The sequence below is a fragment of the Mauremys reevesii genome, linkage group 6, assembly GCF_016161935.1.
Source record: "Mauremys reevesii isolate NIE-2019 linkage group 6, ASM1616193v1, whole genome shotgun sequence".
Taxonomy (NCBI): Eukaryota; Metazoa; Chordata; order Testudines; family Geoemydidae; genus Mauremys; species Mauremys reevesii.
Window position 1 is genome coordinate 34,622,011 of NC_052628.1, and position 72,089 is coordinate 34,694,099.

The 72,089-nt window shown below is 44.6% G+C and overlaps 1 long non-coding RNA gene across 1 annotated transcript; it reads left to right on the forward strand.

Moving 5' to 3' along the window:
• The first annotated feature begins 29,518 nt into the window (after positions 1 to 29,518).
• LOC120407739 lies at positions 29,519 to 34,950 on the forward strand. The gene is made up of 4 exons (XR_005600221.1): positions 29,519 to 29,629; positions 31,448 to 31,578; positions 34,365 to 34,499; positions 34,842 to 34,950. It is a non-coding gene; the product is annotated as an uncharacterized LOC120407739 (long non-coding RNA).
• Positions 34,951 to 72,089: the final 37,139 nt, after the last annotated feature.

The following is a 72,089-nucleotide window of genomic DNA, read 5'->3' on the forward strand; positions in this document are numbered from 1 at the left end:
AAATGTTAGATATCTTCTCTCACGTGTTCGGTAGACATTGAAAATAGATACAAAAGCAAATATATGTATAGATATTATGTTAGCTGTCTGCCTTCCTATAAATGACCTTTATTCTTCTGGTCTTGGAGCTTGCCAAAACTGAAATGCAGTTGGCACAGTTACTTAATGATGTCCAGCTGCTACCTCAGTGACTTGTAACAGATCCACATGATAACATGGCTTATCTCTATGCTGTGTGATGGATGTAAATGAATTCTACTTAACAGTAGATTTTCTTTAATACGAACCCAATTTCACATGGAGTGGGGCAAAGTGTGATTTTTGTGTAATACCACTTCCTCCTGACTAGCCTGCTGAGTGTAAATGAACCTAAACTTCCTACTGTCACATCCATCATACAGCTTTTGCATCTGTAATTTATCTTTCTCCCAGAGAAGACTAAAAGTGCAACATCTTGATAGAAGATGCACATGGCTGGATGCTGTACGAGGAAGATAAATGCTTCCTATTGAACAGCAAAGTCAACTGGTGGCTTTGGGTGGAGTTATTTTTCTCCAAGTGAAGATCTTTTCAGTTATTTCACACAATTCTTACAATAAATGGAACTAACATTGCTCCTGGAATTGGTCAATAATTTAAAACAAAGCATTCTTGCTTAACTCTGTAGCTGGTGCCACACATGCCATTGAATAAAGACTCCTGAATTAAATTACTCCTCAACAGAAGGAGGTACAAGAGGGGGATTTAAGAGATAAGATTTGATCTCTAGTAAAACATGAACGAAAGCTCTTTAATTCTACAGTTTACTCACTCCATGTTCTCTGTCTTTGGCTTCTCCTTTGGCACAGACTATTCAGCATGTTTTACATAATGGAGATGCATCATCCAATCAGCCCTTTGTCCTCTGTGTCTACTCCCTGACTTCCATGTCCAAAGGACTGGAACTGTTTCCATTGTTTTCTGGGTAAGATTTGACAGCTTTTAGCTACTTGAGATTTTGCTAAATTTCACATATTGAACACTTTTTTTTTCCTCTTTCACAAAATCAAAGGGAAACTTCTCATTTCACCAGTAACTCATCACAATGCAAAGAACTGTAGGCTTTGTTTAGGAGAAAAAACGTGTGAGGAAATAGAGGCTGGAAATGAATGAGTAATGGAAGGCACTTAAATAATAGGAGCCACTCAGATACTATGGACCATACAAATACCTCGACAGAGAGACATCTGATTTTTTTCCTCCCCCTCTTGGTGTCCTATGCCTATTCTCCCACTCATCTCCTAAGTAATCACCTTTTCTTATGAGGTTAGTATCTGACTCAGAAACATCAAACTTTGGGCCAAATGCATATTTTGCTTAGGATGGTCACTTTTTTCCAAATTTAATTCCAGGTCCTAGAGCTGGTAGAAATTCCATTTTCCATTTGGCAGGAAATTAACATTTTGAAATTTCCGTTTGTTGTGCATCAGACAAAAAGGTTGAAATTTCTCACAGACTGTAAAAATTGAAAAATGTAAACTTGGAAACATCAGAACATTCCATCAAAACAATTTCAACCAGCTCTACCAATTATGAAGAGTCCCAACCAAGTGTATTTTATAAAAATCCTTAAACAAAATGAGTTGATCTCCAGCCACAAGAGGTCACTTATTCAAAGAAGAAGTGAGTGAAGCAGAGAAGGAAGCGGTGGGGGAAAATGGACACAGACCTGCCACAACTCAATAAAGTGGCAGGAGGTTGCTTGAGCATGCGTTCTCCACTCCCCAACCCACTAAGGTAACTAGATGTCCTGATTTTATAGGGACAGTCCTGGCATTTGGGGCTTTTTCTTACATAGGCTCCTATTATCCCCCACCCCCATCCCGATTTTTCACACTTGCTGTCTGGTCACCTTACACCACCCACCATCTATAATCATATTGACTGGCAGGAGGAGGCAGCATCCTGCTGGCTGTTCTGGAGCTGCAGTTATCAGAACACTAGTTACAAGGAATTCTTGCCAGCAAACATAATGCAATGTTTCTCTAAGTGATGAGAAACATCTTGAATACTGATTTGTGGGTTTGGGTGTGTTTTTGTTAGGGGTGAGCCTGGCGAGGGGAAGAAAAAAGCAGCCGGGGTGGCGTACAGCAATGGATGCGGGAGTGGAATGTTTATATCTTTGTTCAGAGTGCTCTAGATCCCCACCTGAAATATTATGGGGAAAACAGCAAAGGAGAAAGAACAGGGGCAGAAATGTGAGGATGATCCACTCACATGCAGACAGTGGGCAGAGAAGAAAATGGCCTGTGAAGGGGCCATCAAGTTTCTTCAACAGTGATGACAAACCCAACCAATGCAGCAGATGTAACATAGCAAGAGATGAACCTGCCATGTTTGAACAGGTCTTTACAAAGTAGAGATCACCTTGAACCAAAACCTCAGCCCACAGCCCCACCCTGAAGTTTAGAGAAGTGGAGATTCAGATCCAAACTCTGCAGCTAGGACACATTCCTAGAGGAAATGAAGTATATATACCAAATGCTCAAAAATCCACACATTTTCACATCCATAGCATGCAAACCTGGTTTCTGAATGATATGGAAGATAACTTTGCAAAATGGCCCTTAATGGTAGATCAGTAGAAAAATCAGTCTAGAAAGAAAGCAGGACTCTTTGTTACAAGCTGGTTGGTTATCAAAAACACAATTCATTCAGCAGAGCTAGTAATATTGTCTGACCTTTGACTAAATACATTAGATAACATCCATGCAGCAGTATTCTTGGTTTTGTAGGAGAGTCATGACTGACGGCTTTTAATAGTGTCCTGGGGCGCTCTGAGAAGATTTTCACCAGTCTTTCCTTTATTATGCAGAGGACAGTAGATTTGCCATCCTGCACTTGAGCAGGGAGGAGTTTGGCTGGCTGGTTGGGAGAAGAAGGCAATGCCGCCTTGCTTGTGGGAGGAGAGGACATGTAAAGCTGCTGAAAGAGCAGTCAGCATGGTGGATGACTCATCACCTAGGAATGAGGGGTTTAAAAAGGTCAGCTGGGCCTGGCCACTCCCCTCTTCACTCAAACAAGCTGGGCAGCATCCACCTTCCCTCCCTATTTAGGTCACAAATATGCCAGCTGTTTAGCTATATCTGCTGTGGACATTACGCTAGCCACCCACTAAGGGGGACTGGGAAGGAATTTTTCCCTTACCACCATTTTGGCCAGGTGCAGTGGGAGTTTTTCGCCTTCCTCGCAGCAGGTTCAGGTAGGCTTTGTTCACGCATAACCTGACGGGTGGTAGGCCATATGTCGAAACTCATTATTTAAGTGTATAGCGCATGTTTGGTGCAGGTACTCCATAAATTAAGGCACAAAAGAATGAAAAAACAGCTTGGAAAAGGAATTAAGGAGAGGTGCTTGGTAATTGAGCAAGCTGGGGGCAGTTGAGGGCTCCTATGATTGGTACAGCAGGGAGCCAAGCCCCTCATCATTATAGTCCACCTTAACCCCTCCTATGAGGGAGCATGGTCGGTAAGGAATTGGCTGGAATTGGTAAGGTCCTGGCAAGGGAATTGCTGGAGGGACCTGTATAAATAGGGGGGGATCTGTGGAAGCTTCCCCCTTCCCCCCCCCAAAAATTGGCTGGAATTGGTAAGGTCCTAGCAGTGAATCTGCTGGAGGGACATAAATTTTGCACCTGCACTGCACACATTTTATCTGCCGGGTTAGTTGCAGCCTGATTAAACCCATATCTAATGTCTCCTGTCATTCTTTCAGCATAGCCAGACAGTCACTTTTAGCTCTTATCAAATGACTGGATCTGGAATCTATGTAAAAGAACTCACTCAATACCTCTGCTGGCAGGGCAGCAACAGCGACCTGGTACATTACAACTTCTTTTCTTTCTAATAAATCATTTTTCACCTTTGTATTTAAACATTACAAAAATAGCATGTTTTAAAAAAAAGTGACAGCAGAGTCTGGGTTATAAAAGGCAGGATAACAATATAATTCAAAATTGGGGTTACATTTTCTCTAATTAATTCAGCTGTGCTTGCAGATTGCAGCACAGATGGCATATGAGATTTTGTCATTCTTCAGAGACCTCCATGCAATACCTATCATAGGGTTCATTAAAGATTCTATTTCTGCCTGAAGTGTGTCTGTGGCTTTGTGGACTGAAATGCCTTTAAAACATTGTCACACTGAGCAAACGTTTAAAGTATAATATAGTGAGGACTCCGTTTTTATAGTTGTGTTCTCCAAGGAGACTTTTTGTAAGAGCTGGTAATGGCACTTTCCAGTTAGCAGTCTACCTGGGAATGAGTCATAGCAATTGTAGTTGCTTTTGTTATCAGCCGTCTCATTGGTGCAGTAGAGATTCAAGAAAGTTAGAAAATGTAGGTCCTGAAAGATTATTCATAACAATAATCTGGACCTTGTCTAGCATCTTTCATGAAGTGCTTTGAGATCCATATGAAAGATGATATACACTGCAAGTAAACCTTTCACTACTCAGAACAAAAGATGCAATTTCTTCAATCTGTCCATGAGGCCTAACAGGTCAGCATTCACTTTTGATTTTTGGGAAAAACAATTTTCTTACTGGAAAAAAAATGATGTTTTGGTTTTGCCCCAAATTGAAGGGGAATATGTAAAATGTTCCTTTTTAGGGCCCGCACAAACTATGAAAAAATTATTTTTTCACTGGGTTTTACTGGCAGTATCATAGTGCATGACCAAAGTGTAAGAGCAAGTGCAACATCAGTTTTAATATCTGACATATCCTGCCTGTTTTAATACCTTGGGACTCTGTCCTATATTAGATGGGCTCATCAGTCTTTAGGCCTGTCCCATCTGCATGATTCCATGCCCATCAGAACTGACACAGACGCTGAGTTTTTCTTTTTGACAGGGGTGCTCTACTCCACCTCTTCCAGGCCCCACTCCTCCCCCGAAGACCACACCCTCACTCAGTCCCCTCCCCAAGGCCCTTCCCTTGCTCTGCCTCTTCCCACTGTCTCCCTGAGGCCCCTTCCAGCTCGCTGCACTCTGCCATCCCCCAAGCCCCTCCACCAGCCACCAAATAGCTGTTTGGCGGCACCTATGAGACTTGAGTTTGGCCAATGCTACTGATGTAGGGATCTTGTAGATTCGTTGGTTAGATTCAGGTGCACACACACCTCCCACCTGAACTCTCAGCATGACAAATCCAGAGTAACCCCTTCTCCTCACACTCATAGCTCTGGTAATGGGGGAGAAGGGAACAATGAGGAGAGGGACTGGAAGGGAAGACAGGATCATAAGGAGAAAAGACATAAAAGGCATGAAGGTCTCAAGAGAGAAATGGTACATCTGCACTGCAAGTGAAGGTCTGATTGCATACCTGTGCTAGCTAGCACAGGTAACTATAGTAGCGTAGATGTCATGGCATGGGCTTCAGCAAACATGAGCTAACAACCAGAGTACAAGCCCACCAAAGACCCTGGGGACAACTTCAGGTTGTTAGCCCAGTCCTCCATGTCTACTGTTATTACCCATACAAGCTAGATTAAAACTAGCCTGGGTCTACCTATCCATGCTGCAATCACACCCTCACTTGCAGTGTAGACATTCTCTAAAAGGGATAAAGGGCCAGAGAGAGAAGAGGGAATGAAAAAAACAGGCCGGGGGGCATTGGAGGAGTGAAGTGGGGATGAGAGGCAGTGAGGAGGAGACAGGAGAAATGAAAACATAAATGGGTTAAATTCTGGCCCAACTGAAGTCAATGGCAAAACTCTCATTGACTTCAGTTGAGCCAGGATTTCCCCAGGGAAGGGAGTGAGCTCACTGGAGCAGAAGGAACAGCAGTAAAAGGGTTGATGAGGTATTGCTGTCTCTGAGGGGGAAGAGGTACAACCACAGAGAGGTCCTGCTTCTGCTTTTTGTTCCAGCCTCTATAAATCCTAGTTCCCCCACACCCCATGTGTTTCTATGGGCCAGTGCCCACTCTTTTTTTAAAATCCGTTTAAGGACAATATCTTGAAGTGACAGGCAGCTTTGCCAATTAATAAAATAAATGTAATGCCATTATACAAAACTTTCTTTCAGTGATTCATAACTAGATACTTTTCCTTGGGAAGTACTTGGTAGTAGTTCTGAGCGTGGAATTCATAGCAAATAATTTTATTCAGTGAAGTTTGCCTCAATTTCTCTTCACAAATTGACCGAGAGCCGCTTGTGATTATTCTAAGACTTCTAATTATTTACTGACCAACTACTGGAAATGTTCATGAACAGTTTGCACCAAGTGAATTATATCAAAGGGATTTTCGTTGGTTAGATTTGCTTGGAACTATATAGGTATTATTTCTGTCCCCTGAATGGATGAGTGCACTCTCAGGTTCTGTCTAGACTGTAATCACGGGGTGTGATTACTAGTTGACTAGCTCAGGTCCTGGAGCACTGATACAAGCCCACCTAGAGCCATGGTTAATTACTCATGGAGCTAGGCTGGGCTGAAAAACATGCTGTTGTGGCTAACTAGATCAAAGCTAGCTCAGGTAGGGCTTTTCAAGCTATAATCACACCCTGTGGGTGATTACAGTATAGATGTACCCTTAGTACTGGGTTTCCAGTGCAAGTGCATTTAGGAGTTCAATATTCTCCTGCAAATAATCTCTTAAACCACTGATTTTTGCAAATGTTTCTGTCAACAATGGCATTCTGTTTCTCACTGCTGTGAATATCCATGGAAATATGTTTGAGATGTACATGATGCTCTAGTTGTGTGTTAACTTCCTTCACACAAAAATGGAAGAGTATGACCTCCAGACCAGGTGTGAAAGCCATTTACTGAATATTTAACATTTCAGCAATTCAAGGAATTATTGGTATGGATTAGATATTTTTTCTAGTGATCTTTACATTCCGTCTGCTCATTTGAAATAATTGTGTATGACTAGCCAAAATTATTTTGCATGACTGTATTTTCTTATATAGCCTTGTTTGTTACTCACCCCATACATAGTACATTCCAAGGCTTGTAGCTTTTAATTCTTTTACATAATAATCTAGGCAGTGCCTACCTATGATCAGGACAAAAAATAAATAAAAAGAAAAAAGACAAAAGAAAAGAAAAGAAAAGTTAGGAATTGAAGAACCATGCAACTATATGATAGCTTTCCAAGGATTATGTTTTCAAAGATATCCACAAAATAATTCTGCGTTGCCTTATTCCTGGCCCAGTGACATTCTTATATGCTCTTGGATTCTGTAAAGCAATATTCAGATGAGTAAAGACTGAAGTATTGGATCCAATGATCAGATTTAGGCAAGTACAAAATACACATTTGTGTGCATGTTAATAACTACACATTTGCCTTTGTGTGTGATTATTCATTTTGTATGCACAAATATATAATTTGTGTGTGTGTTTGCACACATGCATAAAGTGTAGAATATTACTTGGCATCAAGGCTAGAATTTTCAAAACAACCTAAAGGAGTTAGACCTAAAGTGTATTAAATGTTAATGGGGCTTGGACTCCTAATTCTCATAGGCTCATTTGAAAAATCTGAGTCCTAATTTTTAAAATTTGGCCCTAAAAGATACTTTTTTACAGCTAAAACCAAGATGCTCCCCCAACCCAGGCCCTGGCTGTCGGTCAGGTGAGACAACCACCACAGTTGTCTTCGGCACTGCCCCACACATATAGCAACTTCAGTGAGGTCTTCAGGAAGAAGAATGGTGACATCCTACCATCACACCGAGATTATGACTGCATGATTGAGCTTCAGCAAAGGGCCAAGGTGTAATATCTGTGCCCTTTTCCACTCATCCTGGAACTACTGGACCATGTATGATCAGCCCAGGCAATCACAAAACACTATCTGGGAGGGGCCTAAAACCTGGTTTGGATCTGAGCTGGGGATGAGTTGAAAATGGCTTTTCAAATCCCCTGCCTATGACCCACAAATTGACAGTCAGACCGAATGAGCGAAGTGTTAGAACAATACTTGTGCTGCTTCACAAATTTCCACCAGGACAATTGGTTGAAACGCCTACCACAAGCATAGTTTGCTTACAACAATGTTGACCATGTCTTCACTGGTCCATTCTATGCAAACTGTGGCTTCCACCCTCATCTCTATCCAGCCACACCTGTCAGCTCCACCAGTCCCACGGCTGCCAACTGAATGTGCCAGATCTATGAGGTCCAAGAAGAACTCAAGGTACATCTGGAGAAGTCCAAGGAACATTACAAGTGGTAGGCTGACCAACAGCCCCAGGAAAGTCCGGCATTCACCATCGGCAAAAAGTGTGGCTCTCAAATCAAAACATCTGCACCAACTGGTCATGTCATAAACTGGATTGTCAATACATTGGGCCATATTACATCAGCCAGGTAACCAACCCAGTAACCACAAGCATTAGTTACCCAGATCCCTCAAAATATACCCAGTGCGTCACATATTCTGGCTAAAACCGTACATCAACAACCCCTTTGCTCACCAGGCTCAACCATCAACTGCTCCAGAGCAGATGCAAGAACATGAGTATGAGGACCACAAGAAAATCAAATGCAGCTTCCTCTGGTTCCTTGTAGACTCGGAGGGCTATGGCTTGGAAGAGTGATCCTGGGTCCAAAATCCATGCCCCTGGCCTTGTGGTAGCTCATTCAAACACATCCAAGATGGCAGAGGGTGCACCTAAAGAGAGGAGTAATGTAAGCCTCCCAGTGGGTCTCAAACCCAGGCCTGCAGAGCTGCCAGATACTGGACTCATCCACAGCAATAGGTAGCTTGTGCTCCACTATCCATGACCCTTTGTGGATGTAGACCACAGGAAGCCCTGCCTCAAGTGGTCTGACAGGCAATAGCCTCACGGCTCCTGATTGGCTCCCAGCCCTACATAAACCCAAAGGGCATTCCAGGAAGAGTGCCTAGGTAACTGTGTGGATTTCGTGTAGTTGCCATGGCTATTCCTGCTCTTGAAATCTTGGCTTTGACTTTGCCTTAATTTGGACCTCACCTCCTTATCCGGACTCTGAAACCTGACTCAGACTCTGATCCTTGATATTGACCCTGGCCTGGAACTTGACTACAAACTCTTCACACACACGTGTTATGGTTTCCAAAGCACTGTGAAACCTTCTCTTGAAATAGGGTCTAGAAGACAAAGGGACCAAGAAAGCTCTGCAGAGGCTTTGTAGGGATTTCCTTTCATTCTGCAGTACAGCTGGGCAGGAAATGGTTTTCCTGTCTGACAGAGATCTTGAGATTTCATTTTTTTCCTAAAAAAATCTTGAAAATTTTTGTGAACCAATAATCTTAAAAAGAAAAAAAAATGGATTGGCCCAGTCAAAATGCCTCATTTCAGCATGTTTGAAACTCCCTACCCCCCCCCCCCCATCCCCCGAAGTTTTTCAAACCAGGAGATTCAGCAAAACTGTTCACAGGAAAAAGTCAGCTTTGATGAAGTGACATCTATCTTTCCTATGAAAAACTGTTTAGCCAGAAAATTCCCAACCAGCTCTACCCATCAGTTGTAATGAGTCCAAGAATGTGTGTCCAAAAATTAGCAAAGAACAAAAAATTGATCTAAGGGGGGGAAAATCAACCTGCATCACCTAACTCTCAAACAAGAAAGGCCTGAAGTATCAACAGTGGCAGATTTTTGCAACTACTTCTTTATGTGAGCTACATCTTTGCGATTAGATCCCCCAATGTTTCATGATTTTGATAAGAGGAAGAAGTTCTGACAACACAAATGCTATGGAATAACACTAGCCAAGATAACTTACTTCAGTAAAAGCTGTACAGGTGGTATTGTGACACCTCGATTTGTTCAATGGGCTCTCCTGGCTATCAGTCCTCTGCCTTATAAATAAGAATATTTCATACTTATTTTAAAGAAGTAATGAACTAAAATTGAAAGGATATATCTACTTTAGATATTAGGGAAATATTTTTAGGGCAAGGTCAATCAGACATAAAACAGTTTTCTTATGTAGTAGCCATGGCACAATCATTAAGAAATTTAATATAGAAAGAGTAAAATAAAGACCTTTTCTGTGCTTGAAGCATGAGACATTTCTGTTGAAGATCCAGGAGATCCCTTTTACCCAGTTACCTGAGATTTTGCATGTCCTAGTATCAAAAGGTTAGTCAGGCCTGATTAAGATCCCTTCCTTCTATTGCACTTGTGAATTACTGAACTTTGCTCACTGAGGAAAATACTGTTCTGAAGTTCAGGAGATTAATGAGAAGAAACACCGCATTTACTCAGAGTCAAATCTACAGTACATCTGGTGCTGATGCAGAGGAAGGAAACAGGTGTTAGTTGTGACACATTTTAGCACAATTACACAAGTTCTGCTGCAAAACACCTCCCACCCCAGCACAGACGTTATCTTTATACCCACTATGAGCCAGAAGTCAGGAAATCTGCATTGGTCAGATTGTCAGCTGATGTGGAAAACGGAGGATGTTGTTTCAATATTCATTTGGGAACAGCTGAAAATTAACAATGTTAATGGTGATGATCATTGAAACAGGACGGGGTGGCCCCAAAGCTATGACAAACGCAAAGTCTAAGAGCCCTAAATCATTACAACATTGTATCTGTGCTTTTTAATCTTTCTACTATGCAAATTACATATACTAACCTGAGTCATCAATTGTCTGCTAATTTGTTTTTAGAGTTGTAATCGTAATGTATTTATCCATTTTTCATGATCAAGTACTCTGCATATATAAAACAAACGTTCAGGTTGTTAAACACAGCTCCTGTGCATTGCAAGGGAATATGTTCTAGTGGTTAAAGTTCAGAATTGGATTTTTGGAGTTCACATATTTATCCCAGGGTGTAACTGATTGTTGTGTGATCCTGATAGGTCACTTAAATTCTCCATGTCTCAGTCTCCCTATATGTAAAGTGGGGAAAGGAATACCTGCAGTCCCAACCTCTAAGGATGGTGGAATGGGTAGCTTTTATTTTATAGCACTTGGATTTAATTAATGTCTATAAAGCATTTTAAGATCCTCAGCAAAAGGTACCGTGGAAATGCCAAAGAATGTTTATTAGTGTAATAAATACTGTAGACATCTTCTACAATGCAAAACATACGGCACACATAGCCTTGCTCAGTTAGTTTGCTTATTTAAGAACAATGTGCTTCAGAGGATTGGAATATCCGGCTCTCTTCACTTCACTTCACATTTTGATCTTAATGACTGTTAAATTCTTAAAAGGGCTTATACTATAGAAAACCATCTTGAATTGGTAGGGTTTAGACTGAATGACCTTTTCTATTTTTAATTTTTAGATGCTATTATTCTAACAAAGCTCATGAGATTGCAGAGGGCACATTTGTTATGGTGGGTTTATTGGAGATGAAGTAGGACTTCCTCAGGGACCAGGAGTTGAGAAGAACTTAGGCCCTGATTCAGCAAGCTAATGAGGCATGTGAATCGTTCCATTATTTAAAGTTAGGGACGTGCTTAAGTATTTTTCTGCATCAGGGCCATAAGTAGGGGGGAGAAGGAGGAGGAGGATTATGATATAACTTGGGAACTGGACAAACCTTGGTAGGTGTGGCTGATAAATACGAGCCAGACTACAAACCTGTCCATTCATGCAGAAAACTACTATGAAAGTGAAGACATAAGTGCAAGCAAAGCCTTGATGAAGAGACTCCTCAGCCTGGCTCCAGGGAAAGTAAATAATAATGTACGCTCATGCCTGCTGGAGTCACTCACTGTCTTTCAACATTTTCAGAGGCATTTCTTTCCTAGCATAACTAGAGAGGAGAGAGACCTAGGCACGCTCATGTTTTCTGCATCCTTAATTTAAAAAGTCAGTTTCCAGTGCCAGCATGAGGATGACTCATCATGCCCAAAGCACTTGCAATATTAATCCGGTAGCTGGAAAGGGAGCTGTTCTACTTAAATCAAAATTCATCCAAACACACAGAGATTTGCTTGAAATTCAAACCAAGCTTATGATTGGCAGAACACTTACAGCAATGTTACCTTCAAGTTGGGAGGGAGGGAGGCATCAGTTATGAAAACAGAATTTCTCCTTGGATTCTCCTTGGAAATCGTGCATTCAAAAAGAGAAAGCGTGAACTATTAAGAAAAGGGAAATATCAGAGAGTTCACTTTATAAATCATATTAAGTCCAAGGCTTAGTCCCTTCATACATTCTTGCATTATTATTATTATTATCATCATAACATATAGGAATTAGCAAATGTGTATATGGAAATAGGCAAACCAAACTTACAACTTCTATCTCCTAACAATTCAGCTGGCTCCACAATGCAGCTTGTTGGATCTTCTCAATGAAGGATAAAATAAATTAGGTTTCTGCTACTTGAAAATTATCCTCAATTTAAGTGTTTATATTTTCCAAGGCTACAGGTCATCTCCCTGGATCATTTGTATAAATATAGAGTAGAGTGCTTGAAAGGAACCTATATATTTCTGTGTATCCCTAGCTTTTAAATAAAGCAGTCTCTGTTGGGTGGGAGAAAACAGGAACAAAGATAACACTTATTTAAGAATCCAAAATACACAAAAATAGAAGAGGAAAATCGAACCCTTGAAGAAATAAGAATTTGCTTTTAAAAAGGTAAGTTAAATGTCACTAAGAATCAGCACTGAATTGTAACCCAGTATTCCTGTGTATTCTTATATTAAAATGCTGTGATAACCATATCCCTCTCTACAATCAGAAAGGAAGCTCATAATCTACCTCGAAAACTGGAGATCTGTCACCTCAACTGTCAAACCCATAACCTGACCTGCTGTTCAGTCCCTTGGGCCTTGTCTACGCCAGACTCTGAGCAGGTTTTGACAACGTAGGGTGAAACCTTGACCCCTCTAAAATCAATGGCAAAAGTCTCATTGACTTCAATAGGGTCCAGATTTCACCCATAAGGGTACATCTTCACAGCAGCTAGGAGCATTCTTCCCACCTAGGATAGACAGACACTCATTAGCTGTGCTTGAGCTAGCGCGTTAAAAGTAGCAGTGTAGCCAGGGACAGACAGCATGGGCAGCAACTCAGGCTTGCTGCCTGAAGATGCACCCAGGGTCTGCGCTACTCCCAGCTATGCTGCTATCTTTAGCATAGTAGTTCGAGCCAAGTTAGCTTGTGTCTGTCTATCTGCACTGGGAAGGACACTCCCAGCTGCAGAGTTGACATACCCATAATGGTTAAAAATTCCATCAACAACCCAGCACCTTGCCCACATTAGCAGTCCCACTGTGGCTACAGTGGTGGAGCTGAACCAATGAAAGCAATCGTGGGGAACAGGGGCGGCTCTAGAAAGTAGGCTGCCCCAAGCAGCGCGGAGCGCTGCGCCGCCCTTCCCCGGTCCCGCAGCGGGTCCCCTCTTCCCGCGGCTCCGGTTGAGCTCCTGCCGGCATGCCTGCGGCAGGTCCACCGGAGCCCGGGACGAGCCTGCGGGAGCTCAACCGGAGCCGCGGGAAGAGGGGACCCGCCACAGTCATGCCTGCGGCAGGTCCGCTCGTCCCGGGCTCCGGTGGACCTGCAGCAGGCATGCCGCCCCCCCGGGAAACGGCCGCCCCACGCGCCTGCTTGGCGCGCTGGGGTCTAGAGCCACCCCTGGTGGGGAAAAAGGGAAATGTAGTCACAGCCTAGGAGGGAAAACTTTAGCTCTTAATTTAAACATTCTCTCATTCAGTCCACTCAGCAGGGCCTCCATCCTGTAATATTCAGAGAATTCCAGCCCTAATCCAGTACAGCACTTAAGAACATGTTTTATTTTTAAGGATAAAATTGGCTGTAATGGGATCACTCATGTCCTTGGGTATATCACTTAAGTGCTTTGTTGGGTTCAGGGTCAGAATTCTCAGCCTTGTAGGATGGAGCCTCAGAGAAGCCTGGGACTTCACTTCCACACCAGGCCAGGCCTCCTCCCATGTTTTCCCGGCCCGTCTTCCTTTTCACAAACATCTAGAATATGAATCTTGTGAGTTTCCTTTCACCTGGCATGTGGCCTGTGTAATGTTCTCCCACCTTGCCAATTAACACTTTACAGTAATAATCAGAAGATCTTCAGCTACAGAAAAATTTAGATAAGGAAATTCAAAGGGAGCCAAGCTCTTAAAAATCTAATAAGATTATCGTCAAATTGTATCTGATGCAACTTTTCAAAGCTGGCCTATAATGAGATGTGTCCTTTTTCAAGATATTATCAACTTTGGGAAGCACTATGAAGTGTAGAAAAAAGCCTAAAAAGAACTACTGTCCTTGCCAAAAATTAGTACTGTAAGTATTGAATAACAGAACGTAGAGTAAGCAATATAAATTAAATTTCAGAGACGAGAACAGTTCTATTTTTCATAGATGAATATATGATAAGACACAAATCTTGTGGTATGTTAGGTAGCTTTGCACCAAATACTGTCTGAGTGACTAATCTGTATGATCAGATATGTAGTTAATTCAGAGAAATTAAGTAGTTCTGTTTCTGTCTCTCAACAAGACAGTCTGCATACTTTAAGAAACTGTTATTAGAACTTTACAGTTCCAGAGAAACATTATTGTTTTATTAATTACACAGTTGACTTTTCTTCTGCATGTTAAATGGTGATAAGTTTCTCAGTCAGTTTCAAGGCATGTTGACCTTCATTATTAATCCTGCTATTGACATCAGTGTGATTATCTAATTTTGCTCAATATATTTCTCAATACTGGCTAAAGTGCATAGATGACAGTATATTTAGTATACTGTATTCACCAACAATACAAATATGACTGGGACAGTAGATATCTGACACAATGAAACCCCACTGCAAACGTGGGAACTTTCATAGCTAATTATTTTGCTATCTGATTAAATTGGCTAGATAAATTAACTATGGTAAACAAAGTAAAAGGAATAGTCCTCCTCTTCCAGCCAGTATGATCCATCCAATGATCCTGGCTATCACTGGAGAAAGTCAGTCATTTGAATCTAATATCTTAGACAAAGACTTATTTTTACTAGAACTTGTGATCCAGATTCAGGGCCATTCTGTGACTACTGAGGCTAAGTGGTCACAAATCTGAAGTATTGAGACAGAAGAGTATTCCCCTTGCATGGGAAAATTCTCCACTGGCATAGAGCCACTGTAGCAGCTCGTACTCCTACCTCCCCTGATCCCCCCACCCTCACCCACTGCCTCTGGCATAGAGAGTGTGATTTGATAAAAGGGCTCATGGCTGGAACACACCACACCAACCATTGCATCCAAAGAGGGCAGCTGGGAGTAAAACAGAGTGGCCCTCAGACTGCTTTATTCTGTACTGCATACAGGGACAGGGTCAACAGCCAATGACTTCAGACACAGATAACTTCAAGTTACTTGAAGATGACTTCAAGTAACCTTCAATTTCTCTCCAGTATAGCACTGAGCAGGGCTTGACCAGAACAGAGAATCTGGGGCTGCATAGAATCATATTTTGAAGAGTTTTTATTCATTGCACTTATCTAATCATATTAGTTCCCTCCAATGAATTTCATATGCCTCTACTTTTATGTTCAAACAATATTGATGCTGATTTAGCTAAAGTGGACAAGCAGAAAATGACTGCTAGACAAATATTGTAGTCATACAATATATTCCTTTAAAGGCATCTGAATGTTATCCAAAATGTAAGACCCCAGAGTATGACACTTGGGCCATTCAACCACTGCTAGTAGATAGTTCCCTTGACTATCCTTTGATTCTATAACAAAATGAACCTGGAGCTAAATTTATGCCTAATGGATTTAAGCAAGCACAGTTCTTACTGCTCCAAAAGCCAGACTCTCTAAGGAATCTATGCATCTCTGAAATCTTCAAGTATGTATGTGCTTAATCATGCTAGAAAAGTGCCAAAATGTTTCCCATTTAAATTAATATAAGCCATATATTATAATGTGATGCTAGAACAAAGACTTTGGTCTTCAGTATTTATTTCTAATTTTCATGTTGCATCTAAGCAAACTATTCAAATTTAAATTTCGTAAACCCATATTGTCTCACTGTTGGTTGAAATATTCCTTGTGAAATGAACTTGGTAAGCTGTCCCTCTGGGAAAGTCATTTCATTGTCAACCACTTCAAACATTTTTTCTCTCTTTAATGTTCTTGTTCAAATATAACTTGCTTTATCTAGCAGCACAGAGTCAATTTCAGTCGTGAAATTAAACTTAGTGAAGCAAGTATTTACAATTGCCCAAACTACAAGGAAAACAGCTTAAATCAAGTTTGATTTGTTATTTTTTTAATGTTTTTCTCCTCTCTTCTATTCATTAAATATGTTAATTTATTGACTAGGTATTTATGGCCCAGATCTTTTGAATAGGACTGAAACATGAAAAAAAATGCATTTGATCTGCATGCCTTTGAACACACAAGGACAATACTGTAATAGAAAATTCCTAAACTGTTTCATATCAAGGGACCAATTAGACTGGCTTTGGAAATGAATGCTGAAGATTGAACAGCGAAGATCATTTGTGTATCATCAACAATGAAATCTGTCTCCAAACAGATGAAAACATCTTTATTTGCTCATAGTGAAAATATATGCAGGCATGATGCTTTAAACCAGGGGTGGGCAAACTATGGCCCATGAGCCGGATCCGGCCCGCAAGCCATTTTAAGCCAGCCCGTGAGCCACACCATGCGGCTCGGCTCCGCTCCAGTGCTCCGGGGTGCACCATGCGGCTCAGCCCCGTTCTGGAGCTCTGGCTGGGGCACTGGGTCGTAGGCTGCATCATGTGGCTCCCGGAAGCCACAGCAAGGCCTCACTCTGGTTCCTACATGCTCCAAAAGGAGCTGCAGGGGCAATGCCTATGGATGGGGCAGCGTGCAGAACTGCCTGGCCGTGCCTCCACATAGGAGCCGGAGAAGGGACATGCCACTGCTTCTGGGAGCTGCTTGAGGTAAGCGCCGCTCGGAGGCTGCACCCCGTGAGCCTCTCCCCACTGCCCTGCCCCAACTCGATCCCCCACCCACTCTCCAAACTCCTCGATCCCAGCCCAGAGCACCCTCCTGCACCCCAAACTTCTCATCCCCAGCCCCACCCCAGAGCTGGCACACCCAGCCAGAACCTGCACCCCTTCCTGCACTCCTGCCCCAGCCCTGATTCCCCCTCCTGCTGTCCGAACCCCTTGGTCCCAGCCCAGAGCACCCTGCCCCACCCCAGAGCCCGCACCCCTCCCGCACCCCAACCCCAATTTTGTGAGCATTCTCAGCCCACCATACAATTTCTATTCCCCTATGTGGCCCTTGGGCCAAAAAGTTTGCCCACCCCTGCTTTAAACAAAGAGATGGCGCTATAAGTCTTAAACTATTGGCCCACATCTTCAAAATTTCATATGTGCATAATTTGTATATGCAATTATTTTGATTTCATGTGCAAATGTGGTAATGATGTATGCAGTGGGTGGTCATTTGTGGGTGCAAAATTTGCAGGTCTTCAATTGTGAGAATCTGGACCATCGCAGACTGCTATGTTTAGGACTCCAGCATTTTCAGACTCTACTCTTTAACTTTCCTTACGCTATTTTTACATGTGCCTTTAAACTAATCATAAGGATCACATGATGGCAGTTTCCTGCAAACTTCCTTTCATATCGCATCCTCTGGACCCCATTAAATCTTATCTGTGACAAAAGATGCTGCCCAACATTTCCTTCCCGCTTGGGGTTTAATCCAAGACCTTCCTAAGGAATAACACTCTTGACTTCATCCACAGAGACTGCTAAGCAGCAACCAGAATCACACTGAGGGGATAGAGACTATTGATGCCAAGGGTCACAGGGCTTCACTCAGCCAGAAACAGAAAGTATAGACCTGACATTTCTGGAGGATTTATTTGGCAGGTGAGAGGGCTGAGAGCGAAAGCTGCAGTGGTGCAAGGTTATGAACGTGTACTGTTCCCTCAAAGGATGTATTACTATGTCATACCTACGCACTGACTGTGCCGTAACCCTAGCTGAAATGTAGGAGTGGCTAGAAATGTTTTGCATTCCAGTCACTGGCAAATGCAGCCGATGTGCTGTATTAAAAGTTTTTTTTTTCTCTTCCCATGTAGATTTTGGTTACTGCACTATTTGCAGAATGATCACTTTGCTGCATCGATATCACAGCTTGGGTTTGTGGCATGTATTAATGGAAGCACATGCTCAGATAATTAGGATTTGCAGCGTTCATAAGAACACGCTGTCCTTGTCACAGTCATTTTTGCGAACTCTGCATTTACTGTGTGACTACCACAGTTAATTAGTGAAATGGCTCACTGTCTGTGATTATTATTGGCCTGAAAGCAGCCTTCTGCAATTCAGTGTCTATTTCACCTTCCCCATGCTGTGAAAAAACAAGAGTGTGATGATCAAATGTTCTGTGCTGCTCTGGCTATTGGCTTCTGTCTCTTATGCTTCCCACTGTACAATGCATTTAACCATTTGGATATGAATTTGAGTCCCTGTTGGAAATTCTGATCCCTTATGTTCTCTTGGGGGAATTCTGCATCTCTGCACGTGCGCAGAATTCATGGCTCCTGCAGATTTCTTTGCTTAATCACAGAAAAATTACTTGATGGGAAAGCAAAGGGAAGCCGCAAGAGTGGTCATGTGCCCACTCCCTGGCGGTGCAGACAGGTTGGTTTGGGCACCCAGAGCAGCTGGTAGAGACGTAAATCACTGCCTGTGAGTGTGGGGTGAAGTGGGGGGACTGGGTAGTCATGTGTGAGAGAGAGAGAGACACTCTGTCCCTCTCGCTCGCTACTGCAGCACACTTGGTGTGGAGGGGCATGGCTTTAGGGTATTTCTGAAGAGGTAAGCATGGGGCAGGCTCTGTTTCCTCAGGCAGAGGAGAATGTAGCAGCCTGTCTGCTTAGTGAATTGTTTCCATTGTACTTAGTGAATTCCCCCAGGAGTATAAAACAGGTGTAAAAATGGTAAGGCTTCTTTACATTGCCAGAGTGGTGTAAAGGAGCCTTTATTGTAGAAGACACTGTGGCCTTATAAATGCTTATGGTGCTTTAGTGATTAGAACTGGTCTAAATTTTTGGACTGAAAAAATTTCCTATCAAAATGTGCTCCATGAACTGTTTGCTGCTGACCTTTCTAGAGATGGTCAGTAGCCAGTATAAATTGTGAGTTTGAGTGCCTCACTTGCTCTTCAGTTGTCTATGACGTAACACTGAGCATATGGCTGCATATATTTGTTGACTAATAATTCGAAGTTAAGGGTCGATACTACCTACGTTACTATTAGACAGAGGGGTTTGGAGATTTCCTCCAATGCTCCCCACTCCCATTCTCCATCCATTGTATTGTAGTTTAAATAAATGACCAAAATAATTGAAGCTAGCTGGATTACATTGCATTGCAGAATTTTGCAGAATTTTAAAATATTGTGCACAGAATTTTTAATTTTCTGGTGCAGAATTCCCCCAGGAGTACTTACAGGAACCTTCTCTTTCCCTCACCCACATGGAAAGGTACAAGCCCTGCTGTGCTTGGGGACATTTGGAAGAGCGTATGTGGGTGATAAGACCACGAATCCTTCTATTCATTAATGAGATTTATGTGCATATGTTCCCATGCACTGCTTCAATTGTTCCCTCTTCCCCAGTGCCCATAGATGGCGGGAGACCATAGCAACTGCTTTTGGGAGAACTGTGCCATATTTTTCTCTGAATCTATTGCTCTAAAGCAGTTGTCCTGGAAGGATTAATGAAGGCTTGGATTTGAAAATACTGGGGCATGTAGAAAAAAAAAACGTAGCTTCATTGCAATATGTATATATGGTCCATTAAAAATGGACACCAAAATCATGAGATACCAGGTATAAAGCTGCATGTGCAACCTTTGGTATGACCCCGGGTGTATATATCATGCTACAGGCCCTGACTCTGAATGCAGCTGAACTTTATAAACTCTTTTCCACTCCCTCAATGCCCAGGCTTCCAAGGGCTGATTTGGCTCCTGGCACAAGATAGAGCAGCCTTAGGGGTTGTTAAGGCAGAGACCAGCAGCACTCTGACCACCCCCTCTGCCTCCCCCCCACACTCCCGCCATATCTTTCCATGACTTCTAGTTTCGGAGTTGAAGGTGGGGTGGTGGGGAGCTGTCTTAAGAAATATGGCAGAATATCAAATGAAGGAAGCATAATTAACAGGCACCTGATGCATTGCCCATTGTTGGTGGAACATGTCCCATTTGCAAGGGCAATAAACCTACTGCAGAGCAAGAAAAGGTGAGTTGCGGATGATCTTTGCCATGTAGCTTCTGCAACTTACTTCAGAATCTGATAAGACATAAAGCAGGCTCCATTCCACATTGGAAACACTAGGCCCTGATCCTGAGCTGGTGTAAGTTCGAACTGACTGACCTGAGAAAGAACAAAATCGATTTACACTGGCTGAAAATCTGGCTCATTGCTATTTTCTCTTTCGCTATGTGAAAATCAATTTTTGGTTGAGGACCTTTATTTCATGTATAGCAAAATTAAATTGAACTTGTTTTATGCCATTGACAAGTCCGTTTTTTGTATGTGCTGTGTTATGCGCAAACTCTCTTGCAGAGCTCAGCTGCAGTGTAGCACTATTTAACAATTAGAACACATGGACTGTGACTTGATTGCTCTCAATGTGGAGAGAAGATGCTTTTTAAAAAATGTGATATTAAGACATTTCATTTATTCTAGAAATCAAGGTTACCTTTCGAAGACTGCAGATGTTGTCAGGTAGATTTTGTTCCACTGGGGCAGGGGTCAGCAACCTTTCAGAAGTGGTGTGCCGAATCTTCATTTATTCACTCTAATTTAAGGTTTCATGTGCCAGTAATACATTTTAACATTTTTAGAAGGTCTCTTTCTATGAGTCTATAATATATAACTAAACTATTGTTGTATGTAAAGTAAATAAGGCTTTTAAAATGTTTAAGAAGCTTCATTTAAAATGAAATTAAAATGCAGAGCCCCCCGGACTGGTGGCCAGGACCTAGGCAGTGTGAGTGCCACTGAAAATCAGCTCGCATGCTGCCTTTGGCACCTGTGCCATAGGTTGCCTACCCCTGCACTAGGGTCTAAATATGCAAAATGAAAAGAAAAACAGTTAAGGGGAGAATGTGCTTTACTGGAAGCTATGGCAATTTTATTAAGCATTCCTTAGCCCTTCTGATTTATGCAAAGTGTGATTCAGTGTGGAACGCTACAGAGAATCAATTAGGATCAACTTTTTAAAATTTCAGTCCTTGAGAAATGTGCCAATTGATCATCACAAGGAAGTTACTTCCCTTTACTCACTGGCATCTTTCACAAACACTGAAATCATGTTAAAACCTGGCAGAGCAAAGGGAATGGAAGTCACGATTCTCCATACTGCTCTACCAATGTGCCCCAGCATTGCCGTGGTCTGGAAGGACCTTCTTGTGGAACGAGAAGGCAGTTGAGGCTGTATGCCCAATAAATACTACTTAGTTTACTGCAGCTAGTTTACTTAGGAGAGATTTTCAAAGGCACAAAGAAGAGTTAGTTGCCTAGTTCTTGTTGATTTTCAGTGGCACGAAGGCACCCAACTGTCCTTTGGGCCTTTTGAAAATCTCCCTCAGAGTCTAAAAGGGACTGCTGTAAATTTCATGTTTGTTGCTTCCCCATGGTTCTGTGCAATGTAGGTCCAGATATTTAGAATTGTGCAAGAAAATGGCCAGGTTAGATGTTCAACTGGTCATTTGTGCGTGACTGGATATACACTTGTGGTAATTCATAGAGACCAGAAGGGACCATTAGATAATCTAGCCTGACCCACCTTATATCACAGACCCTTAAATTTCACTCTGTTACCCCTATATTGAGCCCACTAACTTGTATTTGACTGAAGCATAACTTCTGTTTGGCTAAAGTGTGTCTCCAGAAAGTCATCCAGTACTGATATGAAGACTCTAATGGATGTAGAATCCACCATTTCCTTGGGAGTTTGTGCCAGTGGTTAATCACCATCACTATTAAAAACCTATGCCTGATTTCTAATTTAAATTTGTCTGGTGTCAGCTTCCAGCTACTTAGTGCACAGAAACTGCGTAGTTGCAGCACTGTAAAAAAAAAAAAAAAAAAAAAAAAAAATCCACTCTCACACCCCAACGAGAGGCGTATAGCCTTCTGTACCAGGGCTACGGTGCCAGTGTAGACATCCTGGTCGATTACAATTGGCCCCCGGGTGTCCCACAATGCCTGCAATAGGCCTCCAAGAGGTGTCCCACAATGCCTCTTCTTGCCTCTCTGGTCATTGGTTTGAACTCTATTGCCCTGCCCTCAGGGCAGTCCAGCATAGGTCATCCTAAAATTTGGGGCACCCCTGGGTCTTAGTGTCCACCCCTACCTCTTCCTACCCTGTTCTGACCCTTCCTGCCAGCTACCACCACAGCTGGCTGCTGCAGCCTGGTGAGTCTTCCTCCAGAGGGGATCTAGTACTTAAAAGTGAAAAAGCCTCCAGCCTGCCAAACCTATTTAGCACAACACTGAAACCCAGTTGAAGAGCCATTCAAGTGGTAATGAAGCCATTTAACAGGCATTTGCCATCCCCCTAGTATATACTGTCAGTTTCTGAATTTACTGACAAAAACAGTTGTGCATTCTGTAATATTTACTCAGAACATGTTAGTCTACAGGACCTTAGTTTAAAATTTGCTTTAAAAAAATTCATATTTCATTAGTGTGTTGCATATCACGAAAAAATCCTTGCATAGGTTTTTAGATGCACAACCTGAGTATTCATCTTTAGCCTTAAATGTTTGGATCTTCAGACATAGTTTTTTAAATAAATCCTTCAAAAGACCACCCTTATCTAAAATACATGTGAGCTCGGGCTGCCATCGGCTATAGGGGCACCAGTTTAATAATACTGCATAGGGCCCCTGTAGCGAAGCAAGACTCACCGACGCAGTGCCTCCTGATGGTTGCCTTGGGAATTAGCTCTTTGACCTCCAGAGCACCCTCTGCTGGCTGGTGTCTCACCTGCCACTGGCCCCATGTCCCTCACGGACCCTGGTGCCCTTACCCTGGGGTTCTTCCCCAGCAGTACCCCCGCTCTAAACCCTCTAAACCCACCTTCCCTCAATGGCTACCACCAGTCACCATCTAGCCCCCATTCACTGGGGCAGACTGCGGTTTGTAACAGCCACTCATCATTGGCAAGGGGTTAGGACCAGCTGCCTCTGCCTAATCCCGGACTGCACCTCTGTAGTCCCAGTACCTTTGTAGGCCTTCACCATGGCCAGCCGCCTCGGGTTTTACCAGGCTGGAGCTCCCCAGCTCCCTTTCCCCTTCCCCAGCACTGCTCCAAATCAGGTACCTTGCTCCCAGGCAGCAAGCCCTTCCCACTCCAGGGCTAGAGTGAGACTCCTTCAGCTCTTGGTTCCCAGCCCTCTGATCAGGGCCAGCTGGGCCCTAATTGAGCTGGCCAGAGCTGCGGGCTGCTTTAACCCCTGCTTATCGAAGTGGGGCAGTTGCCCCACTACAGCCCCATAAATCCTACAGACGACCCTGCCTGCCATCAGGTAACCAACCGTGAGCCCCAGGGCCGGTGCAAGGATGTTTCACGCCCTAGGCGAAAATTCCACCTTGCGGCCCCCCGCCCCCAGCACACCTGCCCTTAGCCCCCCCCCGCAGCAGCTCCCTCCCTCTGCCCTGAGGTGCCCCCCTTGCGGCAGCTCCTCACCCCCACCCTCTGCCCTGAGGCACCCCCCCATCCCCAGCTCACCCCTGAAGTGAAGGAGCGACGGCGTGCTCGGGGAGGAGGTGGGGCAGGGTGAGCTGGAGCAGGGAGTTCCCCTGCATGCCGTGCCCCCCCCCCCCTTACTTGCAGCAGAAGATCTGGCCACCGTGGTCGCTGCCGAAGAAAATGGTGCCCACCAAATCCCAGCGCCCTAGGCGACTGCCTAGAGCGCCTAAATGGTCGCACTGGCCCTGGTGAGCCCCACCCCTTAAATTCCTTGGGAATTTTGAAAGTCCCCTTCCTGTTTGCTCAGTGACGCATGCAGTGGTCTCAGCGCATCTTTCCAGGTGACCAGGCCTGCTCCACGCACCAAATGATCCCCCACGTGGAACAATGCCGAGCTGCTGGACCTCATCAGCATGTGGGGAGAGGAGGCTGTCCAGTCCTAGCTGGGCTCCAGCTGTAGGAACAGGGGCGGCTCTAGAGCCCAGCGGGGCAAGCACCCGCCTGGGGCGGCCCTTTCCCAGGGGGGCAGCAGGCTGGGCCGGTGGACCTGCCGCAGTCATGGCTGCGGGAGGTCCACCGGAGCCCCGGGACGACCGGATCTGCCGCAGGCATGACTGGTCCCGCGGCTCGGCTGGACCTCCCGCAGGCATGACTGCGGCAGCTCAACCGGAGCCGCCGGACCAGCGAACCGTCCGCAGCTGCGGGAGGTCCAGCTCAGCCGCGCGACTAGCGGACCCTCCGCGGTCATGCCCGCGGCAGGTCCGCTGCTCCCGCGGCTCGGGGGCGCCTCCTGGGCATGATTGCTTGGGGCGGCCAAATTTGTAGAGCCGCCCCTGTGTAGGAATTATGATAACTACAGATAGATTTCATGATGCATGACAGAAAGGGGCTACGAGTGGGACACACCACAGTGCAGGGTCAAAGTGAAGGAGCTGCAAAACGCCTACCACAAGATGTGGGAGGCAAACCGCTCCTCCAGTGCTGCGCACACAAGCTGCCAGTTCTACGTGATACTTGGTGGCGACTCAACCTCCACTGTGAAGGCCACTGTGGATACTTCAGTGGCAGGCACGCCAGTTGAGAGTGGATCCGGCCAGGAGGAGGAAATCTTGGACGAGGATGTGGAGCAGGAGGGGGACCCAGAGGTAGAGGATGACTCAGAGGTCAGAGATGCATGCAGCCAGGAGCTCTTCTCTACCCTGGAGGAGGCTAGACAGTCACAGCTGTTGGAGTTTTGCAAAGCACAAACAGGAGAGGAGGCCCCTGGTAAGTGGCTTTGATTTTGGAAATCACTGAAGTGAGTTGTTGGGGACAGGAGGCTTGCAGAAAGCAGGCTTGTGTCTGTATGCTACACGTACCACCACCACATGCCTAATCTGAGCTGTGGAACAGGGTGTTGTTTGACTCCCTCACTTCACGAGAATTTGCCTCAGAGATCTCCAGGAAACTCTCATGGAGATACTGGGCAATTTGCTGCCGCAGGTTCTTTGGCAGAGCTGCTTTGTTTCTTGCCCCATTAAGGGTAACTTTCCCGCACCACTCTGCCGTCACTGAGGGGAAGGGGCATTGCTGCACACAGGCAAGCCAGGGCAGAAGCCGCAGTCTTGGAGAAGCCCCTCCCTTGATTCCCTGCTCATCCTCAGCCAGGGGCGGCTCTAGGATTTCCACCGCCCCAAGCAGGGCGGCACGCCGCGGGGGGCGCTCTGCCAGTCGCCGGTCCTGCGGCGCCGGTGGACCTCTCGCAGACGTGCCTGCGGAGGGTCCACTGGTCCTGTGGCTCCGGTGGACCTCCCGCAGGCATGCCTGTGGATGCTCCACCGGAACCGCGGGACCAGCGGCCCTTCCACAGGCATGCCTGCGGGAGGTCCACCGGAGCTGTTTGCCGCCCTCCCGCGGGATGCCGCCCCAAGCGTGCGCTTGGCGCGCTGGGGTCTGGAGCCGGCCCTGTCCTCAGCAGCGAGATATCTTCCCTAATGAACACAGCCTGTGGAAAATGTGGGGACAGGAATGATTTTAAGGCCCCCCCTACAGTGCTGGCTCTCCCCAAGAGCGATGTGCCCAGTGTACAGTACATTCCTGGAACACTGATTTCCTCTGCCCCTGCGGTTACTCATTATTTGGGGGGTCTTGTGGCTCATGTGTGCTTGCCTGGGGTCAGCCAGTTAGGGACAGGTATGTGAATAGTGGCTGTGTTTTAAATCACTGAATCAGTGGTCTGTATGTTGCAATCAATACTGCTTCTGTAAAATGTTGCATTTTGGCTTCACAGATATGACCTTGGGAGCCCAGCCTCCCTCTTTGTTATTGCCAACTGAATGGCTGCGCAGAATTAGAAAGCAGCCACGAAGAACTAAAGAGGACTTTCTGCGTGATGTCATGGTGCACTCCACGGCTGAGAAACAGGAATTGAAAGAGTGGCAGAACAGCGAGAAGAGGGACTGAAGGGAGAACGCAGCACGCCAGAATGAAGCCATGGCGCGTCTCCTAAATGTTATGGAGCGCCAAGCGGACACGCTCCAGGCGCTACTAGCACTGCAAACTGAGCAGCTCTGCACCTGCCCTCCCCTGCAGCCGCTGTCACAAAACCCTTTCCCATGCGCCCCCCACAGACACCACCAATACACTCTTATTAACCTCCTGGCTCCAGTCTGTACCCGTTGCATTCCACTGCTGCCCCATCACAGTCCAGCCCTGTGGACTCCCAGTACCCACTCTACTCAACACCCATCCCTCTGCAGTTTATCCCTGCTAAAGTACAGTACCCGCTGCACTGTACTCCAAAGGACAAGGCTGCATATGATCCCTGGACATACACAAATCTTTAACCGTCTCGGGACCCCATCTCCTCCTGGGACCTTCCCTTCCCCCATCCCCCTCAGTGCTGATGTGTTTTTTTGTTTCTCTCTCTCCTCCGGTATTGTTTTTTAATAAAAGAATTGTTTTGGTTTGAAAGCAATCTTTATTCCATTAACTGAAAGCAAACAAAGCCCTGCAACAGGCAATTTTCTTGAACCTTCACAGTGCATCATATGCACCAATCACAATCACCTCCTCGCATTACAAGCACTGCACTCCGGAGCATAGCAACAAATATTAGTGGCTTTCAGATTCAAATTGCTGCCTCAGGGCATCCCTGATCCTTATGGCCCTAAGCTGTGCCCCTCTAATAACCCTGGTCTCTGGCTGTTCAAATTCAGCCTCCAGGCACTGAGTCTCAGCAGTCCAGCCCTGAGTGAAGCTTTCACCCTTCCCTTCACAAATATTATGGAGTGCAGAGCACGTGGTTATAATCATAGGAATATTGTCATCGGCCAGGTTCAGCCTCCCAGATAGACAGCACCAGAGGGCCTTTAAATAGCCAAAAGCACATTCAACAGTCATTCTGCACTTGCTCAGCTTGTTGTTGCACTGCTCCTTGCTGCTGTCAAGCTGCCCGGTGTATGGCTTCCTAAGCCATGACATTAAGGTGTAGGCAGGGTCTCCTAGGATCACAATGGGCATTTTGACTTCCCCCACGGTGATCTTCTAGTCTGGGAAGAAAGTCCCTGCTTGCAGCTTCCTGAATAGGCCTGTGTTCCGAAAGATGTGTGCATCATGCACCTTTTCGGACCAGCCTGCGTTAATGTCCGTGAAATGCCCACGGTGATCCACAAGCGCCTGGAGAATCATAGAGAAATACCCCTTCCAATTAATGTACTCGGTGGCTAGGTGGTCGGGTGTCAGAATTGGAATATGCGTGTCATCTCTTGCCCCTCTGCAGTTACGGAAGCCTATTTGCGCAAAGCCATCAACAATGTCACACACGTTGCCCAGAGTCACGGTCTTTCGGAGCAGGATACGAATAATGGCCCTGCACACTTCCTTCAACACAAGTCCAATGGTCAACTTTCCCACTCCGAACTGGTTAGCGACCAATCAGTAGCAATCTGGAGTAGCCAGCTTCCACACTGCAATTTCCACGCACTTCTCCAGTGACAGGGCAGCTCTCATTTTTGTGTCCTTGCACTGCAGGGTTGGGTTGAGCTTATCTCAGTTCCATGAATGTGGCTTTCCTCATCTAAAGGTTCCACAGCCACTGCTCATCATCCCAGATGTGCGATGTCATCCCACCGCTCAGTGCTTGTTTCCCAAGCCGAAAGGTGGCGTTCCACTGTGGTCAGCACCTCCATGAATGCCACAAGCAATCTCTTGTCATAGCTACTTCGCGTGGCGAGATCAATGACTCACTCCTCTTGCCTTTGTAGTTTAAGGAATAACTCCACTGCCACTCGTGACGTGTTAGTGAGAGCAAGCAGCATATTGGTCAACAGTTTGGGATCCATTTCTGCAGCCTGAAGAGGCAGGGCACACAGTACACAAACCCTTGAAAGATGACGCCAAATGAGGATGGAAGCACAGGGATTGCTGGGATGCGAAGCAGTGCATCACGGGGCACTGTGACAGGACCCAGGATGCCCCGCAACCCCCTCCGCCTTCCCACAACTCGTAGCAGCAGAAGAGGAAGAGATGCTCTGTGGGATAGCTGGCACAGTGCACCGCTCCGAATACTGCTGCAAGTGCCACAAGTGTGAACACGCTATTGCACAGGCAGCTGACAGTGTGAACACACAACAGCGGTTTCCCTTCAGTGCTCTCTGAGCAGCGATGTAACTGCTGGCGATGTAACTCTGCCAGTGTAGACATACCCTAGACCAGTGGCTCAAACTTTTTTTTTTTTTTTACTGGCAAGCTCTTTCACATGGCAAGTCTCTGAGTGCAACCCCCCCCCCTTTATAAATTAAAAACACTTTTTATATATTTAACACCATTATAAATGCTGGAGGTAAAGCAGGGTTTGGGGTAGAGGCTGACAGCTCGCGACCCCCCCATGTAATAACCTCGCAACCCCCTGAGGGGTCCCGACCCCCAGTTTAAGAACCCCTGCCCTAGACTCTCTCTGATCCAGCTTCTGCCTCTTGCACTCAACTGAAACAGTTCTTTTCACAGTCTAAAAAAATAAAACATTATATATAACAATCTTAGATAATTATAATAAATAAAGGTGTTTATGGAACCTAAGTCTAACCACCTACAATATTCAAGGCCTTTTGTTTCAAAGGAAACAATGCAGAAAGCAACTATTATTTTGAAATCTTAAAATAAGTTTTCCACTAAGTGAAGACAAAGAAATTAGGAAGAAAAGTTTCTAAACTGGTATTTTCCTCCCAAAACAATCTGCAAACATATTATCTTCATCAGCATTTCCAACCTGTTCCAACCTATTAGTCAATCAGTGAGTGTTTTTTATTTTTCACATAACGAACAAACATGTAGCAATAAAGTATTTAAGTGCATCAATGAGGAGGTTGCAATCACTTGAAAATGTACAAGTTTGGTTAATGGGTGATTGTGGCTTAAAGAAGGGCTTTGAAGTGTGGGTGGGTGGGTGGTGGGGGAGGGAATTGAGATGAAACCGCTCTAGATAATTTAATACCTTGTGCCAAGTGAAAGCCGAAGTCAGCTCTGTACCACTTTAAAGAACAGTCCTGCAGTGGAGTTTGTCAGCAGTGGGTGTCACTCTGGGCACTGGAATGAAGAATGTGTGGAGAAGGGTTGTGTTTAAACATTTTGGGTGACATCATGGCTCCATTGAAGTAACTAGGAGTTTTGTCAGTGATTTAAATGAAGCCAGGATTTCCCCCTGTAAGTATAATTCACAATGCAGAGTAGCTAGATATTTTAACTGGACATTTAATAAACATGAAACTGTTCTTGCTACTATATTTCATAAAACCAATTTTCCTTATTACTGCAGATATATGAAAAATCTATTTTTAAATTACAGATTGTAAAGAAAATCCCAGATGATCATTCTAATCTGAACAAGTGGCAAAAGAACATGTTTATGGTAGTGAATGAAGATCAAGATTTTAGCGTTGTTTAAATCACAAAGAAACCCAAAGGTATTTTTATATTAATTACTACCGTTGTGGATTTCTGCTGAGGGGTTGCTCCCCGGCTCTGGCTGACACACACCAAAACCTGCAGATCACATGACACTCCCTTGGCTCATGGGAAGGTCAAGATGGAACATACTGCCAACCCACCATTTCTCTACTTCTAGTTTGGGGCCCTTTGTGACTATTTTTCTTCCCCTTTGCTCACCTCGTCTTTGTACAGCATCGGGGGAACATCTGAATTGGGTTTGTAGTTAAGTGTATGGTATTTTCCTTGGGGAAAAAAATGAAAGTAGATGCCTTTTTGGGGGTGGAGGGGAAGTGGTTCTTAAATTGCCACCAAGTGGTAAGCTGGACAAATTTACAGTTTGGGGGTGGAAATCATGCAAATCTCATTGGTTTTGCTCAAAGGTCAGGGACATTTGGCAGTTTCATCTGAGCAGTTGTTGCTGTTATACAAATATATGAATGAGATCAGACTCAGACCTGTAATTTCTAGTTTACCTTTAGTTTGGAAGGGGTTAAAAATCATTGCTATGTTTTGTGCCGTGTGTTATGGGAGAACAGGCTTGGGGCTCGAGAACTGCTCTGAAGGAAGTTCAGTCACTCTTGTAGTGTGACTTCTCCTCAGGGCACACTAGGGTAAGCCTCCTGGACGTCAGCACCGCCTGAGTCTGACCTCAGAGCATTCCGCACCCCTGTTCCACTCCATGACCACCCTGCAGTCAGTCCACCTGAACAGGAGACCTGGAGAAGCCTTACACACACCGCTCTCCCAAGGGGCCATCTATCCCCTAGTCTTCCGCAGTCAGCAGTGACTCTCAGCCAGGGTTGTAAAACAGAGGGGTTTATTAGTTGTCTGGAACATGAGTAGAACAGTTGTTAGCACAGAAAAGTAGGAAGAGTCAGCAAAGTCCATCTTGGTGAGACCCAGAGTCCTGGGCTCTCCCCACAAGTCCCAAAGTAGGAAACTGACTAGCTTCCAGCCACCCACCCTCAGCCATGCCCAGTTGCCCCTCCTCTGTCCTTTGTCTTTTTCCCAGGCAAACTGGTCACATGGCCTCAACCTCTCTCTTTGTTCTCCAACTCTTTCAGCTGGCTCCTTGCAGAGGATGGGCCACAGCCATCAGTTGCCAGGATACAGTGTGTCCAGCCATTGTCTGGGCCCAGGCAGCTAGATGGCAGTCACACCTGCCCTCTAGGGGTCTCTGCAATGATTACACACCCTTATCCCACCACCTAGATATTTGTGCAACACATAGGGGAAACTGAGGCACACTCAGTATTCAAACAAAACATTATGAAAATCCCCACTTTGTTACACCATGGTCTCCAAAAAGCCAAACGATTAAACCCATGCATTGACTCCATCATGTCACTACATTTTGTAATTAATATAGTTACAAGGTTGTGTTGCATTAGCAAGTTAAAACTAATGAGTCTTATTTATTTGGGACTTTCAGTGGTGCTCAGCTTTGAGTGTAGCAGTGTAAAAAAACAAGCTGTGTTCAAGTGGGAAAATATACAAATTGTACTCTATGACTGTTGTTTTAATGGAGTCCTAAAAGTAATACTACAGTTTTTTTTCGGGGGGAGGAGAGGGAAAAGGGCATTTTTCTGCTTCTGTGGTTCCCAACTGCAGATGGGAAGTGGATTTTGCACTTACATGTTATAACTTATAGCAGTTCATAAGTTGTTGAATCAACAGTCAGAGTGAGCATCAAAGAAATGAAGCAACGTAATCATTGTGCTTCATAATATGAATAGCATTCAATGACACATTGCAGAAGCAGCCAGAAATAACATAGAAAAGGTTGTTCACAGAACAGATTGCATCGTGAGCTCCTGCTACCAGGCTTCAGATGCTGCAACTCAAATCTCATCCCTGAGTGAGTTCCCTGAACAGATCCCGGCTCCCACTTTGGCTGGCAAGCTCCCCTAACAAGGCAGCTGAGGTAGGACATTTGTGTATCTTGATATATGCCTACCTACTAACACCAGGAATAGGCATGAGGGATCCTTGGGGAAATGGTGCGGTGCTGTTATCAGAGCATGCTGCCCTCGGGTGGTGCCCAGGTAGTGTAATTGCTACTGCAGGGGCCGTTGCTGACCCTGAAATCAGGGTTGTGTGATGAAGGCTCCAAGCCACCTTTGCCCACCAAACTGCACCAAATAGAACTCTGCCACAGCTGAAGATCTGACCCTGAATGTTTTTCCTGTTCTGTTGGTCATATTTCGTTCAGCACCACTCCATCCCCACACACTAGGAGAACACTTTCACAGCGCAGCCTTTGTTTTTGTGTTCACACATGCCTGTGTCTACTCCCTAAAGATGCAGACAGCATGTGTGTGCATGCCCTTTAAATAGTGTAAGTGTTAGCATTTTGAGCAGATTTTTTTTCCACCAGGTGCAGTAGCCTGCTTGTAAAATTGGCATTTTCACAGATGGAGGCCAGATAGGAGCCTGGCTGGAAAGTTAGCTCCTAATGCACAAAGGGTTCATATTCAGGTTTTGAAAAAAATGTAAAGACAAGTGACTATAGGAGCCTGAGTAGTGGAATGACTAGATGGAGCTGTAGGTAAGACAATAAAACAGCCACCACAAACTGAATTGGTGGCTCAGAATATCAGACAATTAAACTATTCCTCATTCTGGTTCCCTAGAAGTTTTCATTATTAAAGCTTTATAGCATGTTTTCACACCACATGTTTGATTTTGTTCATCATTTCACCAGCTAACGGTCACTTAGAACTTCCAGGCTCATTTTGAATGTAGTAGTGATATATTAAAGTATAAAAGGTTCAGCCTTCAGTTTATACACCAAGGGGCTCTATTCTGCTCTCAATAGCTGGCCCATAAATCTGTCATTGTATGAGCAACTTTACATGGAGTTGTGTGTGTGTGAGATCAGATTCTGTAAAATGTGTGGCTGCTTTGGTGGAGCTAGTCAGACACTTTTCCCAGTAATCCTAATCTGACAATGGAAAATATTGACAGAACGTTGACTGTATCTTAAATCAAATTGTATATTTTAAATGGGTGCTTCCTGGTATGATGCAAATAAAGCCTCCATTTAACCAGAGAGGAATGCCTAAATTTGAGCAATAGCTGAAACCTTCATTGGAAAAATTTGTAGGTAATGAACTGCATCAAAGACGCCTAATGTACCAAGTATAGTGCCAAAACACCCCATGTCCCAGTGCTGCCTAGGATTGCCACTTTCTACTGTCTGAAAACCGGACACTACCGCAGGAGCACAGCAACCTCCCTCTGCCCTGCCCCTGCTCTGGCTCCTCCCCTAGGCCCCACTCCCACTCACTCCTCTCCACCTCCTTCCTCCCTTCCCCTCCCCCCCCCCCCACAGCTGCTCCAGGGCTGGGATCGGAGCTGCAGCCCTGCTACGAAGCCTGCCCACGAGATGCAGTTAGGAGGTGACCCTGGATGAACAGGGACTGGCACGAGGCGATGACCCGGCACCTCCCCCCACCCACAGTAATGGGACTTTTGGTGTCCAGTCAGTACATCTGAGGGGACACTGACAGGTTCTCTTTTGGACCAGACTTTCCGGTTGAAAACTGGCAATCCTTGTGCTGCCTCATTTACCTGGGACAGTTTGACTGATGTACAAACATCCAATGGAATATTGGCATAGGAAATGATGCCACTGTGCCCCACTGCAGTACAGAAACCATCATAAAGAGGCTGGAGTGGATGCCAGCAGCGGAGAGGCTGAGATACTAATCAATGGCCTGATCTGTCTCCCCATTGGAGTTAATGTGAGTTAAATCAGGCTACTGACACGATGACACCTCTATCGTCAGTGGATGGCAAATATTGTAAAAGCTCCTTTAGGTGTAGGGCCCTACCAAATTCACAGCCATGAAAAATGTGTTATAGATAGTGAAATCTAGTCTCCCCTGTGAAATCTGACCTTTTGGATACTTTTACCCTATCCTTGAGAGTTGGGCGGCCAGAAAGCAGCAGCTGCTGGCCGGGCACCCAGCTCTGAAGGTAGCACCGGCACAAGCAACAGCACAGAAGTAAGGGTGGCAATCCTGCAATCTCCCCACAATAGCTTGGCAACCCCGCTTTTGGTCAGGACCTCCAGTTTGAGAAACACTGAGTCTTAAGGGCTTTTTACATGTTTCTATTTTCCCATTTTTAAATACATATTCCTGGTTTGTTACAATACTGTGAAATTTAAGAGTTAAATATCTGAAACTGTGAAATTCAAGATTTAAAAAATGCTATGACTGTGATATTTACTAAAACAGACCCTGAATTTGGTAGGGCCCTAGCTATGTATTTTTAGAAGAACTTGCTAACATTGACTTAACTCAGATGCATCAACTGGGGTAACTTGGATAGTCAGGCGTGAGAATGAGAGTTACTTTCACACTCCAACAAGTTTTCATGTTCTCCATCACATTTTTTATACAAACTTTCCCGTAAAATTCTAATATTCTCCCACAAGGAATTGTTGCTTTGGCATTACGTTAGAAAACAACCCAAACAAACCCTGTTGGCACCTCACAGACAAGGACAGAATGGAGCCTATACTGTTATCAGTTATCTCAGATGTAGTTCAAGAGCTCTGTTTTGCAGATCTACTTTTTGTGTGTGCATGAAACTGAAAATGCAAAGTGAGAGAAAACCATTATGACCATGGAACACATGCAAATTAAAATTGTGTGTCAGTGGACAAAATGATCATTAACAATAGACTTTTTCTTTGGAAAGTTTGTTAGATATGTAATATCCAGCACACCAGGAACAGATCCCAGCCTCCACTCTGGCTGGAAAGCTACCTTAACAAGACATCGGAGGGTAGGAAATGTGTGTGTCTCCTGCCATCCACCATCATCCCATCAATGGGTAAGGGCTTCAGGGACATGCTATGTGGAATGAGGGAGTGTTTTCAGAGTACATTGCCTTCTGGACATCCCAAAGGAGTGGAATTGTTGCTAGGGTACAGTTATAAAGTTTGCGTAACTTAATCCCCCCCCTCACCTTCAGCTGATCTAAATGATCCTCGGTGCTGACCTGTCTGCCACAGACCCAAGAATCTGGGGAGTGCAAAGAAGGCTTAAAGACACCTTTTCCCACCCAACTACCAAGTGGGTCTCTGGCACAGCTGAAGATCCAGCCCTGAATGTGGTACTCATATTTCTTTCAGCACAAATTATTTGAATGTACACCTGATCTCTTGCATTACAGGTCAAAAGAGTGAGTAAGTGTGGCTCTTGGGTTGGCATCACATTTAATGAAAACCATACAGCTCTTGGGAGCTGAACAGTCCTTGCACTAGACAGGACTGCAAGCAAGGGAATCTCATCATCAATTCTGTGGCCATTCATTTTCCTCCAAAGAAAGGACAGCAGCATTACTGCAATGTTTCATTATTTACTCAATAATTGTAAACAAATAAAATCAGTGTACAGTATGGAGTCCAGTTTCATTTACATATTCAATCTGCAGGCTTTAATAAATCACAAATAAAGAAAAGGAAGCATACTGTACAGATGCCTCCTTGCTGATTTAAAGTGACAGCCTCATATATTTCCTAAAGCAAAATGCAGCTACTTAACATTCTTATATATCATCTCACAATTACTATGATCAACAGGAGGACCCAGCTTAAGGCTAGCATTCAGGAAGCGATTTTGGTATTGTCAGCAGCAGGGTTCCAAGTACTTCACTAAGAGATGGCATATATTAAAATGTAAGAAAGAAATATCAAATAAACATCAAAACCAAGCAGAATAAAAGTATAGAGAATGGGTGGGATTGACACTACCTACTTCCTGGGGTGGTGAAAGAGCAATTTTGTAATTCACTTTTAAAAAAAAATATTCTTCTACAGTAGCCATTTTCCTTTTCAGAAAGTAAGTTTTACTTAGAGCTGGTTGTTAAGCAGAATATTTGTCCTATGGGAAATTCTGGTATTTTGATATTTGTTCTCATCCCAAATCAGGATGAAAAGTTGAAATATTTCCCCCCACCCCATGGTAAATTAAAAAAAAATTGGCTTCACAGAGACTGAAACATTTTGTTTTAACATTTTCAATCAAAACAAACCTTTTATACATTTCTGGATCAAAATGTTTAGGTTTGGTTTGATTCAGCATTAGTCTAATGCTGCTGTGCCATGGGAGTTGTAGGTGTGGGTGCCTTGTGCTCCAATTTTCCTTTATAGGCAGGGCTTCCTGGCTGGACTCTGTTTCTCAAGAAGTACCATGTCATGCACTCCCATGATGCATTGTGGCTGGTCACCTGGAGTGAAAAACAGATTGCATTGTAGGAGACAGCCCAACCAAGGAACACTGCCCATTGAAGAGAATGGGGGCATGAGGCACCCGAACTACAACTCCCAATTGTCACCTCAACAGCTCAGGTGAAAACAGATTAACATCAAATTACCCTGAAACAAAACATTTGTATTCAGTTCAACAAACCAAAATGTTTTGATTTGGGTCAAACCAAATGATGCGCTCCATCAGCCCATAGATGTGTAATGAGTCAGTTATAGAAACTTTAAACATTACATCTGGTCAAGAATCATAGGTTAACATTTTACTTGATTTGAAAAATGTTGATCCCCACAATCCAATCATAATAGGTTCTTCTAGACTAGATATGACCTGAATTTGTAATGTAAAAAATCAAGTAAAAAATGAACTTTTTAACAACGTAAGGAAGCCAGAAAGGGCACATGCCCAGTTGTTCTTCCTTTGCCAATCATTTTTAACCCTGCCACAAACACACAGTAAAACACTTTTATGTTAGAGGTAACACTCAAATTTAGCTAGGTGCAAGTCTACCTGGGGACCCAGCGTAACAAAACAAGCCATTTATGGTGGTGTTGAATTAATTAGTGTTAGGGTACCTAGAGCCTGGTATAGGCATCTTTTCTACTATTTAACTAAAAAGAAAATAAATCATAATAAATATAATCTTCTATATTTGAAAGGAACATCTACTTTAATATAACAGGTAAAATCCTGATCCTGTTGAAGTCTATGGGACTTTTGTCACTGACTTCAGTGGGGGGCCAGGGTTTGACTCAAGGTTTTAATGTGGCAGCAAATATATAAGCATTGCAAATACCTCACCCAACTACCTTTAACAGTCAGGCTGGGCCTGGATGTGGTTCCGAGTATGACAGATATTTTATCTCAGTAATGTTAGCAGATTCATTTTCTGTCTACCTTGGTCAGAACAATAGGGAAGATCAAGAAGGATGGAATTAGACAAAAATAATTCAGCAGGAGGCTGAAAAGTGTTTAGAATAATAAGAAGGAATAAAAATCAAATTATGGGCAATTAAAAATGTCCTTTCTCTTTTCCCTCTTTTATGCTGTCTCTGTTCCCATCCAGACCGTAGAAGAAAGTGTGTGTGTGTGTGTGAGAGAGAGAGAGAGAGAGAGAGAAAGATTTAGCTAGTTTTGAACATGGTGAGGGCCACAGTGTTGCCCTTGTGGGAGTGAGTTCCACAGTCTACATCCAGCTCTGCTGAAAGTTCCGTTTCCAATATTCAAGATCCTCTCTCACTCATGGATATTTTCATTGCTCCAATGGAATACAGTTGTCCTGAGAAGGAACGTTCAGTTGCTGAGCCATTCTGTGGACAGCTCGGTAAGGCATTAGAATGATCGCTTTCATGAACACTGGCACAGTGTCTCCTACACTAGGGCGCATTGGTTTACAATTAGGATTGGACAAGTTTGGTTTTGCCTCATTGCAAATCATAGTGGGACACATGGCCAGAAAAGGTTAAGCATCCTGCAAGATAAATGACCCAAATTCAACCTTTAGGGACATATTGGTAACTAATGTTTGTGTGTTTACATATATATTGTTAGAGGCTGACAATGTAATCAGACAGTTCCTGTCTCTGCTGTATTCTGTTAATTCAGAGATCAAAAGGGGATCTTAACGTTTAAATGAGCTGTAAATATATAAAAAGAATGAGGAGTACTTGTGGCACCTTAAAGACTAACAAATGTATTTGGGCATAAGCTTTCATGGGCTAAAACCCACTTTATTGGATGCATGGAAAATACAGTAGGAAGATATCTATACATGGAGAACATGAAAAAAATGGGTGTTGCCATACCAACTCTAACGAGACTAATCAATTAATGTGGGCTATGATCAGCAGGAGGAAAAGAAAACTTTTGTAGTGATAATCAGGATGGCCCATTTCAAACAGTTGACAAGAAAGTGTGAGTAGCAGTAGCTGGGGAAATTAGCATGGGGAAATAGTTTTTACTTTGTGTAATGACCCATACACTCACCAGTCTTTATTCAAGCCTAATTTAATGGTGTCCTGTTTGTTTTTGAAGGTATTTTTTGGTGAAGAATTGCCACTTTTAGGTCTGTAATTGAGTGACCAGGGAGGTTGACGTGTTCTCCGACTGGTTTTTGAATGTTATAATTCTTGACGTCTGATTTGTGTCTATTTATTATTTTGCATAGAGACTGTCTGGTTTAGCCAATGTACATGGCAGAGGGGCATTGCTGGCACATAATGGCATATATCACATTCGTAGATGTGCAGGTGAACAAGCCTCTGATGGTGTGGCTGATGTGATTAGGTCCTATGATCATGTCCCTTGAATAGATATGTGGACAGAGTTGGCAACGGGCTTTGTTGCAAGGATAGGTTCCTGGGTTAGTGTTTTTGTTGTGTGGTGTGTGGTTGCTGATGAGTTATTTGCTTCAGGTTGGGGGACTGTCTGTAAGCGAGGACTGGCCTCTCTCCCAAGATCTGTGAGAGTGAAGGATTGCCCTTCAGGATAGGTTGTAGATCCTTGATGATGCGCTGAAGCGGTTTTAGTTGGGGGCTGAAGGTGACGGCTAGTGGCATTCTGTTACTTTCTTTGTTGGGCCTGTCCTGGAGTGGGTGACTTCTGGATATTCTTCTGGCTCTGTCAATCTGTTTCTTCACTTCAGCAGGTGGGTATTGTAATTTTAAGAATGCTTGATAGAGATCTTGTAGATGTTTGTCTCTGTCTGAGGGATTGGAGCGAATGGGGTTTTATCTTAAAGCTTGACTGTAGACAATAGATCGTGTGATGTGGTCTGGATGAAAGCTGGAAACCCTGATAGGAACAACCATGGTGGATCCAACATGATGAAGGGGAGATTGAAACTGAGAGACCTTTCTTATTCCATTGTCCAAGATAGAGCCGTGTGGAACACTTTCAGCAAAATATGCTGTTTCATCAAAGCCAAAACATTTCATGGAGATATTTCAGTTTTTATGAAGATTTTGTTGAAAAGAAAAAAAAATTGGGAGGGGGAAGGAAGAGGAGAGCGAGAGACTCTCTCTACAGCTGTATCAGATGGTTAGCCGTGTTAGTGTGTGCCCACAAAAACAACAAGGAATCTGGTGGCATCCACGAAAGCTTATGCCCAAATAAATCTGTTAGTCTTTAAGGTGTCACCGGACTCCTCATTGTTTTTGTCTCTACAGCTGGGTGGTTGTGGGTTCAGGGCTGGGATGTAGCAGGCTCTGCTCTCCCTGATTTAATGTGATCTGGGATGAAAAGCTCTGCACTGAATCAGGCAGATAAGGGACTTGAACTGGGTCTCCCACGTGCCAGGATACACACATGCTTTTGTGCAACTGTTTGAGAGCTTTTGCTTTTGTCTCAATAACGAATGAAAACAAATTATGAAACTTTGAACGTTACCATGAAAAGGAATTCTCCTCCTCTGGTCAGCTCTAATCCAAGATACCAAGAAATACAGGATAGATAGTTTCTCAAAATATCTGAGATAAGACTTCCTATTGAAAAGGGAGGAAGAAATGCTATGTATAAGCCTAGGGTGGAGGAAAAAGATGACAGAGATAGCTTCATGCTACATATACCCTTCCACCAAATAAGAAATGAATGACAAATGGATATTGAGAATTAAAGAACAACATATGCCGTAAAGCAGGGGTTCTCAAACTGGGGGTCGGGAGGGTATTACGTGGGGTGGTTGCGAGCTGTCAGCCTCCACGCCAAACCCTGCTTTGCCTCCAGCCTTTATAATGGTGTTAAATATATAAACAACTGTTTTTAATGTATAAGGGGGGTGGCACTCAGAGGCTTGCTGTGTGAAAGGGGTCACGGGTACAGAAGTCTGAGTACCACTGCCGTAAAGCGTTATGTGAGTCAGATACTTGATCTAGCCTGTCTGTGACAGAGACAAGGTTCTGTCTCTGACTTCTTGGCAATACCATAACTTGTCATGCCTGTGAAGCACTTCTCATCTAGATTGCTTGGTATGCTGATGACCTTTCGCCCTGACTTCTTTCTATCAGATGTGGATTGCACTGTTTCAATGCTTTTCTGGTGTCTGGCTGTGGTAAGGCTTTGTGAGAATGAGCTGAACTGTCTGAGATTCAATCTGGAGAAAATGTAGTTGTTCATGATTGTCCAGGGGATGCAACATGGGGACCTGGCAATGTTTTGACTGCTCTATCTCTTGGCACCATTTATCCAATTCTTGTAAAGAAGTTCACAATGTTGAGATACTTCTGGATACTGGATTGCTCTTGAATTCCTAGAAAGAAATTGCCATTGGTAGCGGTTATATTTATCTGTGGTAAGTAAGATGCTACAGCCTTTTCTTGACTGGAAACCATGCCAAATTCATCTATGTCTTTATTACTTCCTCTAAGGTGGCTCAATGAAATGACCTAGCTGGGGTACCTATGAAGACCAGTTGGAATTTTCAGCCAGCACACAATGTGGTAGCCAAACTGCATACTAGAAGTGTACGAGTTCATTTACACCCAGTGTCCTACAAACTGAACTGTCTTCCATGCTGCTGTTGGGTGCTATTCAAGGTTGGTTCTACTCTATAAAACTTTGATTTGAGATTTATTTTAGGACCTGCCTGTGCCTCTTTGTGGTGGGTGAGATGAGTGTAGATCAGTGGTTCCCAAACTGGGGTTCGCAAAATGTTATAGGGGGTTCTCAGGAAAAAATTCCCTAATGGTGGTCAGAGCTGTCCCTGGGGACCCCAGGCAGCATGGGGCCTGCAGCCCAGAGCCCCTGGACTTCCAAGAGCTAAGCAGATCAAAGCAAGCATATCTAACACACTGAGGAGATTCAAGATTCTTGAAACTTCAAGATTCCTTATAAGAAATGGAAAGGGAGGTAGATATTTTTTGCTGTTGTTAAAATTAAATAGGCAGCTAGTATTGTTTTTAAAATTATTATGAAGAACAAGTTTAAGCTTTGTTGTAACACGCGTTGTTTGCCTGGACTGCTCAAGACTTGAATGCTTGTATAGGAGGAACTCTTTGAGTTGGCTTCTTAAATACCTTCATGCTGTTTCACATCTGATACTCCTTGGTGAAACATAGGAGCCTTGATACAAGCTACGAAAGTAAGATCTTGGAAGAGTGTTGCTATTTTCATAATGTAATAAAAATACTGTAATGATAAATAATAAATAATGTGTAATAAGAATGTCATAAAGACAACTTTTCTATTTCCACGATCACTGCTTTTATAATTTATACTCAGGTAAAGGATATAATCTCTGGAAATATTCATTGTTAGGAGGGGGTTCGCGAGACTTGATATTTTAGTGAAAGGGGTTCACAGATTGTTAAAGTTTGGGCACCACTGGTCTAGATATTTTTGTTGACAGTTCCTAGTTGCACACTTTGGGGAATTGGAGGTATGGTGTCTTGGTGTCACAGTGAATCTCCCCCCACACACACACACCCAGAGCTGAAGTTCATGTATATTAACCTTCAAAGCCAGATGCAAAACTCCCTATGTCAGGCCTCTTCTTGCAAAGTAACTAGCCAGGTGGACAGAATATCAACTTGAGAGACATGTCTGCACCAGGAAGCATAACAAGCTAATCACTGGGGTATATGTCATGTCCCTACAATGGCAGAGTTATCTAGAAGAGAGTCATATCTAGTCCCCAACCAGGTAGTACTTATGTTTCCACCATTCTCATTAACAGGAGGCCAATGTGTTCTTTGTTCTTGCTCACAGTAGCTGCAAAATAGGCGCATAAAACATGCAGAATCCCACCTCACGGATTCCTGCCTTGCTGCAGTGGGATTACTTCTGCAGGTAATTTCGGTTCATCCTTTTTGCCCTTTTTTGCTGGAGCCAGGACAGGGTTTATCAGTAAACTGTAAAATGTAATGAATGTTTGCCAGTAACAGACAAGCTCTCCAACATGAACCACTCAACAAAATTAGAGAAGGAGGCTTGTCAAGGAAAACCTCTGGGAAATTGATCTGAAGAACACAAACTATTGTACTGTTTTGATTAATTCCTCCAGTTTCCAATTTGTCTTCCATTTATAAGCAAGGTCCTCCGTAGTGGTTGGAAAGCTGAAACTAAATTGTGTGGCAAAGTCCTCTGGATTCTGCAGCAGACTGGACATTCTGCAGCAGCTTTAGGATTTTTTTAAAAAGACGTTTTTACTCAATTAAATATGAAAATGGATACTACAAACAGCCCAATACTCCATGTGTTGTTAATATTACATTCTGTTTATTTTACTCTCCCCTTTTCAGTTTTCAGTGTTGCACAATTTGTTCACTTGACAACAAATAACTTCTCTGTAGAAGTTGGGAAAAGCTAGAGATTTTGACATCCCAAAAGGAATGGAAAGATAAACATGGATAAGCATGTTATCCGGACATTTCTGCTAAACAATTATCAACAGTGAAATAGTTAACTCATGATTCTGTTGGATCAGGCTGTCTACAGATTCAGGAAGATGTCACTGATGATGTCTGATCATTTGGAAGGTTTTCTCCACCTGTGTAAGTGCTAGAAACATTTTTTGTTACTGAAAGTGACTGCTTTGTCTACACTGGGTTTCTTAGCCATGGGCACAGCTGTTTTGGTGCAATCCCCTAGTGTTAATGCTCTTGTGTACACCATGATTTGACCAGTGTTGCTTACTCTGGTTTCACTCTGTAGCACAATTCTGCAGCAGGAGTTGGTTTCTGCAGAACTGTGAGGTAAACGGTGCTCTATTTATAAGCAAAACTTCCTGTGCCACATAAATGCATACTTCTTTTCTTTTTTCATTATCTGTTGACATGTACAAAACCGCAGCAAAGCCATTTCATTTTCCAGCTCGTCATGTCCCTCTTTTACCCATCCCACTGTTATATAATCACCACAATCACTTTTTTAAGTGCCAGATGCTAATATTTTTGCACAAGATTCTGACGTTAGGTACAATACATCTGCTATCCTCAAATAGCCTGCATATAATTTTCAGTAACCCACTCATGTTTCCTCAGTGTCTTTCATATCCCTTTGTCTGACCCATAAAATAGGTACTTTAATACACTGCAGAAAAGATGATAAAATGAAACAGAAAAAAAGGTAAAAGCAATAAAAAGGAACCATTTCTGAGAGAACTTTGTTATAATTTTCTGTAACTGCACTAGTCAGTTTGATGCTTTTACCTTGGATAATGCAACAGACTCACTAAGCTTGAATGCAGCAGGAACTTATTAAAATCCCTATGTCAATTATTGTCCAATAAAAGAAAACAGGAGGGCAAAACACACTTTCTGCTTCAATGATATTTAAGCATATATTTATCTCAGGTTACAAACTGGCATAAAACACATCCATCCAAATATTCTTAGCACCCGTAGCAATAATTAAAATACATACTATCACAAAATGCATAGTAATAAAATCACAAAAGATAATATAAAGTAGAATGAAGGACCCTGATTAAGTTAATCTGGGTTTTAGCCCTGACATTTCCTCAGGCTTTCTATATGAGCATGGGCAAGTCACATAGGCTTAGGATGTCTAATTTGAGAAACAAACAATTTTCAGAAGTGCTGTGTACTCACCACACCCATTGATTTCAGTACACTTGGTCAGGGTAGTCAACAGGCGGACTGCAGGACAAATCCAGACCACCAGATGCTTTTGAATGGACCCTGATATCTTTTTATTTACTTCTTATTATCATTATTGTTATTTTTTATTATTATTTTCTCTGGAGTCTGGACCTTGACTATACCTTAACCAAGAAATTTGGACCTTGACAAAAAATAATTTACTATGCCAGCACTTGGTAGTTCCTAAATGAATCAACGAGTAGGATTTGTGTGTGCATAGAAGGGGGTCTCTGATACATTTGTACAAAACTTTTTCAATGGAACCTGAAATTGCAAATCTTGCATTTCTGCTTTGCACTGAAACCCTGTGAAACTTGCACTCTTGCCTGATTTCAGTGTGAAACCAGCAGAGAAACAACATTTTTGACTGTTTTCCTTTGAGATTTTGAGTTTGTTGAGCCCTGGGGTCAAAGGCAATCCTTATGAAGAGCACACTTCCATGGACTGAGTCCTGAGAAAACATTCACACAAACATCTGTAAAGCAAAACTGGAGCATTTTATGTAGTGCTAGCATGAGCAAATCTGCTTGGGTGAAAACCTGTAACCTTCAGAACTGGAAACAAGCCTCTAGCACTTGAGCTAAGAGACTAAATCCAGTAATTGGTAGTTGAAGCAGACTCATTAACTTCTTTTGTGGGTAGGTCACTATGAAGAAACACAGCCCCTCACTCTTTTGATATGGGCTATACTAACAGCCATTGGATTGTAGGATAACAAAGGGATAGATCCGGCGCTCATAGAAGTCGGTGGCTAATCTACTTTTGACTTCAATGGGACCAAGGTCAGGACTAAAGTTGTTAGAGTCTCTATTCAACAGATAGTGCATTTCTGTCAAAAACTGCTGCTGTGTTTCTCTTTTGGGCCTGGTCTACACTGTGCGTGTGTGTGTGTGTGTCTAAGATATGCAACTTCAGCTACGAGAATAGCGTAGCTGAAGTTGATGTATCTTAGATCGACTTAGAATCACTTACTTCGCGTCCTCGCAGTGCAGGATCGACGACCGCCGCTCCCCTCTCGACTCCGCTTCCACCTCTCACCGTGGTTGAGTTCCGGAGTCGACGACACAGCGATCAGGGATTGCATCTACACTAGACGTGATAAATCGATCCCCAATAGGTCGACCACTACCCGCGGGTAGTGTAGACGTACCCTTAGAACACTTTTCTACTTCCATTGCCTGACAGTCAGGCAGGAGTATGTCGTATGGGTTGTTTTGTTTTTTGTTGGTGGTGGGTGTTTTTTGGCTGTTCCGTTTACTGCAAAGGCTTGCAGAATTCCCATAGACATTTTCTCCTCCCCGCCCTTCTTTAGTCCACATTGCAGTTTACTTGTTAGATAAGACCTGTAAATATATAATGGAAACTTGTTGAGCTCAATGCAAGTTTGTGTATTTCAAAGGTCACACAAACCTAAAAATAGGAAGATTTGCATAAGCTCTGTGGTACTTAGGGTCACACTGCTAACACAAATACACAGCTGGAAAAAACAGCTTCTTAAATTCTGCATGTACTGACTCAGGTTCAGATTCATTTTGGCATAACACCCACTTTTTAAATCATTACTACAGCTTGACAAAATGTCCCTTGGCATTTTCTATTTCATATAGAATGTCACTTCTATGAAAACGCAATTTATATTATTTTGGAATCTGACCTCATGCTTCCATCCAATAGTACATAACATAGAATGTAGCACATTTGCTTTTCATATCTTGCAAAATATCACAAAGCCACAAATTTTGAATATTCAAGATAGTTTTGTTTTCTCTTTCTCCTTCCCAATGCAGGATTGTTCCCTAATATACTTACACAATGGGCCTCATTTTGCTTATTTGTCTCTTTGTCTCACCCAGATCTACAAGTAGTCCCAGTGATTTCAGTTTCAATCTCAATATAAGTTCAGGTGACAGAATCAGATCCTGAGTGTTTTCTCTATTCCAGTATCTATAAGATTCCAGGAATGTCACTTGTCTGTGTGTCACGCTGAAGCCTATAATGTCTATTGAGTCAATGTGAAGTGATGGAAACAGCTACACGCATAGTTGAGAGCTGTTTTTGTTCAGAATAGCACCAGGTTCAATCTCCCTGAGATTCACAGCCTGTCACCCTCCAATTTTTAAGTTCTCAGCCATTTTGGTTTTACAAATTACTCCTGTGTTTTGTACAGCTATAGTACAGCATGTATCTATGCCAGTGGTTCTCAAACTGTGGGTCAGGAGGACCCCAAAGTGGGTCGCGAGCCCATTTTAATGGGGTCACCAGGGCTGGTTTTAGACTTGCTGGGGCCCAGGGCCTAAGCCCTACTGCCCAGGGCTGAAGCCAAAGGTTACAGGCCCCTGCCTGGGACTGCCTGGCGTCAGCCCCCCTGCCCAGAGCAGTGGGACGTAGGCAGGCTCAGGCTTCAATCCCCGCTCCTGGGGTAGTGTAGTAATTTTTATTGTCAGAAGGGGGTTGCAGTGCAATGACGTTTGAGAGTCCCTGATCTATTGCTATCCTAGACTGCTGTGATATCAGATGTAACCAGTCACCAGCCTTCCTCTACAGCTAATTTACATGCCACCATTTCATTACTTGTATGTGGGAGTCTGTATCCCAGATGGTGGATAACTTGACCCAACTGCCAAACCCATGTGACAGCACAGCCTTTCAGATACTAGTTTTAAATGTGGGGCTTCAACCACTCCCCAAGGGAGACTGTTCTACAGCCCAGTAGATTTTAATTGCATTTTCTTGTCTTCAATATAAGGTGTTTGTATAGGGATTTGGGAAACTAAAAGATGTTGGGGAGATACAGTGGCGGCCCCAGGAATCTGAATAAGGATCTTCCTTTACTACATATGTCCCCACATACTGGGCTTTTTTTTTTTCTACAGTTCCTCATTGTAGGTGTTTCAGATCTCTTGTTTTCTTTCCACATTGTGACATCCCTGAACTGTTATCATGTACTTTGTCCTATGTTTGTTTACTTTGTCTGCCTTAGGTTGTGGGATCTTTGGGTCATGGAAAAATCCTTACCCTATATTTATGGAAGTAATCTCACTCCTTTTAGAGCATGATGCAAGAGCCCCTGTTTTGCATGAGCCTTTCCTTAATAACAAGGGGTGAGGACAGGCCAGACATCATCTGCCATAAATAAGTAAATAAATGAGAAATTAGTAGCAGAGGCTGAATCAAAGACTGGGGAGAAGCAGGCCTTTTTATGGCCAGATTACAAACCCCTTTCACAGTGGAGCAATTACTCACATGACCTGAGTGGGGTTACTTGTGTGTGAGAGCCCGCTCACCAGTGGGGGTAAGTGGTTCAGAATCTGGCACTTAGTGAGATTGTACAAAACACACATGAAAAGCGAGTCCCTGCCCGAGGGGCTCACAGTCTAAAAGCCAGAGAGATAAAACAGGACACTGAAACACCCAAAGGAAGTACTGATTTACTGATGATGCACAGATGCCAACCGATACAGGCTGTGGCTGCCTGCCTTCTCCATGGCTTAGGCTACTGTAAGCATACCAGGCCCTTGCTCATGTCCCCTAGACAGCTTCAGGCTTTGGTCCCAACTTTCAAAGCAATTAACAGATCAAGCCCCAGCTACATTAAAGACTGATATTCTAGCTATGAACTGCGGTGCCATCTGTGTTCCTCTGCAACCATGCAGATTGCAAAGCCCAGGACAAAGCATGTGAGATCTGGGGACAAAGCATTGTCTGTCAAAGGGATTTGGCTATGGGATAAACTTCTTCCAGAGGAGATCAGGTGAATCTGGAATCTGAGCATCTTTAGGAAATGCCTCAAAAGCTTCCTCTTTGAAAAGACCTTTCCACCATAAGAATGACACGGCATAGACACACCCTGCTACCCCATAACCCCTACCAGCAACAACAACAAAAAGGAAGTTAATGAAAGCTTAAAAAAAATGCTACTCCAAGCAAAGTGTTTACCCCCAAAACAGAGACGTGCCAGAGACTCCATGAAGTTCACTAGGATCTTCGCTGTTGCTACTGATTTTATGTGGAAGGTACTTAGTTACCTAAATACCTTTAAAAATCTGGCCCTTAGATACCGTGTTGATTGATGACAGTATTACCACCCTAAGAAAGAGAGCAATGTTTACAGTCATGTACTCAATCTCATATAAAGTTTTTTTGGGGGGGAAGGTATTTGTCTGCTGTGGGTCAGTGTTTGTGAATCTACTGAAGAAATGAATCTTCTGGAGGGTTTAACTGTGAAAAAGTGGGCAGGGTGGAGGAATTGTTTTATGAATAGGAGGCAAACAGGAATGGGAAAAGGAAATTGGAAAGTTCAATGAGGCAGGCATCACTGATGGGGTGGTAGCTAAAAGCAGAGGGAAGCTCTCTTCTCAGGCAGGCTTGGGGGGAAGCTGTGTTCCCCTTACTCCTTGGCTATTACAATGAAAGCTTGCCCTCCTGTTTCAATCTTCTTTAACTGCCATGAGGTAAAAACATAGGGCAGATATAAAAATGAGGAATTTAAACTTGTTACAGTAACAAAGGGGGGATGAGTGGAGGGATTCAAAGACAGAGCTTGAGGAAGACAGATGTTTGTAAAATGCCATGTGCATTTACAAAAAGCCTCAAATGACTATTATTAACATATCTTTCTTATTAGATAGACAGGCACTCTCGCTGCACCTCTGTTTCCATGTCAGGGCCAGTGAATTACCTACCTAGCAACTTTAACACTGCAAAACCACATATAATAGAAATGGCATTAAGCCTTCCCTTCAGCAATGAGCAAAATGGTGCATAAAATCTCATTTCTCAACAATGGTTAGCATGCAACAAATTATCCCACGCATGAGCTGCAAATACACTGCACACTATCAAAGGCTTTTAATAGTTTTGTCACTTAGCTATTTCAGAAAATGTTTTTATATTTCTTCAGCATGTTCAGCTGTGAATGTGGCATGCAGCCAGTTGTTAACAATAGACTTTAGGATATGATTCATCATAGGAAGAAAAATCAAAATAATAATGTTTAGTCACATTGGTTTGAATATATTAGTGAATAAATGAAAATGACCCCTGACAAGGCATACAAACCCTGCACCAACATGGAAGGGGTTAAGGGAGCTGCTCTTGGCTTAAATGGCCCCATCTATCCACACCTGTAAATCATGCCTGGAGTGGATGAGGAGTTAAAAGGAGGCATCTCCACTCAGATGGGGGCGACAGGCTGTTGAGATCCAAGGGAGAGTTCTGCCAGCCAACGGAGTCTCTGCCCTTGCAGAAAGAAGAACACGGATCCCTGGGCTAAGAGGGGGAAAGAGACCGAGACCCGGTGAACTTGGGCGGGCAGGTGGGCGGGGGCAGGATATCAGATGACCAATATCCTGACTGAAGCTGCCAATGCATTTCCTTTATGATTTTATTTAACTGAATTTATTGACTGTGGACTATTTTGTTTGGCTCACCTGGGACCCTGAGAGTGGAGGAAACATCCAGAAAGCCTCAGCTGTAGTGTGGGGTGCCAGCCCTGTTAGACTGATGCACCCTGGAGCCCAGTAGAGGCAACGGGTATGTGTGCTTGTGCTCCCCACTAGCTCCTTAAAGGGGGGGTGCTGCCAAGGACAGAGTTGTGAAAGAGCCTATATTTCGCATGATTGGAGACTAAACCCTTTAGTACTGAATCATGCAAAACTCCCACTAACTTCAATGTGAATTTTGCCCAAGTAAACGCTATTTTCAAGTTCACCAAATTTCCTTGATGCATTTTTGCAAACAAAAGAAAATGAAATTCATACCTGTAATAGCTTGCAATGCCATTTACTGAAAAATATTTTCCACCATCTTTTCTGTGATTTGGCTGGGGGTGCCTGTTGTCTAGTAGATTAGGCATGGGACTGGGAGGCCACATCACTTCATTCCTCTGATCCTCCAAGTCCCATGTGTAAAACGGGCACAGTCATACTTATTTACCACACGGGGCTGCTGCAAGGCCTAACTAAATAACTTCTGTAATGTGCTGCATAAATACAAACTGTTATTAAGCTCAGTCAGTAGCAGAGGTGGGACTAGAACCTAGGCCTGGTCGACACTACAAAGTTAGGGTGACATATGCTGCGTTAGGTCAAGTTAACAACGTATGTGTCTACACTACTGAGTCCCCTCCACCAACCTAAAGGGCTTGTAAAGTCAACTTCTGTATTCCACCTCCGTGAGAGGCTTAGTATTTCAGTCGACATCCACGTGTCAACATAGGATAGCGTAGACTCTGCGATGTGTAATTTGAATGAATTGGCCTCCAGGAGGTGTCCCACAGTGCTGCTGTGACTGCTCTGGAGAGTACTTTCAACTCCACTGCACATCAGCCAGGTACACAGGAACCAGCCATCCACCTGTTAATGCCCACGGAACTTTTGAATTTTCATCTCCTGTTTGATCGGCATGCAGAACTCGCCAGCACAGCTGACCATGGATGCTCAAGGCTGCAAACGCGCTCCAGCATGGAGCACACAGGAGGTGATGGATCTGATTGCTGTGTGGGGAGAAGAGTCTGTGCAGGCAGCGTTCTGACCCAGCATAAGAAATGCCAACATCTATGCCAAAATTGCACAGGGCCTGGGGGAGAAGGGCTACACCAGGGACACCCAGCAGTGCCAAGTGAAAATAAAGGAGCTTCAGCAAGTGTACCAGAAGACAAGGGAGGCGAACAGTTGCTCTGGTCCTGAGCCATAGACATGCCGCTTCTATGAGGAGCTGCATGCAATTCTTGGCGGCGACTCCACCACTATCCCAAAATGCTTTGTGGCTACCTCCCAGGAGCCCCGGGTGACAATGAGGAGGACATTCTTGATAAGGAAGAGGAAAATGTGCAGCAGGCAAGTAGGGGATCTATTCTGCCCGACAGCCAAGAACTTTTTTAAACTCTGGAGCCCATCCCCTCACAGGACCAGTTGGCACTGGAGTGTGATGCCGGGGAAGGCACCTCTGGTGAGTACACATTTTCAATCAAACTGGAGAGGTAACATTATATTATTTTTAATGTTGAATCTGAATAAAAGAATTGGGATAGTGGTTATTGGTGACCACTCCAGCTTTGCAGAGGGTGCACGGGAATGGCCCGGGAATCCCCCATGGAGATCTCTAGGAAGTTTTCACGGAGATACTCTGCAATCCTTTGCAGAAGGTTTCCAGGAAGGGCTGCCTTATGTCGTCCACCACGGTAGGACACTTTCCCGCACTACTCCAGTATTTACTCTGCTGGCATCATTGCGGCACACAGCAGTGCAGCATAAGGACCAAGTCTGTACCCAGACACTTGCAGCATCTGCTCCCTTTCTGCCTCTGTTACCCTCAGGAGAGTGATAGCACATATGATCACCTAGGGGAAATGGGGGAAGTTTTAAATGCTAGCACTTAAACTGTAAACAATTTGATAAGTAATCCACCCCTGTTTGGTGAATTCTGGGTCACACAACCACGCTTTCCCAAACATACCCTGGTTGTGGTTGGAAGGGATCACCCCGTATTGCATCCAGCATTTAAAGAAGCAGGGAAGGAGGTGCTTCCTGTTCGTCTCTCTTCCACTCCAACCTGGTGCCGCTTTTGTAACAATCAAACTATTTGCAGGGCTTTATGCTGGTGCCTGTCCTCAAGCACCATCCAGGTTGCTAGGTAAAGGGGGTGGTGCTGAGGTTGGAACCACTGAGCCCAAGGATGACTTAACAAAAGCTGCAGCACAAGATCTCACTCACCCTGGCTGTAGCAGCAAACCAACTCTTGCAGCGGTTCTGCTTACATTACGATGACCAGCTGTTTTGATTTTATAGGGACAGTCCTGATTTTTTTTTTCTTATATAGGCTCCTTTTACCCCCCACCCCATGTCCCAATTTTTCACATTTGCTGTCTGGTCACCCTAGCTTACATTGAGGCTTGCAGGGAAGCGCATTGAGGGTGTTTCTTTTATAAACAGATTTAACAAACAATGTATGCACTGTCAGTGCTACCCTTGTGCTTTGTATTCTTTGCAGCTGAAACCTTGTCCGTAGGTCTATCCTCACACAGGGACAGAGACCTTCCCAGATTAGAAGGCAGAAAAAGAAGAGTCAGGAGGGAGGACATGTTCAATGAGTTAATGTACACCTCAGAAAGTGACAACGCAGAGTTCAGCGCATGGAGAACTGCACTGTCCGACAGCCTGCACAATGACCGCGAGGACAGGAGAGCATGCAGGGAACTTGAACGTGACATGCAGGATGAGATGGTGCAGATTATGAAGGAGCAAACAGACATGTTGAGGCATCTGGTTGAGGTTCAAGAAAGGCAGCTGGACACTAGTGTCACTGTGCAGCCTATGCTGAACCTGCTGCCATCAACACCAAGTTCCATATTCTCCTTTCCCAGATGTCCTATGATGTGGGGGATGGGGAAGTCCAGTATCCCTTGCACTCAACTCCAGGAGAGGGTCCCAGCTGTCCTTGTTTCTCTCTCTCTTTCTCCCCCCGCCTCCCAGCCCCTTAGTGTTATCAGCCCCTTAGCACCAGGTTATCTGGCTTTTCTTTGCTGTCTCTCTGTGTTTATGAGCATAATAAAAATAAATACATTGGAGAGAAAAGGCTCTTTATTCATTCAGCACACTGTGGTTAGCGGGGGTGTAGTTTACAGGGGAGTACATGCAATGAAGGGGACAGCTGGGTAAGGAACAACACATTTAAGTGTCACATTATTGTGGGTCATTGATTAAACTAGTTTTCAAAGCCTCATGGAGATGCAGTGCTCAATGTGCTCTTATTGCACTGGTGTCTGGCTGCTCAGAATTGGCTGTCAGGTGATCTGCCTTAGCCCCCTAAAGCTGTTGGAAACTTTTCTCCCATTGTTTCAGATATTACGGAGCACACAGCACGCAGCAACAACAATGCGGATATTGATTTCACTGAAATCTAACGTAGTAAGCAAACTATGCCAGCAGGCATTTGAACATCCAAAAGCACATCCACCACCATTCGGCACTTGCACCTACCCATAGGAACTATAACCCTAGCTCCAAGTGACTTATCCATAGGAACCCTAACCCTAGGGCAGGGCGCCCTATGCATAGGAACCCTAACCCTAGCTCCAAGTGCCCTACCGTTAGGAACCCTAAACTTAGTTCCAAGTATCCTACCCATAGAAACCCTAACCCTAGCTCCAAGATCCCTACTCATATGAACCCCAACCCTAGCTCCATGTGCCCTACCCATAGGAACCCTAACCCTAGCGCGGGAAGCCGTACCCATAGGAACCAGAACCATAGCTCCAAGTGCCCTACCCATAGGAACCCTAACCCTAGGGCGGGAATCCTAACCCTAATTCCAAGTGCCCCACCCATAGGAACCCTAACACTACTTCCAAGTGCCCTACCCATAGGAACCCTAACCCTAGGGCGGGAAGCCCTACCCATAGTAACCTTAACCCTAGCTCCACGTGCCCTATCCATAGGAATCCTAACCCTATGGCGGGAAGCCCTACCAATAGGAACCATACCCTAGGACAGGAAACCTTACCAATAGGAAGCCTAACCCTAGGGCGGGAAGCACTACTCATAGGAACCCTAACCATAGGAACCCTAAACCTAGCTCGAGGTGCCCTATGCATAGGAACCCTAAACCCAGGGCGGGAAGCCCTAACCATAGGAAACCTAACCCTAGCTCCAAGTGCCCTACCCATAGGAACCCTAACCCTATGGTGGGAAGCCCTACCAATAGGAACCCTAACCCTAGCTCCAGGTGTCTTACCCATACGAACCCTAACCCTAGCTCCAAGTTCCCTACCGATAGAAATCCTAACCCTAGCTCCAGGTTCCCTATCCATAGGAAACCTAAACCTAGCTCCAAGTGCCCTACCCATACAAATCCTAACCCTAACTCCAAGTTCCCTACCTATACAAACCGTAACCCTAGCTCCAGGTGCCCTACCCATGGGAAACCTAAACCCAGCTCCCAGTACCCTACCCATAGGAACCCTAAACCTAGCTCCAAGTTCCCTACCCAAAGGAACCTTAACCCTAGCTCCAAGTGCCATACCCATACAAACCCTAACCCTAGCTCCAAGTGCCCTACCTATCGAAATCCTAACCGTAGTTCCAGGTGCCCTATCCATAGGAACCCTAAACCTAGCTATTAGTGCCCTATCCATAGGAACCCTAACCCTAGCTTCAAGATCCCAACCCATAGGATCCCTAACCTTGGGGCGAGATGGCCTCCCATAGGAACCCTATCCCTAGCTGCAAATGCCCTACAATTAGGAACCCCGTCCTAGGCTTAGGAAGCCCTACCCATAGGAATGCCAACCCTAGCTGCAAGTGCCCTACTTACAGGAACCATAAACCTAGGGCAGGGCTCCCTACCTATAGGAACCCTAATCCTAGCTCCAGGTGCCCTACCCATAGGAACTCTAACCCTAGGGCACGAAGCTCTACCCCTAGGAACCCTAATCCTAGATCCAAGTGCCCTACCCATAGGAACCCTAACCCTAGCTGCAAGTGCCCTACCCATAGGAACCCTAACTCTAGGGCGCGAAGCTCTACCCATAGGAACCCTAACCCTAGCTGCAAGTGCCCTACCCATAGGAACCCTAACCCTAGCTGCAAGTGCCCTACCCATAGGAACCCTAACTCTAGGGCGCGAAGCTCTACCCATAGGAACCCTAACCCTAGCTGCAAGTGCCCTACCCATAGGAACCCTAACCCTAGCTGCAAGTGCCCTACCCATAGGAACCCTAACTCTAGGGCGGGAAGCCCTACCCATAGGAACCCTTACCCTAGCTCCAGGTGCCCTAACCATAGGAACCCTAAACCTAGCTCGAGGTGCCCTATGCATAGGAACCCTAAACCCAGGGCGGGAAGCCCTAACCATAGGAAACCTAACCCTAGATCCAAGTGCCCTACCCATAGGAGCCCTAACCCTAGCTCCAAGTGCCCTACCCATAGGAACCCTAACCCTATGGCGGGAAGCCCTACCAATAGGAACCCTAACCCTAGCTCCAGGTGTCCTATCCATACGAACCCTAACCCTAGCTCCAAGTTCCCTACCTATACAAACCCTAACCCTAGCTCCAGGTGCCCTACCCATAGGAACCCTAAACCTAGCTCCAAGCTCCCTACCCAAAGGAACCCTAAGCCTAGCTCCAAGTGCCATACCCATACAAACCCTAACCCTAGCTCCAAGTGCCCGAACTATAGAAATCCTAACCCTAGCTCCAGGTGCCCTATCAATAGGAACCCTAAACCTAGCTCCTAATACCCTATGCATAAGAACCCTTACCCTAGCTCCAAGTCCCCTACCCAAACGAACCCTAACCCTAGGGCGGGATCCCCAACCCATACGAACCGTAACAATAGATCCAAGTGCCCTACCCATATAAATCCTAACCCAAGGGCGGGAAGTCCTACCCATAGGAACCCTAACCCTAGGGAGGGAAGCCCTACCAATAGGAACCCTAACCCTAGCTTCAAGTTCCCTACCCATAGAAACACTAATCTTGGGGCGGAACGTCCTCCCATAGGAACCCAAGCCCTAGTTGCAAATGCCCTACACTTAGGAACCCCGCCCTAGGATTAGGAAGCCCTCCCCATAGGAATGCGAACCCTAGCTGCAAGTGTCCTACTTACAGGAACCATATCCCTAGGGCAGGGCTCCCTACCTATAGGAACCCTAACCCTAGCTCCAAGTGCCCTAACTTTAGTAACCCTAAATATAGATCCAGGCGCCCTACCCTTATGAATTCTAATCCTAGGGTGGGAAGCCCTACCAATAAGAACCCTAACCCTAGCTCCAATTGCCCTACCCATAGGAACCCTAACCCTAGGTCGGAAAACGCTACCCATAGTAACTCTAACCCTAGCCCCAAGTGCCCTACCCATAGGAACCCTAACCCAAGCTCCAAGTGCCATACCCATGGGAGCCTTAACCCCAGCTCCAAGTGCCATACCCATAGTTGCCCTAACCCTAGCGGGGGAAGCCCTACCCATAGTAACCCTAACCCTAGCCCCAAGAGCCCTACCCATAGGAAGCCTAACCGTAGCTCCAAGTGACCTACTCATAGCAACCCTCACCCTAGCTCCAAGTTCCCTACCCATAGGAACCCTAACACTTACGCCAAGTGCCCTACCCATAGGAAACCTAACCCTAGCTCCAAGTGCCCTTCCCTTAGGAATCCTAACCCTAGGGTGGGAAGCCCTACCCATATGAACCCTAACCCTAGTTCCAAGTGTCCTACCCATAGGAACCCTAACCCTAGGGCGGGGCACCCTACCCATAGGAACCCTAACTCTAGCTCCAAGTGTCCTACCCATAGAAACCCTAACCCTAGGGCGGGGCGCCCTACCTGTAGGAACCCTAACCCAAGTTCGAAGTGCCCTAGTCTTAGAAACCCTATCCCTAAGACGGGATGCCCTACCCATAGGAACGCTAACCCTAGCTCGAAGTGCACTACACTTAGGAATCCTACCCCTAGGACGTCTTGCCCGACCCATAGGAACCCTAACCCTAGCTCCAATTCCCCTACTGATAGGAACACTAACCCTAGCGCGAGAAGCCCTACCGATAGGAACTCTAATCCTAGCTCCAAGACTTCTTCCCATAGGAACCTTAACCCTAGGGTGAGGCGCCCTACCCATGGAAACCCTAACCCTAGCTCCAAGTGCCCTACGGTTAGGAACCCTAACCCTATGGCGGAAAGCCCCACCCATAGGAACTTTTACCCTAGCTCCAAGTGTCCTACCCATAGGAACCTTAACCCTAGCTCCAACTTCCCTACCCATAGGAACCCTAACCCTAGCTCCAACTTCCCTACCCATAGGAATGCTAACCCTAGGCCGGAAGCCCTACCCATAGGAACCCTAACCCTAGCTCCAAGTGCCCTACCCAGTGATGAGCTGCCAAAATCTTAACAACCGGTTCCCTATAAAAAGTTCTGATTTAAGGGGGGGGGAGTGGGGGAAGGGCCGGGGCGGGGGGAGTCATACCCGTGGGGCCAGGGGTCTCTGCAAGGCCTGGGGCAAATTGTCCCACTTGCCCCCCCCGGCAACCGTAGAGCTTGCAGCCCCCTCCCCTCTTTCCTTGCCGGCAGCTCAAATCAACAGGACGACTCAGGAGCTCAGCTGAGCTGCCCTGCTGGTGCCGGTGGCTGGTCTCGCTGCAGCTGGGTGGAAGCTGGGGAAGGGCCGGGGGAGCCTCAGCCTCCCCAGCTGGGAATCCTGGGAGCAACAGGATGGTCCGGCCCACGGACCGGAGTTCTTTGCCCACTCTGTGGCCCTTTAACCACCGGTTCTCCACGGAGGTCTAATTTTAGCAACCGGTTCTTGGGAACCTTTGGGAATCTGCTCCAGCTCACCTCTGTGCACAGCCTATGGTTGAACTCGTCCATACTGCTGTCCAGGCTGCGTGTGTACGGCTTCATGAGCCATAGGAGCAAGGAGTAGGCTGGGTCTCCCAGGATCATGATTGGCATTTCAATATCACCAACAGTTGTTTTGTAGTCTGGAAAGAAAGTCCTTGCTTGCAACTTTCTGAACAGACTGGAGTTCCTAAAGATGTGCGCATCATGCACCTTTCCCAACCATTCCACACTGATGTCAGTGTAATGGTTCCTGTGATCCACCAGTGCTTGCAATACTATTGAGACGTACCCCTTTCAGTTTATGTAGTCTTTGGCAAGGTGGTCTGGTGCCAAGATAGGGATATCCATTCTGTCTATCGCCCCACCACAGTTAGGGAACCCCATTGCGGCAAACCATCCACTATGTCCTGCACATTGCCCAGAGTCACTACCCTTCTTAGCAGAAGTCTATTGACTGCCCTGGAAACTTGGATCACAGCAGATCCCAGGGTAGATTGACCCACTCAGAATTGATGTTCCACTGACCAGTAGCTGTCTGGTGTTGCAAGCTTCCACCAGGGATGAAAGTAGAAATAGGGACTTACTGGTACAGGGCTGGGTTGGGGCTGGCTCTGGCCCCCGGAAGGGGCGGGGCTTCAGGCAGAAGGGGCGGGGATGGGGGGATTAGAGCCAGCCCCGGCCAGCTCTGTACCACTAAGTGCCCTCCCCCGACTAGGGTAGCAGTGGCATCTGGGGGCTCCAGCAGCAGTTTAAAGGGCCCAGGGCTTGGCCACCCCTACCGCCCCAGGCCCTTTAAACCACTGCCAAAACCCCCAGCTGCCGCTGCTACCCCAGAGCTCTGGCAGCAGGGCTCCGGCGGCTATTTAAAGGGCCCAGGGCTCCCCTGCCTCTACCACCCCGGGCCCTTTAAATAGCTGCCGGAGCCCCACCGCTACTCTAGGTCTCCTGGAGCTATTTAAAGGGCCCAGGACTCCCCTGCTTATACCTTCCCAGCCCTATAAATAGCCCCCAGAGCCCTGGGGTAGCAGCGGTGGGGCTCTGCAGGCTATTTAAAGGGCCCAGGGCAGTAGAGGCAGCGGGAGCCCCGGCCCTTTAAATAACCCCCGGAGCCCCACTGCCACTACCCCAGGGCTCCAGCAGTGGGGCTTTGGCGGCAATTTAAAGGGCCTGGGACTCTAGCCGCTGCTTGGAGCCCCAGGCCCTTTAAATTGTCACCTGGGGAAGCCAGGCCGTCCCAGTACGGTGCACCGGCTCTTGCTTGAACACCGTACCATGTCGTACCGGCTTACTTTCACCTCTGGCTTCCACAGAGCTATCGCCACTCGCTTCTCCACTGTCAGAGCAGCTCTCATTTTAGTACTGCTGCGCTTCAGGGCTGGGGAAAGCTCTTCGCACGGTTCCATGAAAGTGGCCTTACGCATTCGAAGTAAGTGGCCTTACGCATATCATCAGCCCATAGCTGCATAACGATGCAGTCCCACCAGTCAGTGCTTGTTTTCCAGGCCCAGAAGTGACACTTCTGAGTGTCAAGGTGATGCACACCTGTCGCCAGCATCTGTAAATTGCTCTGCTCCATGGCTTCCAGCAGGGCTGCTTCTGTGCCAACACGTTGTTCCGCATGGTGGCTCCTGCTTCAGCTGAGCAAATACTGCAGGATAAGGCATGAGGTGTTTGTAATGCTCCCAACAACAGTGTAAGGCTGAGCGGGGTCCATGCTTGCTGTGCTATGGCTTAGGAAAAAAGGTGTGAAAAAGGCTTGGTTTGTTTGCCGTTGATTTCAGGGAGGGAGGTAAGTGCATCATGGGAGGCTAATACCATGTTTCCATAGCTACACATGCAAATGTTTTGGTCCCATGAGGCATTGCAAGCCCCACCCAATGCTCCACGTGCCTCCATGCGCTGTGGATAACGATGCCACAGTGCACCGTGCGTCAATGCAAGCCCTGCTAGTGAGGATGTGCTCTGTCGACACAATGAGCATAGTGGGAACATGCAAAATCGACTTGCTTAAATCAGAGGCTCAATGTCGACTTAAATAAAATAACCTAATTTTGTAGTGTAGACATACTCCTAGAAGCTCATGGGTCCCACTCTCAGCTAATGGATCCTTGCATGCCATTCAGCCTGCTAATGCTTTCACAAGTGGGAAATGGTGCAGGCTCCTAAGTGCCTAAATTCCTCTTGAAAATGAGATTTAAGCTTCTAAATCAGTTAGGTATTGCAATGCTGAGCAATGCAATGACTAAATCCATTTACAAATCAGGTATGTAATCTCTCTCGGGCAGATTTTGATGGGTAGTTGGGTGCCTAAAGCTGCACATAGGCACTTAGTGGGATTTTCAGAAGCTCCTATATGTCTAACTCTCAAGGTCCTTTGGAAAATACCACTAGGTATCTGCATTTTTATGCCCTTAAATATCTGGCCCTCTGTGCCTCCATTTCTCTTCTGTAAAATGGGGATTATGATATTTCTCTACCTCCCCATGGTGTTGTGAGGATAAATACATTAAAGATTATGAGGACCACCAATGCTACAATAATGGGGGCCATAAAAGTATCTAACGTTGTTAGGTGTGTGAAAGGGATTTGTTCTCATTTTTACAGTATCTAGGCCTCCAAATGTCACAAAAATCTAAATGTGGAGGTGGGAATATTGTGTAACATCACACAGAAAAACTTTGCAATACTTTCAATGTGAAGAATGGTTCAGTACTTTCACCCAGCTCAGTGCTGCTAAATTATCCCTGCTACAGAAGACTTGTTGTCCCAGGGACACATTAAAAATACTTCTGAAGGGCACCAAGTGCCAAGCACTTTAAAATAATGTTGCCAGCAGCGCATACACGGGAATCTTATGTACAATGTGTGAAATCCTGGCCCCAATGGAAGTTTTTGCCATTTAATTCATTGGGGCCAGAAAGTCAGCCAGTGCTGGCCATCTGTCTACCTCCTGCAAATTCCACAACCTGAAGACAATGCTATCAATATGTTCCATATGTAAACACTTCCAGCAAGTATATTTACTATGCTTGTTTGCAAAGCGGTGTCACCTTCTTCCGCCATTGTGATTGGGACCCGAAGCTCGTCATAGGAACTTTTACCAAAATATCACAATCATGAGAGAGAGACCAAGAGAAAAAGGCAAAAGTAAAAAATTTATAGCATCATAGTTACAAGGCCCATTATTTTAATGTCCTTTATTTGGCAATAAACAATGTTTACAATAGCATTGTTTAATGATTATATGACAGAAGTCTCCAGGGTCCCATTGTGCTAGGCATTGGATGATAAAGTCATACAAAGGCCCCGCCTAAGGATCTCACACTCTAAAACCATTAACAAACATTATATAGCAGCTTAGCACTGGTAAAATGCTATTCAGCCCTATAGCAATGCAGGAAGGCAGGTGAGGGGAGGGAAACCCCTTGCTACATTTGCTTCCCTTTTTTCAAACTCTGCCAAGGCAGCAGGAGTAGTAGAACCACAAAGCGTTGTCAGTTGTCTGGTTTTTTGACCAGAACATCCAATTGAAAAGAAACCCTGGGAGCTCTGGTCAGCACAGCTGACTGGGCCATTAAAAGTCTGGTTGGCTGCAGCAGGGCTAAGGCAGTCTCTGTCCCAGCTCTGCATGGCCCTGGGAAGTGGTGGCATGGCTGACTCCTGGGTGGTGGGGCAGCCGGAGTGGGGGGGGCTCCACACGCTGCCTCCGCCCGTAGGCGCCGCCCTGAGGGTGGGCTCTGCAGCACCCATTGATGGGAATCTGCAGCGGGTGCGAATCTGAGTCACTGCAGTTGCAGCCAATGGGAGCTGCTGAGCCTGAGCCAGCCAGCGGAGAGGGGGCAGCCTGCTTTAATTGCTGGGTAGACTCACCCACTCCCATCCCCTCCCAGCAAGTGGAACACAGCAGCTGCTAGCCCAGGTGGCTGTGCAGGCCAGTCCCTCCCTGCAGGAGGGGCATGTAGGTTAGTGTGGTTTGGGGCGTGACTCTGTCAGTGCATCCAGGGGCAGTGCACCGGGGCTGATCTGGCCTCCGTCACTGGGGTGGCCACTGCAACCCACCCAGTCAGCAGGGCACATCAGGAGCCACACCAGCAGCCAGACATCACTGTGCACAAAGCTGGGCACTTTGCACTGGCGGGTGCCCGCCGGAGTCTGCAGAAAGTGAGTGGGTAAGGAAGTGAGTCGTATGGGCCGATACCACAGGCAGCACAAAGGGGGCCTGGCAACAGGGAATGCAGAGCTTCATCAGGACTGATGTTCCTGAAACAGACGAGCTAGTCTCTGGCTATGGTGATCTCCTTCACGCCAATATACAGCCCCTTTATATTTCAAATAAAGGACAACTTGGAAACGATAGCAGAAAGTTTATTTTGAAGGGCACTGCCCCCATGTTTTATTTGTGACACACACACATATACAAATAACACATTGTATTACAGTGTACAATCCTTTGCATGACTATTGGTGTATCCAAGCCAATATTTATTGATGTGATGTGTAATGTGGACGAACACTGGGCACCGAACGAAGGACAGGTGGTCACGCTGTGTGTGACATTCTAACATATTCCCTCTCAAACTGCTTTGAGACAAATCTGTGACACAGTACAGGTGAAAAAACTTGAAACGAAGAACGCTAGCAAATCAATTGGTTGGCAGGATGGTTAAATAGGGAGGGGTCAGTTTCCGCAGCATGAATTACATTTTATGCAACCTCGCCTTCTTAACATTAAAGAGCTATAATGAATTTATAAAATAACATCAATGCAATATTAAGGTTATATATTTAAATAAAAACATCAGGAAATGTTAACATTAAGACTCCATAACATTAATTTGTCCACATTGCATGTATTGTCTATTAAAGCATACGTTTAAACAATGTAACTAGTCATTACACATGGAACAGCATCACTTTCCCCCCTTGCTATACAGTTCATTATCAGGTAGGGAAGGCATCAGTCAGTGGCTGCAGCACTACTGGATCCCCTACCAGGACAATTGGGTGAAGGCAAGAAAAATCAAGCTCCTCCAATAATCTCTTTAGTCTCGCTCATTGCGAGTGAGTGGGACTCTTTTGCAGGGCAATTAATTTTACAATAGTGTTTAAAATCTCTCCCTGGTGAGGTGAAGGGTATTTGAATCATACATTCCATCTCCCACATCCAAATTGTTGCAGCTCCTGGCCTTCTCCTGGTGCCTGCTTGGGCCATGCAGTGAAAATGAGCGAGCGAGTGAGGGTGGGGGAGTGTGAGAGACGGAGGGTGGGGGGATGGAGTAAGCAGGGGCGGGGCAGGGGCGGGGCAGGTCCTTGGGGCAGGGAGTGGGGCAAGGGTGTTCTGATTTTTGCAATTAGAAAAACTAACTACAACAGGTACCTCTTTGACGAAGGCCACATTCCCGCTATTGCCTGTGTCCAGGCAGAGGGCTGGGCAATTGAGGTTTCATGTGGGTGCCGCAGGCCACCCACACACCATTAACTGCAGGATCAGGGCTTAACTGTGTAAACTCTTTTACTTGCTTTCATTCAAACCCAAGAGAAATAATAAAACCTCTGACACCCTTTTCACCCCCACTGCAAGCCACAGACCTGTTATGAGGCTTTCCTGATGTTCCTTCATCTCCCATGCAGCCCAGGATTTAAATTTTGTCTCTCATGGCTCAATGTATTTGGTTCAACCTTTCACCACCACATCCACCTTCCCATGTGCAACATCTCAAAATGGCTAAAGCCCTAAACATTTTCTTTAAAACACAGAATTCATGATTCCTATGACAAAAATGCAGCTTTGGTTTTGGCTATCAGTAGAATCCCCAACTCTATTCTATTCTCTATAGGTTCTTATACCTCCAACCCCAGTCTCTGCAAGCACATGTGCCCTAGAACACAGCGTTTATCTAATGCTAACAAGGTAAATTCTTCTGTTACAATGGTGGCTGCACATCACTGGTTAGTTGTCACCATTCAGACTCTTCCATAAGCTAATTCACTTTGAAACAGTAGCACCTTTTACTCTAAAACAAACTGACAACAGCAATTACACTGCAGCCGAGAAATTCTTCTCTATTAGCATGCATGGCTGCAAGTGTTAGGTTTTAATAATCTAACAGCTAGATAGCTGAAAGATAAATTGTCTAATCAACTCCCTGACTTGTAACTTTTGCCTGCTAATCCCCCATGTAACCCAGTTCCAAGGCTTGTCAAACTAAATGATAAAGTAATGTAATGCCAATCTGCGCTTATTAAAATATTGATGAAATTTTTAAGAAATAACTCAAACGTTACCTTGTTGCATCAATATATTTGTGGTTAAGTTTGATTGCTGATCCCAAGAAAGTGACCCCACCATTCCAAATGACATTGGGTTGACGGCAGCAAATCCTTCCTCATGTCAGTGAGACTCTTCCCATTGGACTACTGACACCTTACGTGAGAAGGTGTTGAAGAATTAGCCCCTTTAGATCTAGAACTGGTCTATGGGGATTATTATTAGAAATGTGCAGAGAACGGTAATTCCATTTCACAGAGGATTTTGCGATTTCAAGATCTGGTTTAATTTCAATTAGGATCCTGGAAGCAGGGGCGGCTCTAGACACCAGCGCAGCAGGCGCGCGGGCGCCGCTGCGTCGGGGCGGCGGCATTTGGCTCTCTGAGCGCCGCCGCTGCGCCTCCACCGATCCACGGAGCGGGGACGGACGACCTGCCGCGGGCGGCGCTGGCGGCGGTCCTGTCCTGCCCGCTGCGCCCTGAGCTCCCGCGCCGGCGACTGGCGGCGGGTCCGCGGCGTCCGTCCGCGCTCATGCCTGCGCGCGCGGCACCGGAGGCAGCAGAGGGACCCGCGGAAGAGGGGACCCGGAAGGCGGCGGGGAAGGGCGGCGCCGCGCCCTCACGCCCCTTTTGGCAGAAGTACTGTGGTCCCTGGGTCCAGGACAGTATTTATGGCTGGCTGCTCCAGAGCCATGGACCCTAGAAGCCCAGATTGCCAATGAACCATGTGAGCAAGCTGGCAGGACACCTGGCAGAGAGGGTTCTGTCAGAATTTCAACAAAATCAGAACATTTCTGGGCCATGTTTCGGTTTTGCAGAATCAGCAAATACTGATGAAATGTTGTTTCATTGGAATTTTTATAACCAGCTCTAACAATTACTTTACAAAATTGTGAAATCAAATTTTTTCTGTCATTTATGCTGGTTTGTGCCATTTATTTGGCTGGCTTGTGGGAATTAGCTTAGACTAATGGAAGAGGGATGCAAGAGAACACCCAGCTGAAGGTTATTTTATATGTACATGATTGAATTTAGGATTGTTTCCCTTTTACATTTTTGAGTGTCTGTAAAAGATTTCAGACCAAGGCCATGTCTCTACTTACAAGCTTACAGCAGCACAGCTGTACCAATCCAGCTGTGCCGTTGTAAGATCGCTCATGCAGCCATGTTATGCCAGTTGGAGAGAACTCTCCTGTTGACATAGTAAAACCAGCTCAACGAGCGCTTATGCCAGCAAAACTTATCGCTCGGGGTTGGGGGGGTGTTTTTCACATTCCTGAGCAACAAAAGTTTTGCCGACATAAGTGCTAGTGTAGACATGGCCTGACATCCCGGATAACCAAAGTCTCCTGTTGATCCACAGAATAGATGCAGTATATGTAGCAACAAAGAAACTGCTTCAGTGCCCATATTCTGGTGGGACTTCAGCTAACGGTGAGTAGTTTGGTCACTTTACATTACAGCTGACCAGAGGAGGACAATTCCATTGCACAAAAACTTTCGGAGGTTTTGAAATTTGTTTTTGTTCCACACTGTAATGAAACCAAAACCTCTCACATATTGTCACAAAATGGAATTGTGCTGAAATGTTGGTTTTCAGATAAAATCGGAGGTTTTTTAATTGGAGAAGTGTGTATAGCCTGAAAGTTATGGCACTGTCCCTGGGAGGCCCAGCTTCAAATCCCTGGTCTGCCTGATATGGAGCAGAATTTTTCATCCAAACTCATTCTGAAGAAGGCAAAGTACAGACTTGAACCTGGGTTTTTCACATCCAAACCCAGTGCTCCAACCACTAGGCGCTCTCTCTCTCTCTTTCTCCTCCCCACCCCCCACTCTCGTTTCCATGGTGAGAAAACAACATATTTTGTTTTAAATGTTCTGACCAGCTCTACTTTCCAGACCCATTTGGCAATTAGGAAGGTGGTGATTATAGTGTACAGGCTTGTCCTCTAGGCACTGGAGTGAAAGTATCAACTCATTTCTCATAAGCCACCATACAAGGATAGCAGATGATAATGACATAAGTCTAACTTTTCAAAAATAGTCTCAGTTTCTGGGCATCTAATTTTAGACACCCAGAGATGTTTACATATACAATACTTCTGCAAGATCATTTACCTTGCTTCTTGAGCCATGCACTGAGAATTGTGCATTGCATGTGCATCAGAGAAACCGTGATACAATTCTTCATGCACCCTTCTGAAAATGTGTCCTGTATTTAAGTAAACTGGGCTACTGGGATTGAGGGGCATGGAGTGAACTGTTGCATCAGGGAACACTGTAACTTTAGTCACATTTTTAGAGCATTAAATACTTTTTCATAATGTGCCAAAAATACATTACTTGAATGAATTGCAGAACAAAGACAACAGTATAATTGCTGAGAGAGTCAGAAGAGCAAAAAATAACTGATTAAAGATGTTCTCATGAAGACAGACAAGAAGCCTGAAATGTGAAGATGTGCAGCAGGCAATGCAGTTGTCAGAATACAAGCTCCCACACACTACTTAGTCCTGGCATATCTCAGAGCAAGAAACAGAACTTTTTATGGACTGTGGGCCAGATCCTCAGCTGGTGTAAATCACCATAGCACTACTGACTCAATGTTGCTATGATGAATTATATCCGCTGAGGATCTGGCCTTTATTCATACTCACACATCTAGGAGTCAATTCACTGTCAAATGCTTTCAACATTACATTACCTTTTTTTTTTATAGATAATAGCAGTCCCTTCTGTGACTGAACTGAAAATATACTGAAAGAACAGTCATTCACCTATCATACTAATTCACCATCTAGTTATCTGCATCAGCCACTGCAATCACACAACCACACACTATGATTTCATCTGATGTTAAAAGCTAGGCATGCTTGATCCAGATCAGTACTTAGATGGGAGGCTTCCAAGGTGGTGGTGATGACTCATGAATGGCATCTTTTTCTCTGCATCAGTACCAAACAAATGCCTTAGTGCACTGTTAGGGGATAATGTATTGTCTTTTGAATAAGGATGACTACGTGGTCTTTAAAAATCCAGAGACGCTCTTTTAAAGAAGACTGCTCACCAAGCGATCTAATCCAATTCTAACTTGGGAATTTACATCACATATGCAGCAACACACACAATTTCAACTGGAAAAGTTATTTCTTTCCTTCTCCAAAAAAGTGTTACTGGTACAAGATGGATGCTTTGCTCCATCTCACAGGTGCCTTTCAGTGACAGGTAAGTGATCCCTGTACAATAGTTTGCAAAGCACGTGGGGAGCATTTTGGCTCCCAAAGTTCATTATACAGAATAACCAGACTCCTCTGTTTACAATTCCATGTCCCATCTCAGTCAGGCTGCAGTTCAGTGTATGCTGTTGAGACAGTACTTGCTGCTCTGGTGGGTAGCCTCTTCCTGTCTGTAGCCAGGAGAAGAGCACCCATATCTGTCCTGCTGGATCTCTTGATACAGGCTACTTTGGTCCTGATTCCAAGAAGCTTCAAGATGGAAGGCAGCTACAGAAATATCCTAGGTGCTAGGATACTTCCCTTCAAACCAGCCCAAGAGGGTCATTATGGACCTTTGTTTCTCCATCTCTAAAGTGCTCTGCTGAGGATTCCCACAAGGTTTAATCCTCTCCCCTGGGTGATTCATTATCTAGTGTATACAAAGCTGTGGAAAGAGCTGGTGAGACAATTCAGGCTGAAGTGTCAGTATTATACAGCTGATGCCCAGCTGTACATCTTATTTACATCAAACCTAAACAGCACCATCTTCCTCTTTGCTTAGCCAAAATCAGCACCTGGGCGAATAGCAGCCAGCTAAACCCGAACGCAGACAAGCATGAGGAGATGCTAGTAAGGAAAGGTAAGTGCTTCAAAGACTATGCCCCTGCTCCGATATCCCCCTCTATCCATGACATCTGCCCTCAGATTGTCAAGTCAGTTCACCACCTTGGGTTCCTTTTGGACACCTTGGTATCACTGGGTGCCCAAGTAGCCATGACAGCAAAAGCTGCCCAGATCCATCTTGTTACAAATGTTATTTGATCACAGAACAATGTGGGACATGTCAGCTGGACACTGAGTTCTGTAGACCTTTATTACCATGAGATGCCATTAAAAACATGTGCAACAGATAAAGCATGGATTAAAATAATTTCCCACAGATTTAAAATACTTCTCTTTCATCAATGGAGAGCTATTTAAAATGGGGTATTTATCATCAATATATCTATATACTGATGGCACAGTGTCAACTACACCATTTTACAGTGTTTTATTTGTGTTATTGCCTATATATAAATAGCCACATAAGAGATAAAAAAACATATTTTTACTAGATACCCAGTATGACTTTAAAAACCAAGTACCTGAGCTGGAACAAGGCCAGCAAAGAAGCAGCACAACCAGGGAAGTATTTACAACCAGGCGGATGTCGTTGTTTTTTGCTGACTTTGCTTGAATTATGCTGCAGATATTTCAGAATTTGTGTATCATTTTTTATATAGCTTATTCTTTCATTTTGCTCTGTCCTGATTTAATGATCCTGGGAGTACTGAGTACCCTCAAATCTCATGTAAATTGTGGTTGCTCAGCACCTGTGGTTGCTTTATGTCCCTGGTGACATAAAAGTTCTCCCTTGGCCAGGACAACATGGTTTGTGGGGCCAACATAAACTTTATCTGGGAGCATAAATTTCTGCAATGTTGAGCGACCCGAGGCTCATTGTTGCTGGAAAAACAGGCCACTTATTCTCTTCAGGACTGCTGACAATCTCTTTTGTCCAGGATTTCTTTCCATTGTTGTTTCCTGTACATAACTGTGATGATGTTTGCTATTTATTGTGAGATAAGGGTGGTGGAAAATAACCAGCCACTGTCGAATGAATTTCACCCGATTACATAGTCTGGTATCCTATAAATGATAATTACATAGAATGCTATTGATCATCTGCATGTAAACACCCTGGGGCAGTAACGATAGTTTCCTCTGTGTCTTGTGCAATGCTAAATATATTAATGCTACTGAACTGCTATTGCTAATTTATTGATTCATAGGCCAGAAGGGACCGCTATGATCATCTAGTCTGACCTCCTTTATAAACACAGGCCATAGAACTCACCCAAAGCATCAGTGTTTCCATGTTAGAGCAGTCTGGAAAAGGTAGTCATGGGTGTTTAGTCAGCCCATGCTAATTTTCAGTTGGTTTTCAGTCACACCGAGGCAATCAAGTGGTCTGGATAGGAGCCCTTTTTGGTCCACTGAAATCCTTTCAAACTGCTAGTTGATGAAGTAATGATGAGGTGTTCAATATCAAAACATTAACCCCCAGATGAGTGCCAACAATCCCACCTAATACTGTTTCCTTGGTGTGCAGAACCTACCACAGCAGGATGATGCAAAATATTAGGAAAAAATATGAGGAAATAAAATAAAATGAGACTACTCTGTTGACAACCGTAAAATTACTTCCCTTTTTCCTGACAAGATTTTTTTCCTTACTAATCACTCCCAAACCTAATCTAGCCAAAATCAAGTGACTAGTTTTGTACATGGTCTAGCACTGATACATGCACATGAAGCTTTATACACACACACACAGAGCTCCATCCAGACCCACTGTATTTATAGTCACTCCCTAAGCCTGTCATTATCAGATTTTCATTCTGTGCTCTTCTCAGCTGAGATGACATACAATAGAGTTGTGCGTGGGCTGACACTTGATGGTACAGGTGATATCACCAGCTATAATTTTTAAAAATACATATTGGTAAGTTTCTATTATTTTTTTTTGGCAGGGGGGAAGGGGTTGTGTAAGTATGTATACATGCATGCAGGCCCAGGGGGTTATTTTTCGACTTGATGTTGGGCAGGTTGTTGTCTTAGATCAAAGAGAGAAATCAAAGTGGTTCTTGCAAGAGCTGGAAAATCCTAGACAAAATATTTTACACTAGAACTAGCTTCTTAGTGAATGGGAAGGTTTGTTCTTCTTGTTGTGTTCAATTCCTGCCCAGCTTGCTTGGACGGGGCTCCAGACTCAGCACATATAAGATGCACCAGTAGTAAGTAGGTGTCAAATTAGTGTGAAATATGCGACTTTTTCTGAACCCATTAAACACCTCTCTAGGCATTAGGCAAAGAATAATAAGCATTTTTATAAGTGGTATTTAGCCTTGGATCATTTGTTAGGTGCTCTGGACCAAATCTCTGTTCATACTGATTTCAGATAATAGTTGAAGGTGTAGTAAAGATCATCATTTGCAGTGTCCACTGAGAATCCTGTTAACTGAATGTGTCCTTTTTTTCCTCCTTCATAAATGTAAATTATCATTCCCTTCTCCATTTAAAACACATTTTGACTGTGCTAATGTTCCCAGATAAAAAAACAAGGTCCTGGGTTTTTTCCCTTGTTTGGATTAACAGGGTGAAAAATGTACTATGATTATGGAAATGTTTTGCATAAATAAGGACTACTGGAAAAATGATGGTTAGATATAATGTTATAAAAATATACTCTTGCTTTCATTGTACTCCCTGTGACCCCCTACACTATGAGTTGATGCAGGAGCATGGACCTATACAGCTATGTGAAACTCTACTTAAAATCAGTGGGATTCTGCAAGTGTGCAAGCTCCGTGCAAATGCATCTTCCTGAAGGACTAGGGTCTGTGCAAGTACAATCAAAGTGTTGCTAGATGTAGGGTGGGATTCACAAAAGTATTTAAGCACCTAACTCCTATGGATATCAATTGGAGTTAAATGCTTAGTATCTTTGTGACTCCCACCCTATATTTAGCAGGACTTTGATTTTACTTTGTGAATCCCACCCACCATAGCTATCTCTGATACGCCTTGTATAAATAAATGTTTTTTAAAAACAATGCACAAAGCATATTATGGAACATCTGCTGCCTCTTCAGTATGGTCCTAAATCAGCAAGGTACTTAATTGTCTACCTAATTTTAAGCACGTGAATAGTCCCACTGATGTTCCTGGAACTGCTCAGATGCTTAAATACCTTGCTGAACTGGGACCTAGAGCGGGAGCGGTATTGAACACTACAGTGAATGTTGCACGGAGAGGGGAAGGGGGTTTCTGTTCTAGTCCCTTGTTCAGACACTCAGAACTTTATTTTCATCTTTCAAGATGAAATTGTCCATGTTCGATTTCTGCACCAAACATTACTTTGCTGTAAGTTTGAGCACAAATGGTTCAATGGTGTTTGTTCATAAGAAGAGTAAAAACTATATAATTTTCCAATAAAGAAAATGTTTACAACTTTTTATGAAGACCTCAACAGCTTGGAAAATGGAACAATTCTGCATTGGTTCCAAAGCCAGTAAAAAGGATGCTCTGAACAAAGAGGTGGTCAAATATTATTCAGCAAGTATATTATTACACGAATACTGTGTACATCTGTGGGTTTTTTTGTTTTTTTTTGTTTGTTTGTTTGTTTGGTTTTGGTTTTTTGCTATTCAGCCAGCCTTTAATTTGACTGAAATAGAAAGCTTATTGCCAATATGATACAAAAAAATGAAGTACACATCTGTTTTAAACTGCAGGGATCTTGCAGGGGGATATGGTGGGTGGGTTGAGTGCCAGGCAGCAGAGAGATTTTTCACTCTGGCTCATAGGTTTATTCCTTGGTCTGATAGGCAACAGGTAAAGTTTACAAGCTGTGATCACTATTTAGCAAATTATTATACTAACTTCAGAGAAACAGAGACAAAAAGAAGGAAAAGTACATTCTGTACTGGGATAACTATTAAATATTTAGAGGCATGGAGCAAGTACCATTGCTTAGGGGCGGCATATGAGAATTCTTTTGATGCCTACATACACATTTAAATAACTCCTCATTGAGTTCTGCACAGTGGAATAGGAAATCCATGAGCTAAATATTGCTTGGTTTCCTCCACATTCCTTGAGGTGTGGATCAGTCAGATCTCCACAGATCTCAGAGTACCTTCTGGAAGCAAAGGACAGCCATGCAGAGGCACTGCCATCAGGCACCTGAGGGACCTTGACCATTCCTTGTGAAGTTGGGTAACCAGCACAATGGGAAAACCCACAGATTAATGCAAACTTCTGCTGTAACTGGTGAGGTTTTACCTTGTGCATTCAAATGAGGACCATGCTGCTGAGAGTAGCCAATCTCCACTCAGCCCCCTCCCATTTCAGTCTAAGCTATGACTCCAGATCACTGTGGAGCTCATTAATAATAACATATGCCAGAGTTAAGGGGAAAACCCTGGGGAGCAGACACTTCTTATGTGTCTTTCTTGGCCCTGATCCATGCATTTTGGCTCCTCTCCACATGCAGAAACAGAGGGTAGAACGGGGCACTAAATCACGTTTTCAGAAGTTTATAAATCAATGGTACATATTCACTCTGAGGTGAGACTATTAGGTTTAGGTCCAAGAACATCCAAAAAAAGTAAAGAAAATTATCTGGGTCATTTTTTATATTATGGGGATGCAATGCATGGGCTATACAATCTATTATTCCATGAATATTGATTAATTTCTTTAATAAAAATGGGAGTGGTTTGAGCATTGGCCTGCTAAACCCAGGGTTGTGAGTTCAATCCTTGAGGGGGCCACTTAGGGATCTGGGGCAAAAATTGGTCTTCTAGTGAAGGCAGGGGGCTGGACTTGATGACCTTTCAAGGTCCCTTCCAGTTCTAGGAGATTGGTACATCTCCAATTTTTTTTTTTTTTCAGAATGCAGTCTGCTGGTAGTTTACTTTTTTTAGGCCAAGTTATTGATTAGGAATTAGGCCACGTGAGTAGCAACTTGTTTCCTTTGTATGTTTTTAATTTTAATTTGGTTACTGGGATTAACAGTGGGGTGTTGCTCAACTGCTCATTATAGACAGTAAACCTGGCCAGATAATGCAAGAAAGTATTGATTAAATACTTCTTTCACAAATAAAGGCTACATTCAATCAATATATTATTCA